The following is a 72,089-nucleotide window of genomic DNA, read 5'->3' as shown; positions in this document are numbered from 1 at the left end:
AGGAAGGTTGTTTTGATTATGTCTAGGTCAAATTTGAATATGGGTTATTTATAATCAAAAATTAGGTCACAGGAGCAAAAAAATATAAAAATCTTATTAACACTCTTGTGGCTGCATTTTTTATTTATATATCCTTGATATTGATCAGGACGGTTGTTTTAATAATTTGTAGGTTAAGTTTGGATATGATACATCTCCGATCAAAAACTAGGCCACAGCAGAAGCTAAAAAAGGAAAAATCTTGTGAACACTTTAGTGGCTGCAGTTTTGATTAAAATATTCTGTAAATTTGTCAAAAAGGTTGTTTTACTGAATTCTAGGTCAAGTTCGAAGAATATGGGTTGTCTCCGGTTTAAAACAAGGTCACAGGAGCTAAAAAACAGAAAAATCTTGTTAACACACTAGAGGCTGCAATTATTATCCAAATATCCTTGAAAATTGATCAGAAAGATTGTTTTGATGATGTTTAGGTCAAATTCGAATAGGGCTATCTCCGGTCAAAAACTAGGTCACATGAGCTAAAAATAAAAAACACTTGTTAACACTCTAGTGGCTGCATGTTCGATTCAAATATTTTGGAAAATTGTTAGGACAATTGTTTTGATGATTCGTAGGCCAAGTTCGAATATGGGTTGTCTCTGGTTTATACTAGGTCAAGGAGTTTAAAATTGAAAAGATCTTGTAAACACTATAGTTGCTTCTGTTTTAACAAAAAAAATCTTGAAATATGTCACAAAGGTTGTTGTAATGATTTCTAGATCAAATTCGAATATAGGTTGTCTCTGGTCAAAAACTAAGTAATTCGAGCTAAAAATAGGAAAATCTTTATAACACTCTAGTAGCTACTGTTTTGATCCAAATATCCTATATACTCGGTATTTGTTTTTAGATTTTTAGTAATTATTTATATTGCTAGCACCAAATAGTTAGCCTGATGAGATAGTCATATTTAATTACCAAACTTACGGACTAATGTGCTTTCAGTCAAAGCTACGGAACTTAAATTGTCGCTTTAGATTAGCTATTCAATTACTATATGAAAGTGATCCATAGTTTTGTAGATGGTTTCCTATATCACCTATGGTTATTCTTCAGCACATATGAAGCTCAGATGGAATTTTGACCAGCAATTCCTTTATTTTGAGACTTATCTCAATCAATGTTTCAATAAGGGTTTGTTTGAATGTTAAGGATCATTTAGTAGTAAGATTTTTGTGAAAACTTTGTATTTGGAATCGGTTTAGCGACATTTGCATCATACTCATTGCATAATTTGGGCATACCTGACCCAACGACGGAAAGAATATCTCGATGAAGACTGCATCAAAATTCAAACAAAATTGGGTAAATATAGAGAAAAGTCAGAAGAGTTGAATCACATTTTAATTTTCTTTTAAAAAAAACTTTCAATTTTTTTATAAATGTTTAAAATGTTGAAAACTTACCCTGTGATTGATCAATTTTCTCCTCCTCATACAGTGTTTTACTACACATCTGGAGCAGCGATAATTCACATATATTTTTCACCTGTGCTCAATATGGAGATCCATATGGATATAGGGTGATTATGATAATGAAAATAATAAGGTTATGTAACAAGAATCTATGAATATACCATTGCACAATGCATATGCAGTATTGCAGATTTTAGTCTAGTGTGTAACTTTGTATGTACAAGCCCTGACAGGGGCGTATTTGGCTTGTTTTGAGAATACGTAAAGCTCAGTTTTTTGGTCAAGGGTCTCTTTAACCAGCGATTAAATACCATTTTTTAAATATAATGATATTACCTATATCCACTGTTTTGAACATATATCGAGTTTTGAATGTAATTTTTTTAATTAAAAAATTTGCATGAGATATGTTTCAAAAGTTATGTACCTTTAAAAAAAACAAAGCACAGCCATATCTGTTTCGTAATCAAGATGTCAAACAAGGTGTTTTTTATTTTGTTTTTCTCATTTTTGAAAAATGAGATTAAATCAAGGAAAATATCCCTTTAAAAATGATAAACTTGACGATAAAACAAACACAAAATATTAAAAGTTTTAATGTGACAATAAGAATAGAATCCACACCACACCTCTGCTTTAGTATCGCGTGATCATTCAAGTCCCTTAAGACCGAATTTGGCTTAGTGTTTGCCTTTAATGGTGGCGGCAAAAGGAACGTAGCCAAAGTTGATGTGCAGCCACCGTTAATCAATGCGAGAGAAGCAACCTAAATGGGTCCAAATAACTGACGTTTATGCATTTCATAGCTCTAGCAGGTCTCTGGTGTTACTTTGAAAGTTGAGTGTGTAACACTCGAGGTAAGCCGAAATCCTATTTCCTTTTTTCGGCGCAATATTAATGAAAAGCTGCATTTTACATTTTTACCTCAATCGACTTTATTTTTTTCAAATTGCCCCTGATCTATTTAAGTTTTTAACAACGTTGAAATATATTATATAGCCTTACTAGTCACGCAGATTTTCGGCAAATAGGACCTTAAGCTAGATGTGACTAGCCTAGCAAAGAAAATGATTATGATGTTTTTGCTGGATGAGATGGGGTACAAAAGATGACTGGTGGATGCCACTCTTCTTCCATTGAGCATATTCTAAGGCCACAATATGGCGCCGAAGATGGCAGAAGGGTATGAAAAAGGGAGATAAAAATAGCTAAAGATTTTGTTAGGCGAACATACATTTCAGAATATTTACAAAATGAACAGGATAATTACGATTTATTCAAACCAATATTAGAAACATATTTTAGCTAGGTAAAAGTTTAAATGATAAAAAATATGAAAAGAAAAAGGAATAAGAAAAGTGATTGTCTCTTATATGGCCTTACATATTGCTAATTATTGCATCTATGTTTTAAATGAATGTACGAGTACATGAATAATTGTGACTTTCAAAGATAAAACACATAATATATGTCATTGTGTACAGCAGAATGCAGTTCATGTCTATACTCAATAAAATAATGAATTTGAAACTGCTTTCTATAGTAATAAATCTTGATTTTTTCTATCTTACGGGACTTGAATTAAACTAAGAAATGATGTTTACAATAAAATTTGAGTTCGGCTTTTAACAATAGATATGGGCAATTGTTTGATTTACATACAGGTCTAGTCTAAAGTAATTCAAATAAATGTAAGATGAAATGAATGTGACTAATTAGTAAACAATCTAATACGAGAATGACTACAATATAAATATGAAAAAGGCATTTCATATGGGTAACTCCCTTCATGTGTGCTACGAACGTCGAATAACAGACAAGACAAATGTGTACAAAGAGTTAAAAGAATAAATTACCTTAATTTTACATTATGTTTTTTATAAATAATTTGCAATTGTTGTGCAATTAGATATTTTATATATTTTAAATTGCCGGCGTGAATAAAGAACGATATAATCTGGCAATTATCATCAGATAAGAAACAATTAGGTAAATTAATAATGTTAAAGTCTATACTTTCAATCTACACTGAACATTCTTTAGAAAGAAACTGAATTTTAAAGTTTAAGAGATTATTTAAAAATCCCCATTTAAAGTCCAAACTGCATGTATAAGATGCCGTTAGCTCAGGTGGAATGGGCCTTATTCAGCTTTACATCTGTCACACTCCCTGTTACTTTTTGCGGCAAATATAGTGTTATGACGGTATAGAACTCCAAACACTTATCACTAATTGGGAGAGGCATTGTTTCAGTCTTAGAGCTACAAAACGATATTCTGAGGGTTCTGTGTTCAATTTGTAATGTTGTAGTACTGTATTCAGAAGTTTCAAGTCCTGGCTGCATATTTTTCCTGACACTGTAATATTAAAGAATATTTCCAGCTTGACAGTTTAATGTCTCCTAACATAGACCTTTGTTAAATGAGGTGCAGAGAAATATTTGGTTGTTAAAAAATAAAACAACAACTTATTGCCATGAAGCGTTGCTCTTTATTAACTTTTCCTTCCCATGTTTTATTTCACACAGCCTGTAAGGATTAAATGAGACTTTTCCTTCCCATTTTTTATTTCACACAGCCTGTAAGGATTAAAATGAGTAAAATACCACAGTGTTTTTTCACCTCTAGGATTGTTAAAACAAAACGTGAGAATAGAAACTATATACATGGTCCTTGGTGATATGAAACATTCAGTAGTCACTGGTCGTATGACGGACAGACCGTGTGACGCGGTGGTAGAATGTACCAATGTATTTAGATAACCACATCAATGTGGGATGAATGTTGCCTGTCCCCAGTCTCCTGAGGAAGTGGTATCCAGTATCTCCTTCTTTTTGCTATTACTTATGTTTGTTTCAAAAAGGGGGGAGGAGCATTGAATATTATTGAAAACCGCATCGCTGCATTAAAATATCATTTGCAATTGCTGCTCCAATTTTTTAATGTATCAAAAAATTTGAGGGCAGAATAAAAGTTGCCCTGCTTTTATGTTTTAGTGTTATGACAAACTGTTACATATCTTATTGAGGACTTTTAAAGAGTACTGAATAAATTAATCAAATCTTACACTGAATCGCTAAAGATACGAGGCACTATATTTATATAATGATTTTTAATAAATTGGTAAGGTAACTTGAAATAGCTTCGTGAGATTTTTTTTTCTTACAATACTGTTGACATACATCTTAGCCTCGACTCAAGGAAAAGCAAAATACGTCTAAATGCAAAATGGCAGTTACATAAAAGTTTAATAATCGCAAATCAGTCTTAGGAGATGCAAAAACGAGCATGACAGTGCAATAGTTATGTAACAGAATGTAATTGTTAAACATGTTCATATAATTTCCATGCTTTTAACCTGTGACGTTATCACACGTCACTGGTATTTTTTTAGAAATGCCCATGACTCATTGTAAATAAAACATTATATGTATTCGCGTTGTGTTTCGAGTTTATTCAAATTTCTATAAAAAAATTATATTGGTTACAATAACTAAAATGATAATGAGCATATAAAATATAATCTAAAAAATATTTATATCAAAGCACTAATAGTAAACTTTAAAACATTTAAAGCCCATGTTAGGAAATAGTGAACTCTTTGACGTTATGAGTAAGATAACCGTAAGCCATCAACATTGAATATAATTTATAAAATCAAGTGCCTTCAAATTTGCGTATTATTTGATTAAACACAAAACCATTCTTATTATAAAGCTTAACATTTTATTAGTTATGATATTTTCAAGAAAGTGCTTCAATAGTTTTAACACTACATCTGATCTTTGTTTACGAAAGGAACTCCTCAAGTTCAAAGATGTTTATGTTTTGAAGCACAGTATATAATACGTAGGCTAACGTGAGCATATAGCACAGGTCAGTTCCTGTCCATTCACATATGGTGGACATTTAAGAGCACCGCATCTAGCTTGAACAAAACTGAATAATTTTGCGATTTTATCTGCGACGCCACCATATAATTTCTCCGGATGTGAATCTACGCAGAGATATTCAGAAGAAGTAGAACTTCCGTAATGTCCAGCCATTAAATATCCATTGTATTCTAAAGTATATCCTGTTGGGCAAATGTTACTGCCAGGGACCATCAAAATGTCACTTCTTGGAACTTGGCAAACCACACAAGGTACGTCATGGTTGTGTAAGTAATTCCAATCCGTGTATTCTCTTGTACTATATTCAGCCCCGTAAATATAGGCGCCTGTTTCGACTTTTGACGTGTATCGTCCCCATTTAGGTGATTTGTTAGGCAAACGGCATTGCCTGCTCCACCAATCTGATTGTGATCAGTCCCCGCGGCATATCCATTGTACACTTCCTTTGAACGTCCTGTACATGACGTGCGTCCCCATCGTACATAGGTTGATCCGCCGCTTCTTGGAGCGTTTTCCGATTCCTTACGATTTTCTGAAATAGAATTCCGCATATTTAGTTTGTCACATTTGCCACTAAATGCTTTTTTGTTTCATATTTCGTTTTTCTAAGCAACCTTATTGAAATACAACTATCAAAATGTTTTTTTTTATATAATCACCTACGATTTAAGACCCTAACAAAGAGCCATCAAAACGAACTATTCTTGTTTCAACATAAAAATATTGTCTTGTAAATTGTGTAAATGATTTAGCTCTGACAGCTGTATATTTTAATCCAAGATCAAAGATTCTTGACTTTTACAAAAGAAAACAATTTGCAGTATAAAAAAAATATTTTGTTTTCAAGAATTGAGACAAAAAGTAAAATGTACATAATTTCTGTGTATATTTTTTCAATCTAATTGAGCTCAGGAATAATTGAATAGGACCAAAATTACCTTCAAACCTAATTTCCAAAGAACCAAGCTTGCTTTCCAACTCAATAAATTTCTTAAATAAACTGTATTCACACTGGTACTTGTCACAACAGTCTCCGTTTCTTGAACAATCACAATAGACAAAATATAAAATCCTTGTAAGGAAAATAGTTACGTATAATACAATACTGACTGCCATTTTCATTTTAAGCGTTTAAATTCAACTGGTCTTAACATATAATGTAAACGAATATAAAGCCGTGTGTATTTTTGAGGTACTCTGTCATATACGTGTCAGCATTTCTAACATTTATCTGAGCGAATACTGTATACCTAAAGGGGGAAAGGGTTATTAACATTATTAACTAAAAGCAATAATTGCCGAACAAATGATGTTTTGATAAGATAAAACTAGTCTATTCATAAGTCATTTGTGTGAATTGCGAGGTGTGGTTTGAATTTTCTTAAGATTCAATTAAACCGCCCTTTGCGAGTGCTTTCAAGAATGTTTTTTTACAAAGGATGTATGGAGTGATATACATGAATAATAAAATATTTTCATGTTTACTTGAAAAATTCCCGTTCTCCTTCAGATAGTGATAATTATGTTTTGAATAATCAATGATGTTTTATTAAATGTTTAAAAAAATTCGTGGATATCAACGTGATGATTAGAAAAATGTCCTGTTTATTACAAGCGCTAAATTAATCAAATACATTATAAACTTAAAATTTTGTTAACTTTTTATTCAAAATTATGCATCATCTGGAATTTGGCGTATGAAACAAAATAGTAAAGTGTTAGCCGCAAAACCTAGACATGGAATGCATTTTCTTATGGGGGTACCAGATGAGTCGCGTACCATACAACAACGCCAATTAAGCGCACTTAATAAATGAACCCCGTTAAATGACATCATTTTAGAAGAAACCTATGTGCCTAGGATGACGTCATTTCGCCGTTGTTATTAAAGTTGTAAATTCATATGCTATTGTTGGAAAATAGTTATGGATATTATGACTTAAATTTCCATAAACAAATATTTTATTGAGGTAAAAATTTTGAATATGAAATAATATTGCAGAATAAGTAAGAAAAAACCTGACACATGTTAACTTTGCAGTTTTTCTGATCGGAATACCCGTCCCTTGGGAACCCGCCCATAGGCGGTAACTCGGCAAGCCTCGTTTCCGCCCAATGGGTGGGGTCCCTCGGGACTGATATTCCGATCTGAACCGCAACATATGACAGATATTATTATTCATATTTAATTTAAATAATTGCGTGATACAAACTTTAAGGTGTGGATAGTGGATACTTATTGTTTCAAAAAAAATTTAGGCTATTGCGTTTGCTTTTATCAGCAGAAGATCCATTTTAAAGCGATATTTTCCTTGATTGTATCTCGTATTTGGTTATGTTGAAAGAAGAAAAAGAGGAAGTTAAAGATATCTTAAATGCAATAGAGGCATGTGGCAAAATTTTTGTTTTTACAAATTACTTTTGGCCTACTTCATGTACTTATAGCAGTGTACGCGTTTAACTTTATGTAATTTTCTCTTATCATAATACTTGACTATAAATAAAATTAAAATTGTTTATTAAAAATGATATTTCATCGCTTAATTCTCTTCAAACCCCTGGATATAGCAAACATTAAGCATTTATAGTTTACTTTTGTTCGTATCGTAACAGTAGGTTGCAAGCATCTCCTTCATTAACAGTATATATGTATGCTAGGCTTAATGAGGGTCCATCCGCCCTTTCAGACACTGAGAGTACGGACCCCGCTTCATTAACAGGCACGATAAACATACATAAATACTAATGCGGAAGAAGTAATGATTGACAAGGGAAGCAATATTATTGTATTCTCTGTCTCAAAATATCTAGAAAGTTGTATTTTGTATCAATGTTGAGTGATTCTTAAAATGTATTCTGAGTTCATCGAATGCCGCCTTCATTGATTATTTCTATTCTCATCTAACAAATACAAAGGTAAGTCAAATATGATTTATATTATTTTCAATTAAATATTTATTGTGATAACGAATTTTATTACATATCACTTAGAGTGGCTCTTTGTCATTTTTCAACAGCTGGATAGTTTTTGTACACCTAAGGTTGTTTATTTTGGTATAAATACTAAATTGAGCTTTTAATACTTGTTTTTTTTTTACATCCAAGCCAACTGATAAATCATACACATACTACACAAAGAAAAGAAGATAAAATGGAAACATTCCCTGGTATGATCATTTAGATACACATAATCTATTACATTTTATTACGTTGATTAAATTAAATTTAAATGATTTAAAGCAGAATATGCTCTTTTAATCGCTTTGGTTTTTTGAAAAACACTCAATCGGAATACAGAAATTATCCTAAATGAATTAGTATAAAAGAAACATTCTTTCTGGAATTTTATGCAGTCTAGTTTTTGGTTCGTTCGTGATTTCTAAACACTTTGTTAAGGTATCCATAAAGTCATATCCATTAAAAGATTATGTCGCCGTTTGACAAGTTTGCATTACAGGGCTTATCCATATAATAACATCAATAATGGATAAACTTCCAGATGGAAAATGAAACAAAAATCCTTCCAGAGAACTATGTTCTAGTTTAGTGATGCCACAAAACTGCATTGCATCTAATTCAAAGAAAAAATACTTTGATGTGAGGTTATTATATTTCATTAAATTTACTCAAAACCTATAAATCAGCAAAGATTGTACGCAACTATACATTAATATTTTCTGCATTTAATATCTATAACTCGGGTATCGTTAGCTAGTATAAAATATATGTTTAGGTATTACAAAGTGCATGGACACACGAGGCTATCAGATTCGTGTTAAGGGTGTATTTTTAGCGTGCGAAATCCATTTATGTTAATATCAATGACAAAATGGAACGTAGTAAAAGCATTGTAAATTGTTTTGTCTTTCTTTTTGCAGATTTTCTTAATCTAAATGTTTAAAGGGACTCCACTGAGGTTTTTTGACATGACGGGACTGGAAATAAATTTTTTTAGATTATTACTCCATTTGATGTAGATCTATACTAATAAGGTATGTGCAAAATTTCAGATCATTAGCTCCCTTCGTTTTTGCAGCATAATTATTATATTAGTGAAAAATGACCCAAAATTTCACTCAAATCGGACTGAGAATAGCACAAACATAATTATGATTTTCAATGTATTTCTTGTATATTTCTTGGTTACATTTTATTTATATTTCTGTTTTAAGTGCTCATGTTTATCTATGTTAAAATTAAAAATTTATGTTTTAGGCTTATAAACTTCAGTGTAGTTCCTTTAAATGTTAGGTACATGTTTTTATTATTCTTTATTTACTTGTTATCTCTTTTATTAAAATGTATTGTGGTTCTTAGTTTAATGCTAAAATAAAATATATAAAGTGTCTAAAGAAATGAAAGCTGCATTCCATATTGTCATTTAAACTAGATAGATTTGTCTGCAGCTACAATTACTCTGTGTTTCACATAAAGCAGACATTTTACAAAATGCTTTAAAAAAAGAAAGGCACGTAATTGTATTCATCGCAGACAATTTGATTTGGTTCGGTAAAGAAGTGTACACGCGCAGTAAAAAAAAACAATTTGGACATTTAACCTCTCAGTTTTATTTTAACTTTAATTTATAAAATCTTATAGAATACCTTGTATTTTCCGAAAAAGGCGCAGAGAAAATTATATTGTTAAATTACTAAGCAAAATAGCACTTATTATTATTATCAAGCTAAACTCGGAAACAAAAGTTGAGAATTTTTAGTTCCAAAAGAGGTATCTTATGATTATTACAAAGTGATTTGATTAATAATTGCTTTTAATGCACTGCCATAAAAGATGCAAACGAGAAAAAAGGAGTGATTGAGGAGAAATTGTAATTTCGGAAACATTTTTGTTACTTAAAAATCAGCCGTCTTTTACAGAATGTATAAAGTTTTAATCACCAGTTACTTTATGCGTCCTATTCGTTGAATCTAGACACATTTCAATCTGCGGTCTCTCACAAATAATCTTTGATTTCCCAATAGATCACGAGCTTATATGAACGCAACCGGATATATCTCAAACGTGCTGACATATGCCAGATGTAGTGAGATTAACAAAAAAAGTTTTATTGAAAATGTAATCATTTACTGACAAGTGTTCTGCTTCCAGAATAAGAAGTCATATTTTGTCTTCTATCAAACATTTAAGATAATCATGTAAATATTGTTTCTTATAATACAACAAAAGATAATAGATTGATAAGGTTTGTACAAAAATATTTATTCCATGTGACATGCTAAAACAAATTACCATAAAATGTCTCCATTGCACTTATGTACGGACTTGCGGTATGAAAATTGTCATAATTCACTCGTGGCTATTACCACCCGTGAAATATTTATTTTCATACAACTCGATAAAAATAAATCCTGAATTGCTTTTGATAAATAAATAAATACAAATTGTCTATGTTCACAATTATGCTTGAAATTTCGACGCATTAAACCTCTTTTATAAAATTTGACGTTTTTAAAAAGCGACTTTTTATGAAAATCAGTAATGTATATTAATAAAACACATACGGGTCGATCGTTGAAAAACCTTGGGCCAAACTCGTTTGCTTTTTATTTATTATTTAGAAAACCTATAGTATCTGTGTATTTTTACATGTATATATTAGCAATAGAATATGATTAAACTTATTTATCATAAAATAAGTTTTGTGATTTCAAACTACACATGAACTTAAGATAGTCAAAACACTTCTATAAAAATATTAAAATGTAAAATGTATACATAACGCTAAGTAAGTTTCTTAAATCTTAACACAGGTCAGTAACACTAAATACATATATAATATATAACATATAATAGATACATCTTATCCTTGATTTATATACATGTCTGAACTTAATATATCACTATATCTCATCAAATGCATGTCCTTGATATCCAAAGAGCGTAAACGATTCGATTTTGTCTGCTAGCAAGCAATGTAATTATCAATACCTCCCCAGCTGTAAAATCCTTTACGACAAAAAAGACATGATGAAAATGAATGTTTTGAGAAAAGACATTATGTTCAGAAAGGTCGCTTTCTTCAAGTATAAGAAGCAATATACTCTTCAAAAGCTAGCTATTTCATTTAGCATAAGCATGCTAGTTTTTTTTTAATTTTTATTTGATTGATTGGGTTTTAAGTCAATCAGACACAGAATAGGTCATATGGCGACGTTCCAGCTTTCCTGATGGAGGAATGGAGGAAAACCTCACGTGCCCTTCCGCATTATTTCAGGCACGAACGCATATCTGAGTAGAACCACCGACGTTCCGTAAGCTAGCTGGATAGCTTCCTCACATAAAAGAATCCAAAGTCCCTGTCGGGATTTGAACCCACGGCGGTGAGGGGCAAGTGGTTTGAAGTCAACGACCTTAACCACTTCGACACGGACGCCCCTAGTTTCTTAAATAAACTTGACAGGATTCAATTTTTGAGCTGTCCATTAACAATTTTAGGAAAATTCAGTCAACAATTTAGACTCTTCTGGTAGGACTGCTCAGTAATGTATGCTTAGCTAGCTATTATATAATTGCAAAGGTTAAACGTACACTGTTAAGGGTTACGATATAATGGTCAGTACAACATAGTTAAACAAACAAATACAATGTATAAGTAAAACCAAAAACCAATGTCGGCAAAATGCTTGATTTAGTGCTATTTTTTCCCTTTAATTACAAATGATTAGGAGCATTCCAAGTTCAATACACCCTTTAAGAATAATTTGTTATAAAGTTTAATTTAATTCCATGAACAGTTAATGTAAATATATGTACAACCATTATGTTCTCTTTTGCTCTTGTCATAATTTAAGCTGTAATGTTAAACAATTTAGAATTAAAAATATGTTTTAAACTAAATTTTAACTGCACATGTCATTTAATAACATATTTTGATGCAAGTTAGAATAATTACAAAATATTTGTGTGAGGTTATGATGAAATGTTCATCAATTTTCTTGACAAATTTCTTACTTACTGATGTGTAATGTTTAGCGGCTATTTTAAATGTTGCTTGTTGTACTCGAGTCAATAGACGTCAAGTAACTTTTAGGCGTCAATACGTTCTGAAAATATATTTATTTATTTCGCCAGTGTTGGCTGAGACTTAGGACATAAATGTGTCTATTAAACGATGATCACGTCAATATGTGTCAGCAATATGTAGATTAAGGACAGAAACAATCCTGTTCAACCTTCGGTTTAGTTCGTTAAAGTAATATGATGTTACAAAAATGGCTTATATAATCTGATAATGGACGACATTGTTTGTCTAGATACGATAACCAATACAATAATGTCAATCCACAAATGTCACCAAAGAGGATTAATGTTATAATTTGATAAACTTATTTGTTAACTCAAAAATTTACAGCAATCCTGTATATAATTGTAAGTTTCATCAATATGTCAACATTTACGTGGGATTACTTTCAGAAAGGGCTGTAATGGAAGTGTTGTAAAATTATTTGTTCATATAATAGTATTACATGAGTGAAATATTATCATATCATAAATTGTCTGCCTTACTAAGAATGTAGAATATATTGAAAGCCCACTTTGCCCAAGAAAAACTTGTTGTTTTTTTCAAAATCCTTTTGCCCCCGTCTGCCGTTTTCGTAATCAGTTAACTTAAAGGTATAAGGTTTATATTTTTTATTGACGTCAATATACATATTGCAACCTTTATGACAGAAAGTTTCACATGCAGCGCTTCTTTCGTCAGGTTATAATAAACATCTGTCTAACATGCCCGAAAACTATTATTTAACATTATGAAACTCATGTTTGCCCTTTCTGAAGAAGGAAATAGATATTTGTTTCTGAGGTATAATGTGCCTTTAAAGCTGTATGAATATGAATAAACAAATTCTCTTATATTTGACATAATTTCAATTATATACGTATAGATTTTTATAGAGGAGAGGACTATCATGAACTATTGCATATGTCGGTCCAGTTAAAAAAACAAATCGATCATAAGATTATAAATATCAAACGATTTTACTGTTGTTGTTTGTTCTTTGTTAGTTATTGCTTTATACGTTTTAATAACGGCTATTATATCTTTTTTGTTTAATGAATTGAAGTGATCAATTTATTAATTCAAGACATTTTTGTGAAAGACATATTCTTCCATGGTGGATTCAAACATGATGGATTTTGTAAAATAAATTATGACCAAAACTTGAAATGACAAATAATATTATTGATATTTATACAATACCTAGAAATATTCTCTTGTTTCACTAATTGACAGTATTGTATAAGAAGAAGATATAACTTAAAAGTTAACCGTGAAGAATTAAATAAGCATTCAATTATATCATGATACAAGAAGAAAATACAAAAATAAAATACTTTAATATCATCTCAAAGATAAAGCACGTTTGTCTCGGGACTAATGAAGATTGTGAGCATAACAAGAATACATTAATTTACACGATCAATCACTGTTTATGACCAGGTGCATTTATCCAATGTCAGTATATTGATTCTAACAAAAAAGCATCGTATAAAGCCATTCAAAGGTTTTAAATATCCTAAGTAATTTAAAGTGTTGAAATATGCAGCAACAAGTACATTAGCGTAAGTCTTGGTTACCTTCCTATATAAAACAAAGAAAAACGCTTTTAAAACTTTTAACAAAAGATATGTTGTTAATTGTCTTTCACGGTTACCCCCCCCCCCCAAAAAAAAAAAAAACAAAAAAAAAAAAACAACAACAAACAAACAAAAACAAACAAGAAACTCTCGACTTTACATTCCCTTAAATTGTTTAAGGGACATTTAAGAATGTTTTAATTCATCCGTGAAACATACATACTTAGCTTTCCTAACGAAGCTTTAATATTTTGTCTAATATCTGAGACACTATAGATGTAAAATTTTCCTTACACGAAAATACATGTATATGTTCACTTAATTTTTGGCGAGTGGATTATGATGAACGGGCGAATGAGATGTTTTACTTTTTCATCATGTCTCAAAGACATACTCAATCAAACTGTGTCTGCATTTTTTCATAAAAAATATTGCTGTTTTTATTTCTTCGAGCGATCATCTCTTTCCCCCAAAAAATCAAATTTTGACCGAAATAGCTCATCCCTTTTCCAGAGTTAATTGTGACCGAAGTCAACTAAGGTAAGAAATCAAAATTTCAAAATTATTTTTTTAAACAATCTATTACTGTATATATTATGATTAAATGTTGCGTTCAGTGTGCACATGCACCCAATATATGTCGAAAAGAATTTCGTTTACATGTAGATTGTTGATTGACTCATTATATCCGTCTTAATATTAAGACGGCGTTAGGAACTGTTATCTGAATCATATCAAAAACGATATTAATTTAGTGGAATAAATCACAAAAATGAGAGCAAGAAGTCATATAATTCGAAATGAGCAAAAACGTCGTGTCTTCATCGTGCCTGGAAATGCTAGCTTAATCTAAAAGAGTAATAATGTAATCATCAAGATTGCTTTGTGTAAAGAAGTTAACATGCTATCGTTTAAATTTTGAATTTAGAATTTTATAAAGCAACAACATAAGATGGGTGTAAAGGCTATCTGATTCTTTTTGAATAAGATTTGGAAAAGCTTTTGTTGTGATATTGTAAATGCTTTTATTTTTTGTCTGTTAATAGCATTTTATATTTGTATTTGTATTTTAGCGTGGCAACAAATTAATTCTATGATGTTAATGCCCAGATAATGTTTTTTTTGTTTTTTTTGTTTTGTTTCTTGTTGTTGTTTTCTTTTGTTTTGATTGTTTGTTTGTTTTTCGTATGTGTCTTCTTTTTTTCTCTCTTTTTTCGGTTGTGGTTTCATTATCTAACCTTCGTCCAAATTTTTATCAATCGGCATTAAGAAGGAATTCCTATAAAGAATGTATTTCACAAAACAGGCAATATTGAGTAATAACGCATGTGAAGAATATAGGAGCGGTTAACAGATATTGAAAATGATAGAGCAAATAGATTACTGATTCTTAAATAGAATAAACCCTCTATCTAGGCATAATTTCCCCTTTCTTCAAAACAAAAAGAAGTACTTACAATTATTACCAATGCCTCTGGTGATGAAGCATTTGCAATTTTCTAAAAACTGCAGTCAAGCAAACAAATTGTATTAAACTTGTGCTTTTAACGGATATTCTTATTATAAGATGAAACAAAAAGGAGTTTTTTCCGGCATGACCGGACTTGAAAATTGTTTTCGAATAAATGTTCCAGTTGATGTACGTATGGAATAATTAAATTAATGCAGACTTTCTGTTATTCGCTGTCTCTCCTTTACAAAAATGAGTAGGTAGCTAGGTAGGTTGGCAGACAGATAAGTTCTTTCTTTTAGTGACATGTGTTGTACGTATATGTTAATACGGAAACTAAAAAAATAAAAAGATCAACACCCGGCCTATTGGACCTGTAAGTCACCTAAACAGAAAGTTATAATCTGAGTATATATGACATTTTTAACATGATACTAACATAATAGTAGAATCATATAATAATAGAATAATTGTTTGAATTGCGGCAAATGACCCAAAAGAGTATGGCGTTTAAATGCCTTAAACTAAAATCGGGTTATAAACTCCACAACATTCCTTTTCTTTTTTATAATTTGTCATTCTGTGTATATTTCTTTCGAAAAGCTAAATTATGATAAATGATGCTTATTTACATCTTATTTAAAATAAATATTTTCATTAAAAATGTAAAGGAATTAAGTTTGGGTATTTTTATTGAAACAGTTGTTCACACCTGAGAAACATTTGTTTGATCTATTTTAAGTTGCAATACGTAGGTGTCAATCGTTCAGAAAATATTGAAAGATATTTAAAGAATGTTATGTAACTAGCGTTTTGTGTATTTTCTTTATAAATGAATTGATAAACAGCAAAACTCACAGTTTATAATTTTAAAACATATTTTGTAACAAAACATGTCTCATTGTCAAATAAGAGAAGTGGACCCCCTCAATCATCCCACCAAATTGAAAAAACAAACAACTAGAAAAAAACATCGCTAACGGCAATATTACAAATGTTGCAATTGTCGGGTCGGTTTAATTGGGGTTTCGTATTGATTTCAGACATTCAAATAAATCATTGGAAGATGTACAAATTACATGTATATAAATCAAGTCTATGGTAATTCGTTCAAACAAATGCAGACATGTTTAGATATTTATTTCCTTTCTTTTGAAAAATCACATCATTAATCATGTCGCAAAGAAGTCTGCTTATTTTTCAGCAATGAATCAAATTTTTGAAAAGTGCTTTTATTTTGTTACTATAATGAAACAATATAATATGTTTTCTAATATTATGGACTTTTTGAAACGTGTTTGCTTCATTTAAAATCAATTATGTGTCACTTATTCACAGGATGTTATTTGTCAGTATGAACATCAACTTAAGTTGTGGTGTTTGTGCATCTAAAGCTGAATGACACACAATACAAAACATAAAGTGAAAAATAGTTCTATTTTTTTTAACGAGTTCAACTAATTTTTGGCACTGGAATTCTTTTTCTTGGTGACTAAAGATAATAATCATTATTCTTTGTAATATCGATGCTTTATCAATTTCTATTTACCTGATTTTTCTTAATACTTCAAAAATATAAAACATGTTTTCCTCATTGAATTTTTTCTTATTTTTATATTTTGTCTATTTCTGTTTACTTGTAGAAAATTAACGTATACGTTTTGTGTCTTAATGTAATTTATTGCGAATCACTGAAGAGGAAAATCCAATTTACGAATATTTAAGACATTGTTGTCGCTGTTGACTTTAACAATATTAAAGAATATTTGTTGTTATGGCAATAGCATATTATTATTGTGTTTTAAACGCATTCTGACATTACGTATGCCGGTAAAGTAGTAACTAGTAATTTGACTCCCGGGTCAATGTTTTATAGAAAAATTGATCCATTCGCTATAACATACTGACTTTCTCTGAAGACAAATGCCCCCGCACTCCCACCTATTAAGAAATATGTACAACTCCATGAATACTTATGTCATCAATTATTTTTGACATAACACGGCAAATAAGATCTATTATTTTTGTATTCATCTTTTATTTAGACAAGCTTGTACTTTTTATTGTATGTTGTTTTTTGGGTTTTTTTGGGGGGTTTTTTTGTTTTTTTTTTTTTTTTAAACTTTTTTTTTTTTGGGGGGGAGGGGGTTTCGTTTTTTTTTTTTTTTTCATTTTGATGAAGAACTTTTCTTTCGTTTCCATTTAAGCCTTTGAGGCGTACGATTGTCTTGTATATTTTTGTATATTAAAAGAAACTCAACTGCATTGTATAAAACATGCTTCTTAAAATCTCGAAGTATAACTACAAATGAAATCAAACGATGTTGATGTTGCAATTCCTTACGTTTAATTGGCAATTGTATTGATTTCATGTGAATATTTAGAATATTTACAATTTGTTTTGATAGTATCGCATGTTCAAAGAAAAACAGACAACAAGTAAGCATTCACGAGATGCTGATGTTATGATGGCAAAAATCCGGAAGTAAATATGACCTATGCAAGTGTTTTTGTTTACATAACACAATATCATTAAGGTATTATGTATAGATTAATTTTTAAAAGTAAACATTTATTGAATGAAATTGGTCGAACGGCGCACTAGTTCATTAAGTGTTTGAACTTATTTTCATAAAAGTGTTCATTTTTCGTCTATTTACTAGACTAGAATAAGCCAATTAACAACGGAAAATATGTTACGATACAATTGTAATGCTGCAATTCTATTAGATGAAACATGATTTCAAACACTTATGAAATGTTTTATGGTGTCATCATTGTGATAAATGTAAAACTTACATAAACCAAATTTGAAAAGAAATTAGTTTAGAACATAGAAAATATCGACTAAAAACATTTAATTGTCTTAAACATCCCAGTAAAGAAAGCGAAAACTAGGCAACTATCACTTCAACTTTTCAAATTCCAACTGATTGAATTAGAAAATGTCAACATATTGATTTCATGATTTCACGCTTTAAATTTTATTCAAACCATGATTTCAGCTACACGAATCAACGATTTTATTTCACGAATTCAAGATTTCAATTTTACTAATTCAATTTCATGATTTCATGCTTTCAATGTAATGAATTCACGATTTTAAATTCACACATTCGTGATCGTTAGATTGAGCCGTGAGTAAGAGAAAGTAAATCATAAATCATGAGTAAGTGAAGTTAAATTCGTGAATTCATGATATTGAAACCGTGAGTATATAAATGTTGACATGTCAATACATGTTTTAAATATGTAATGTACGTAGGAAGACAATTTTACGGCGTTTTAAATGCATGGAAAAATTTGTGTATAGCAATTTCATTGCTGATCGATAACTCTTACCAAACTCTCTTGACTTTTACCAAACTCTCGTGACTAACACGCATAATAAATGACGTCTGAGACATCTTGACAAATAACGTACGCCATATCCTTAAAAAGCTAAGGACCTGTCACAAAAGTTCCGTTAACCATGGAATAAAGTAATTTATTTATCGATAAGTTACAGAGTAGTTCTGAGGAACTAAAATATGTCAGCATCATTGAGTATTGATAGGTTTAAATAGTTTAACATGTATAACAGATGCAATATAAGCAACACAACAAACAAAGTTGCTGTAACAAGTTGTTGTAACAACAAAAGAATAATTGATGGCAATATATGACTGTTGTATTTTGATAATTATTATAATTACTTATGTCACTACATTGAGAACTGTCTTTAAAAAAAGAATTTACTTATAACTTATTTGAAGGTTAAACTTGTATGAGTTTCAAATGAACAGATATTTTTTACGTTTTTTTTAGTTATTACGTTTTAATGTTTGGAGACATATCATGTTGGCATTGTACTAAATGTTTATTTCAACATTATGATAATAAAGTGATGCCTTGAAATGATTAAATGTAAATCTTTTCTTAATCTTAATTTGGCATTTTAGATATGTATATTGTTATAAAAAGCAAACTCAAATTCTCCAAAGTTAACAAAGGAAATGCCAACTTAAAGACTAACACTGTTATTCCTCATGCGTGTCTATATACATTTCTGCCAGCCGTTGAAGTCCATTGGTTATTTCAATATTTTTGTTCTCAGCTTTATTGCAGTAATCTTGTTAGGGCTATTCAAATCTAGCAGTAATAAAGTTCCAAGAAATTACCATGTCGGTCATTTATTGCTTTCGAAGTCCTAAGCATTTTGTTCTCTATAACGCTATCGTGTACTCGTTTTGTTTGTTACATTCCAGTACTATCCTTGTATCATGTGAGAAACTGCAGACAAATATTTTTATAATATCATTAAAATACATAAACAAATAATGACGTAATATATAACGTGGCAATAAATTTATTTGTTGAATCAATTAGGTAATCACACAGTTTCCGTTAATATTTTCTACAAATGAATAACATAAAAACTTTCAAATAAAATTCTTTTTCTTTTGAACTATTTTTTTAAAGTTTATATATGCTTCTGAGAGAAAATGTATTATTACAGTAAAACGAACCGCGTATATAGTCACAAAGCATATGCTCCTGTAGCGTCTGAAAATTTAATATTTGTTGTTATTTGAATAAAGGAATCAAAATGTTGTTTAAACGAACTAATCATTCGTTTCAATAAAGACAACATTTAACGAGGACATAATTCGTTCAAACGAAAGCATTATTCGCCTGAACGAAATATATCTGTAACATTTTCAATTTTATTAGGCTCCCTTTAAGTCACAGCTGCGTATTATTTCAATTGATCACAATAAATTACAAATAAAGTATTGTAACAAAGAAATAAGAGTGCAGAGTAATTTGCATTGAAGGTCCACGGTCAGACACATTAAATGTCGGCTTTGCAAACAAGTTTCTGCATAACTATATTTTGCCCAGGTTTTATTGCGTTAATACTGTTAGATCCTTTAAATTGAACGCTGATAGAAAAACCGGATATTGACTTGACCGATTTTATTAAGTGCTCCACAAGTAATAACACAATGTATCGTAATTTGATACAATCACATAACCCTGCTTTATCTTACTACACCATTGTAATATAATACTAGAAATTCAAATATGTGAATACTATAAAGTTCCTACTTTTTAACTGGATGTTAATGATTGTCTACCAAAAATATTTGATTTAAAATGAACAATTTTATAAACTTTTAAGAATCTGTTAAAAAAATTTCATGAATATAGTCTATATAATTATTTTTCTTTCTCATGTAACAAGGGTAGATAAAAAATAGTTGTTATCGAGTAATTATGAAGATAAAAGTTTATATTTTAACATAAAAACAACAAATGTAGTGTGCATTGGCCACTTTGTTTATACTTTGCTTTTTTTCTAACAAATAGTTTCACATTTATTACTACTTTCTTTAAGAATCAAACATTTATATGTTCTAAAAAATAATTATTATTAATTATTAAATAATATAATTATTCAAACGTTATAACACTTGTGCTTGGCACAACTTAAGAATAAATAATTAATTCGTTTCTGCGATTTAATGTCCTTTAAGCAAAGGCATGTCTTCTTTCAGGTTATGTTTGTTTTGTGTAGATTTTCATGATAGACAAGAGAGAAAATAATTCTTAGAAAATTTAATACTCTTGACTAGTGCAAAACCCAGCCAAAGAAACTCTTAAAATTTAGTTTAGTTATAAAACATACCATTTTCATACACGTTTTGAATAATTAAGATCTGTATTTGAATATTTTAGCCTATATTATGGAGGATAAAGATCATATAAAGAAAAATATCCAAAAAACTGTAACTTCTTGACAATTTCTAAAATTGCTTATTTTAAACACGTTAGACATTTTCCGATTTCTATTACCTTTGGGATAAAAAGAGCTAAATGAATAATGGTATATTGTAAAACACATTTCAATCTGTGCTCTGTCTAACAAGATCATTCATTTCCCATTGGACAATGGGTTTTTACGTACCAGCACTTTCCTTTTTATCTCACGTTATTTATAGCAAGAAAAGCGGAGACCAATTTAAGATGTATTCTCCATTAAATTTTGATTCACTTTTTGATGTAAATAAAAGTGCCACAAAAGTGCCATCATTACAATGTATTTCCATACGATAAATTTGATAACACAATGTGTCCTGAATAATCAAGTTAAAGAAGACAAGCGAAAATTTACAGAAAAAGTTGGTATTTGTAGCGATGAAAACAACTTTAAACAGGGTAATATTGCATCATCGGTTTGAGTCTGTTCATAGGAAATAATATAAATTGCTTTATCTATCAAGTCCCGCGTGCATCTGTTTAAAGAGGTACTAAATCCCCCTAAACGTAATGGAACTAACGAACATGTATATAAATTGTTACGCATTCTTTAAATTGGTTTACATGAACATGTTTTTATAAACTGGTTAAAAGTCATACATGTATCATTTTAATGAATAACATACTACTTTCAAATAAACATCCGGTCTTTTGTTAAACTTTTGTTAAAATCAAATACGATATAAATACTTAGTATACATTATGTCATCATTTTTTAATAAACGTGTAATCAGTATGCACAATGAATGAATGTTTTCTTTTCCTAACGTTATGTCAACAATATTGATATCTTAGTTCTAGAGATATTTATCGGAGATAAGATCACTTTTGTATCTTACAGTAGAAAAAGTATCCCGTGTTTTTAAAAAAAATATTTTCTATATCATTGAAGTCAATGAACAAAACAAAAACGTTATTTGTATATAAAGCGTTTAATTTGAAGAAAAAAGTAATTAATCTTAATATAAAGCATCCGTTCCACAATCAGTTGTGTATTTTATTCCAAAGTAAAATATTTATTTTCCAATATTTAATTGTTATAAAAAGCAAGGTAAGGTAACTGATCACACGGCACTGGTAGAATATGCTCATTTGTTGCCGCGAATAGGCTTGTAATTGTTAAACTGTTTAATTGTAATGTTATCAATTGCTGTTGAGCAGAACATCCGGAATGGCCAATTTCTTGTTGATTGAAATGTTAAACTACAAGGTGACGTCCTTGTTGTTGAGCAGAACGTCCATACTGTCCAATGTCTGCGTACTAATACTGTTTCCATTTTTCTGTACATCACTTCCCTTAAGGCATGCGTTTGGTGGGTTCGGCTGTAGCATTTCCATCTCTAAAAATTAAGATACAAAATAGTTAATTTGGACACCGTAAAAGCGCTCAATTCGGCAAATATTAAACTGATGTGTGTTGCATGCAATAAGCTGCAAATACTTCGAAGACCAATACACTACGGTTTACTACAATGTGTGACATTACAATATGTGAAATGTGTAAAATATTATTCTCCTAATAAAAGCATATTATTGCATCCCGTTCTCTTTACTTATTGAATACTTAAAGCGTTGGGTGACATGAACTTGCTAATTAGAAAAATACCTGAATCTATAAATATGTTGAGACCAGATGAAAGGAAATTTATGTAAACCATAATAAAATCTGGAAACAAAGTGATCCCTCTGAAGCTTTAATCACAACAAAATAACACAAAAATTGAAGACTCGGTTTGATTGAGTCTGTACATGAGGAATAATGAATAAGTGCAACATCCCTCACGCCCGCTAGCACTGGCTTGAGTGGTACTAAAGAGCGGTACTCAACTCCCAACACTTAATAGTCCTGGCATCAATAATTCCCGAAGGACCAGAAAAATATAACAACATTAAAAATGTCACATAAATCACAACATCGACTACAAACACGTACTGTTTGGTATTTGAGATGAAACCGGCACGGCTGAGTATCCACAATGAATGGTTTGTGACTGTTGAGTTGGTTGAGCAGCATTACTCATGTACGTGCGTGTCACGTGCGTTGCCATGGATTTCCGCACGTTGTTCTGAGGATGTGTAAGTATTATGTACAATTTTGGAGTAAACATGCAAACTAGCGTTACAGTTGCACTTAAACTTATGGAATAACACATCGTTGCTATTCGTAACTTTATATCGTATGCAGTTGAAAAGTATATTGGCACAAAAGCTAACCAAATAATGCAAGTTGTATACATTGTAAATCCGATATATTTTGATTCATTGAACGCCTCAGGAATGTTTCGAGTCAATATGGCATATATTGTACATATAATCACAAGTATGATTGGGCAAGAAAATCCAATCATATAATATCCTCCAACTGCGTCCTTGCATACAAGCTGATGATCAGCCCTGGTTGAGAAGTAGAAAACAGCTTCCGGTGGACGTAACAGTACCCACATCACACCGACAATGTTTTGGAATGCTACAATAGAACCTGTTATAAATATCTGAGATTTAGGGCTGATGAATTTCGGGCGTTTAGCTGTTCGTTTTCCTGCACGAAATATTCGAGATATTCTATTAGTCTTTATAAGAATAGCTGAATAACAAACCGAGAAACATAATCCAATCCCGAATTTTTGTGCACCGCAGACAATAGCATTAGGTTTTAGGATAAGTACAAATGTCATGGAGTAACAGAGAAAGATGCCAAAAAGCAGAACAAAGCTTAACTCTCTCCCAGACGCTTTGACAACTGGCGTGTCATTGTATTTCACAAAAATGGCAGTTACATAGCCAGTGAAAACAATTCCAATTGTTGAAAATGCAATTGCTCCAATAGCCAATGCGTCAACGTACCGCAGGTAAACAATAGGTATTGAAACACATTCTGTTTTTTCTTCGTTTGGCTTTGATCCCGGCGGGCAATCTTCACATTTAAACGGGGTAGGCAGGTATTGGTACGTATGACATTTCGCACAGGTCCAGCAACAATGACTTCCCTCTAAATATAAAGTTGCCTCTCCCGGCCCACACTCATACGAACAGACGGAGTCCGGATGTTGTGGTTGGTCAAGGCGGAACTTTATGTCTTCTACCTGAAATAAGCAAAAAAGGTAGCATATAATAATCGTGTAAGTTTAAAGTAGAAGAGAGTGAACAAGAGTTAGCAAACATAAACAATATAAAACGGCTGACAATGACAACTTAGAGACAATTTTGTACCCTTTTTCTCACTGATCAAAATATTCATTATCATTGAATACTTTCATTAATAGAAACATTAAAATTACTATTAAAAATTTTCTTCTCATATTGACCATCAACAAACTGTATATTCAATATTGTACGGTATGTTTTACGAACAGTAATTGAAACTTTGTTATTTGTTTTAAATTGTGAAGGATTCCGGAACTGCTATATAATAAACACAAACAACATTATCACCAGTCTTATTAAAAGTTCCAAAAGCATTCAATTTCCGTATATTGCGTATTTATTGATCTTGACATCTAAATAAAAACAAAATCATTATTCAACACTTTCAAATTATAATAATCGATTGTATTATTGCAGAACTTGAAATTTTATTTTCGAACTATAACTAATCTCATACATACATCAATTAGATGTCCATTATCGAAGAAACCAACTGTTTCCCATTTGTAAACTCCTGGTGACGTTTGACGGAAATTAAGTATCCTGTATCTTGCTGGACCATCTCCATTTGGTAGAAACTGGAAATGCTGACCGGACAAACCTGTACAGAATATGTTTTTTGTAAATGTTGTGATTAACAAAAACACACAAATGAGAATTTAGACAGAGTAGGATGTATTTCTAATGTTTAAAAAGAAATAAGGAACACCCCCTTTGCATTTGTATTTTGCAGGAATTGTATTATCTCTAAAACAATTTAAAACCAAAAAAGGCAGAACAGAGCTTAAACATCAACCAATATATATTTGTGACAAAAATGACATAGTTATATAAGCATAGAGTGTCACAAAAGTTAAAATATCACTTTATGTTGAATTAATATACAAAAAATCTTTACTGATCATGCTCTTTCCGAATAAATGCAATGAATATATGTTGTTTGTGGCATTTTTTATTAGTTTTTTTATTAAGCTGATGTTGAAAAGCAGGAATTAAATTATCTGTAATAAACTATCGGACCAGATCAAAATACGGGTATCGTTTTTCTGATGTTATTCATTTACATAAAATTCAACAATACCTGTAAAATTCACATGCATTAGATAATCTTTTAGTGCTTCACCATCGACCGGATCCATACTAGGACACAGTTCGCGATAAGTTGGACCACATAAGTCGGTGTGCATATTCTGAAAAAATAACATTTTCTACATATTGATATGCATGTGAGAAAGTCTCCAAACAAACAAATATCGCCTTGTAAAAGTAACCACATGAGACCTAAACTCAGTTAAATCTTTTTTTCGGAATGTCCATAAGGGAATGCGGGAGACAATTGATCCGAGTAGATTTTAACCTTACCAGTGTTAGATTAAGTTATTTTCTGACACACATTTTAGCTTCCTAAGTTTGGCAAATAAACACGTACCATAAAGGTCTGAAAGAACGATTATCAAAATTTAGCAAATAAGCGTCTACAATGGGCTCTTTACAGTTTTAAAGCGAAAACAAAATAATCTGTAGTAACGGTAATTTTTGAGAAACTACAACTTAAAAAGATCTATACATAAAAGTCCACCTACGTATGGTCTACATTCAATATTTGCTTACACCATATAATTCATATAAAGGTTTAGAAAAATATTACATATACTACTTGTAAGGGTTAAAATAGTTATAAAATATAATATTTATAAGGGTTAAAATAGTTATTATATATATAACATAATACATTTAAGGGTTAAAATAGTTATAAATATTATTCATATAAGGGTTAAATTCGGTAGTTATTACATATAATTCAGATAAAGATTTAAAAAGTTATTACATATAATTCATATAAGGGTTAAGATAGTTATTACATATAATACTTATAAGGGTAAACATAGCAATTACATATAAATCATATAAGGTTATAACAATCTTAACCCTTATATGAATTCTATGTATTTACTATTTTTACCATTATAAGTATTACATGTAATAAGATTATTATTACATATACTACTTATAATACTTATCAGGGTTAAAGTAGTTATAAGATATGATATATATTAGGGTTAAATAGTTATTGCATATAATACATAGACTAACATGTAAAGCTATTGCAAAAGCAAACATGGCATCACTGACAAACTGTAACTGGGCTTCCATGATAAACGTATTAGGCTCTATTCGTTCAGTGCCAGTGCATGTTGTGTTGTAGTCCTCGTTATATGGCGTCCATGAAGAGCCGGGGAATTTACACTGGAAAAAAATTGGGAAAAGAATAAATTTAATATATCAATAATTGTTACTTATGTGTTAACTATAGTGCAGATTCGAAACGGCTTACAGACGTTACGCGCTTGGCACAAACCATATACCTTCGACAATTATGGATAAAATTATAAATCATTAATATATAGTACATCTCTTGTTAGATAACATCTTGGAAAATATGTATTAATAGTTTTTGCCGTAACTGAGAGATAAGTTTTTAAAAATAAAATGATCGACCATGTTTAACTTACATTGCATTTTAAAAATTGTGCACGAAAAAACATACTATCTGTTAAAAATACGTTATATACCATACATTTAGCAAGTTATTTGATTATTCGCGTGTATATCCAAGAAACACCGATTTTATGTAAGCCACTTAAGTAATAGCTAAAGTTGTTTTTTAAGGTTTTATCAGATGTTTATGCAATTTTAATTAACTGAAATAGTGCTTAATCTGGGAGATAAAACGAAAACAATACCTTGAAATTTTGTTCCCAAAATTCAACAAACCATGGGTTTCTCATATTATTAAATGGTGTCAAATTCAAGAAGTATTCTTTAAATCCTTTGACTTCAAAAGCTAATGGCTGGACCGTTATCGCACCTTCCACCTGAATACATTTGATCATAAATATTATAAAATGTCCATTTTTTCGCATTACTTTTGTATACATTTCGGATTGCGAAATAACTAATTTTAATTCTATTTAAATTTCATTCTTTATAATTATGACTGAACCAAACTTTAAATAGATTTTTGTCATTAACTTAAAAAATGGAGTGTTTAAAGATATATTGAATGCCTGCCATTGCTAGATTATTTGTTTTATCTTGCTTTTGTTTTCCTACATACCTGGTACAAACCATCATGTTTCATTCTTACTTTTTTAATAAAAGACAAATTACTTAAATGTAAAAGATCGAGGGATTAACATAATTTATCAAGTAAAACTAACTACGTTTTAGAAAAACTTTAGTATACCACAATTTACCTGTTCCTCTTTTCCTAGATAAGCCAGACCCCTTCCTCCCCATCCATCACTTCCTATCCACGAAAACATTCCTGTTGCTTTCTTTCTCCGCACAGCTTTCATCAACTCCCCTACTTCTTGGTCAGAGGCAAATATTATAACTCCTGGTAAAATCATAGCATTTGAGTCATGTAACTTTTACAAATATAATGACGTTATTGAGATAATCAACCTTAATATATCATCTGAGTATTTTAACACATTTCAAATCAGATTGCTCAATGTGTCAAATTTTCCAACATCATGATTGTAATTAGCAAAATGATCAAAACGAAAAGCGCTCTCACCTCGAATCAGGATAATGATCATTTTTTATATAATGTAATTGATTGGGGACAAAAAAAAACATTGTCAAAATGACATATAAGGTATTTTTAATGATATGTTCAATATTTGCTGTATAGTGAATGAATTGATAGTAATAAATGGAATGCATAACGAATTAATTCAGTCATGTTATCAACAGTAAATTATGCAGTAGACGTGAATAAATCTTTTCACATCACTAGTATTGCATTTATTTATTCTTTGTTCATTATAGTATACCCGGGTTAACTTGATTCAGGAACAGAAATTATCTATTGTCATTTGTTTATAACGCTGACATCTTAACTATTTGATTAATACCTTTTGCTTTTGAGGTTTGTTTCAGTCTTGTCACAATATGGTCGTAAAATTCTTCACTTGGCACTCCTGAGTCTTTCAGTAATTTTTCCGTCGTCGCCAAGCAAATCCCATGCTGTTTCAACAGTTTTTCGAGCTCGTTAAACCCCTTGTGTCATAAAATAGATACCATTATTCATTTTTAATATGTCATTTATCACCATTTTTGTGACATGAATTATATCTAAATTGAAACAAATGACATTTGAAACTTACATATGATAATGACATACTTACGTCTGTACCATCTCGTATTATATACCACTTAACCATGCTTGTTTACTATATAATTCAGGACTCATTTACATGTAATTTCGTGGGAATTCGTTTTTTTTTCTTCGTCGTTGCTATCTTCATTTGAAAGTGTTTTGTTCAGTCTCATTATTTAAGATTTATTATTTCTAAAACATCAGAAGGCATGTTGAAAATTGAGATTATTTTGAATTCATACAAATGCAATCAGTGCTGTTGTAAGGATGGTTAACACACTCATTGTAGATTGTGAGGTATATTTTAGGTATATTTTAATTAATTATTTCCAAGCACGAAAAGCCTCAATTATTTTTATTTTTTGTTTTAAATTCAGCATATTAAGTTTTATTATCAAAATTAGATAAGCTTCTGAAGAACAGTCATTCTGAAGAACAGTCATTTTGATAAGTTGAAAGTAAAAATGCAGCAATCAATGACAAACTAGAAAGAAAGAGCTCTTCAGTACTTTTCAAAATAGATATCTTGCATTGAAATTATCTCAATATTGTTACCTATGCATTAACTTGTTACATAATTAGCCAAAGATAGTCAAAGAAAATTCACTCGCTGTTTCTTTGTGAAACATTTCAAGAAAGAGCATGTGAGAACGCTATCCAATCAGCTTACGTGATGCCGATAGTTTTATTCGGATGACCACCCGAGCCAGACATAATGCACAGAGGGACATCTGATGTTTTCTACCACCTGAAAAGAGGAATGTCTCCATATGCACTTGTCATTGTCTATGTGACTTAACATTCAAAAAACATATGATCATATTACCTGAATTCCGTAGCTTGATTCTTCATAAATCACGGACACGAATGTCCAGTTAAACATCCGGACCAATTCTACCATGGCCTGGGCTTGGTTGACATCAGATGGTATCGTTCTCAGGAAGTACGGGTATCTGTCTCTGTTACTAAGTACTGTACTTGTTGAGAAGAAACTAACCTATAAGTATATTGATAATTGATGGCTTGTTATAGCTTAAAATACTTTTTATATATTATTTTAATGTATAATATGGAAGCTATTGCCCCCCCCCCCCCATTTACCTTTCTTGTCGTGGTTTCAAATAATTCTGTCTATCTTTCGTGCACTGCTTTTAAGTACAAATTTTACATATTGTATTCTCATAAATCGTTAGAGGGCATTAGTGGTAGCAAGCATCTGCCATCAGGATCGGTAAATTAACCTTATCGGTTATACTAGTGCGTTCCAGCTATTTTAGGCCAACAAAAGCTGTTCTATGTGTTGACGATTTTCATATTTTACTTTAGTGTAATGATAATTTATTTAGAATCATCCGAAAGGCAAGGATACTGACAGAATGCAAGAAAACAACTTTGGAGAAAGGCATCATTTCTGTAATGCTTTTACTGAGAAATGCAACATAATTGTACTTGTTTGTACTTGAAAGCAAAAGCAACACAAAATCTTCAATTTTTAGTAGAAAGACAACATGTTTGTTCTTAACGTTCTCAGGAAACAGGCAACATTCGCGTACTTTAATTTGTTAAGCAATAACATATTATTAGTATTGTATTGAAAAAAATGTTGTGTTGGCTTTTCGAAGGTTAATATGATAGATAATGTGAATGTCTCAGTAAGAAACATAATAATTCAACCGACTTCTTGATTCTGTACTTTGTTTCAAAATACATAATATATATAAAGAAAAATTTATAAGCAAGTGATTTCGTTACAACATAATCAGATAATGTGTCTTATTGAAATGCTATCAACAAACTTAAGGTAGATTGTCTATCTGTCAGTGTTTGCTTTGCGGATTTAAAGTGATGGAAAGCTATTGATTTGACTGGAATTGATTTCTTTTTCTAGACATTATCCTTTCACAAGACGACGAAGTAAATTCAATTTCTATATAAAAGCATAGAATGTGTATAGTCAAACGTTTTCACTGATTTTTTCTGTAGTCATTTGAGGAAGCAAAGAAAGCCCACAGACTTGAAAGGTTTGAAACAAATGTTAATTATCATTTAATGTTATGAAATCAAAATAATTTACAAAATGATTGAAAACTAGTTGTGTCCTTAAGACGTGTTTTTTGAAAGGCCCATTATGCCCCAGAAATTCATTTTTTAATCTTTGTTGTATTGTGGTTTCCTGTTAGATTCTGAAATAGTTACTCATTGGCCAATAATTACATGAACCATTAGATTCAGTTGCTTTTCAGCAATAATTAAAAACGTAGTGATTGAGTATTTTGTATGGAAGTGAAGATATTAATTTGTTTACAGTTTGACGGTTTCTTGACAGATAATTTCACATTCAGTGCTACTTTCTTCAGGTGATTAACATCTAAAATGTTGTAAAACCATATGAGACGTTGTAAAACAATTGTTTGCCCTTTCTAAAGAATGACATACATACAAAAATGTATATATTCGTTTCGTTTCAGTTCGTTTGTTATATACCCGCAACTAAATTAATGGTTTGTTGTAAGACGCTTCAGAAAATTTAAATAAAAAATAACTAAAGGTTAATATCCATGTCGAAAATTGTGATTTGAAATATATGTATTTGAAATTTTAAGGGTTACAACTGCAAGTATAAATATAATTCATTCAGAACATTGTTTGTTACTTTTTGCTTTTAATTATTAATTCAATTATAAAGAAAATATCTTGCTCAGGAAATAGATACACGACTAATTTTATATGATAATAAACTCTCATTAAATGTACACAAATGGACTAACTAGCAAACTACAATAGTGATAATTATATTTCAGATTTGTACTTATCAAAGTTCATATTGAGTTCATCTTTAAGTTAACGGATGTATTCAATTCTGAAGATTCTCTCTAGTATCATGTTTGCAAAATCACATGACAAGTAGTCATATACTTCAATTCTTTAATTTGCAAAACTCAGAAATTTTGTCATTAAGTAAAACCGCGTATTTGAACAATTGTCGCATTTTCACTTTACGACAAAACTATGGCCCCTCCCACCAACACACATACATAACCTAAATAAAAAAGTAGCAAAAAACACCATTATTAAACATTGTCGCTCCCGAAATCTTGTAATTGTATTGAATAATTATTATTAAAAATATTATCTTTAAATATATTCATTTAAGCTCGATTGCGAAACAAGTTCTTGCAATTTATTCTATTTAACTTAAAATATTCTGACATTTCATTAAATCCAAAATTATAAATTTATTAAAAATTGGAAAAAATACTATAAATTTTATTTTTTCAATAAACGCTTTTGGCTTACACTTTGAAGACGTAATGGACTTAACAATTTCCTATTTTAGTTTTTGCTCAGTAAATTAGAGAAGTCATTTAAGTTCTAAATGTAATCGAATAAATTACAGTGACACAATCACATCGGATGTAGGATGTGGGGTTTTTAACGGCTTTTACATTTAGAGGATTTATCTGATATGACAATGTATGAGATATGACAGGGATCACTATTAACTTAAGTGTGTTGTTGCTTTGTTTTTTATTGTTGTTGTTCTGGTTTTTTTGTTTAGGGGAGGGGGTTGATTTTTGTTGTGTGTTTTTGTGTTGTTTTTTGTTGTTGTTTTTTTCTTTTTATTTTTTTTTATTATTTTTATTTTTTGTCATCATGATAGAAGATATCCATTTTGTATTTAAAGAGGATTGAAAATGGATCGTGACACAGTACCGTACCATTTTTAAAACAGAATGAATATGTTAAGAATTAATGCCGGCATATATATTTTAAGTACACTATTTCAAATATCTTGTGGTAGCATCTAGTTATCTACAACAATAAGCGAAAAATACAATGTATTGTATTGCTAGAACAATAATTGTTATTGGTATTGTAGTTAGAAACCAATGTCTTTACTTTTTAAGGAAAAAAGAATAAACAAACGTTCTAACGTTCTAGATATGATATTCCACAACCATACAATATGCATTAAGGAACCATTAGTGTCATACATGACATTTGATGATTATGAAGTCGTCTATTTTATATCAAAAGTTCATATAAAGGGCATCTAGGGTAATAGCTACATTTATTTCTAAAGCACTTGTCCATTAACCACTTAGCAATTATTGTAAAGGTTGTGGTGGCTTTAAGTTCAAATTCTTCCGCAAGAGCTATGAAAGTAAAAATTGATTTGTGAAAATTTAAATTGTATTTATTGAGTCTTTCTATGATATCAAACACTTCAAACATTTTCAAATTCTTCAAATATAGTCTTAAACAATATTTCTTTTTCTCCCAGAATTTAGTTACATTATTTTCATATTTACGGACCTAATGTGGCCAAATAAGTAAAATGTTATTTCTCTAACATGGAACCATTTTTAAAAACAAAAAGATAATTAAAGGTTTTGCAATTATATGAACCGATGTGCGTTTTTGTATACTTTTCTACATACGTGAGTAACTCATTTAAATCAATCACGAGGAACGCCGGAAGACTTGGTTATTTTCTTTGTTCAGAAGATTTTATGGCGAGACACATAATACAGATAGGAATATATTGAATTAATTGACTAATCCATTACAAGAGAACTTGATCATGTGGCGCAATTTAAGGACAGTGACAAAGATAGATCGTCGCATAAGTAAATATTTGGTCATCTGATAAATGTGATATAAATCTGTCCAAAAACGTTACCAAAAATGGTATCATGTTTATATTATCATGTATATGTTATCCTGCATATGTTGCTTGGTTTATGTTATCTTATTTCTGTTATCATGTTAATGTTACCATGCATATGTTACCATGTATATGTTATCATGTAAATCTTATCATTTAAACATTTTAGCTGCGTTTTCATGGAGAGAAGATACTTATAAAGTACCTGAAGAGATTTTTTTACATTTTACATCAAGGAAATTAAATCGCCTTTAGTCATGACTTGAACGACGTACATGTTATTAAATCACCCTGACTAAAGTTTCCTGTAAAGTTTAAATCAAATACTAGATTATTTCATTAAAACTCAGTGCAGATAACAATTAGATAAAATATGTTTCTATCTTGGTATCATTGAGTGAAAATGTAAAACAAAAAGAAGCTGTACATAATAATCAACTTATAAACTTGTTCAATAAGCTCCAAGCAGAAAGAAAACGTTTACATATTTAAGATATGAATAAGAGAATCAAACTTCAAAAAATGAAATAGTTTTCAAAACCTAGGTAAATAAATGCAGGTCGTACAATATAAATAACAGTAAATGACCGTTTTATCAAGCTATTTTCGTCGGCTTTTTTGTGGAAAATAGTTACAATAATGATCCATAAAAAAGATAAACTGGTATTTGTGAGAACAAAAAAAAAATACAAAAAAAGAAAAGAAAAAGAATAACGGTGTGCCACTCATATTGTTTTCGAGAGTGTATTGTAATTCAGAGGTCCTCGTGTTTAATTCTTCTTATAAAAGGTAAATATAAAAACAAAACATATTTAATTTCCACAACACTTATGTATTACAACGTGTGATAGATATATTTTGATAAAACTATCCTCTTTGCATAGTTTGCATTGAAAGTTAGCTAAAGATCTAGTAAAGATAAAGATGAAAAACCTAAACTAATAGGTAATCAAAATGGTCGGTCAATACGGCAAAATTGAAAATGCTGCAAGCTCGTAAAGCTGTATTACTGTTTGTATTTAAACAATAAATAAATACGAGAACATATTAAATGAAATTTATACGTGTTTCGTTCTCCAATCATGACCTTGCCTGGACCTTTAACAATTCGCATAAACTTTTTATTATTCAATATAAGCATTTATCTAAGGCTATGAAAGCCCGAAACAATTTTCTAGTTTAGTGTTAAGTAATAGAACGTTGTCATTTACGGTCTTAATGTGATCAAATTAGTGACATATAAGACATCTTCGTCTCCAGAAAATCAATGCGGATAATTGAAGGTTTTGTAATGAATATTATCTACGGCTAGGATAGTACTTGGACAATTTTGCTCCCACACCATATGAAATGACACGGATGTCTGTTAAATTTATTGAGGACACAATAAGATGAAATATTATTTGTTATATAATCTAATCTTATTGAATCTAATTTATAGGACGTTTTTGAAACAGTGAATGTACCTTGATATGATAACTTCATCTCAATATTTTCAAGGCGGTATTAGGTAAATAATTTTTTCACATACTTTAATATATTAAAATTTAATCATCATACGAGAAAGTGTACTTGTAAATTTTTCTACATGTACACACATAAATAATCCAATAAATAATGAAATATAGGTTAAATTGGGCTGTTTTCTTTGTAAATAATGAGACAATTTCTAGTCGAAATTCTAATTTAGCTCACTATATAATTCGTAACAGATTAATCCTGTGATGCAAGTCAAGTGTATATACAAAATATATCTGAATACGAGATAAGAGGATTTGAAATGAATTACTCAAAGGCGAATTGATATCGTCAGTATTGAGAATCAGCATTGCTATATTATTGTTATATTTTCCTGGACCTTCGGGATCATTGACTCCAGTCCTTTTCAGTGTTGAGAATTGAGTACCCCTCAAGCCGGTGCTAGGGAGCGTGAGGCGTGTTGCACTTTTACATTTTCCCTCAAGTACAGACTGTATCAAACCGAGTTTGCAATTTTCTTGTCATTATGCTGTTTTTAATGCTTCCGATGGATCATTATTTTCCAGATATTTGTGCAGTGTTATATATAAAAAAAATACAAAGAAAAAAATATTTTGAGAATAAATGAAGTAGTTGTTAACGTAATTTAATTCGAAAGTTATAATATCATGGCAATTTATCATTCCGGAGAAAAAAAACAACAAAATATATATTAGTTCTGTCGGATGGATTGAGATAGATTGTCCTCGGAGTAAACATTTGTTTAGCTGGTTAAGATAAAAGTAAGCTATCCAATATAACGTTGTACAGTGTATTTAAAATAAAACTCCTGCAAAAAACTGCGCATGAAAGCATATATTAACGCTCCTGACCACGCGCCGTCGTTGCACGTTTTGTAATATGTGTAACCTAAGGTTCAATGTAAAAACAGCTAAATTCAATAACACCACCAGTAGTTTAAGTATCAAAACATAACTCTCAAATGACATCGCACTGGCATGTGCAAAGCATAGCACAATTAATGATTTCTTCATGCAAAATACGGGTAACGAAATACTGAATATATATAATATAAAAAAGCCTTAGGACTGATTAAATCCCTCGCCCTGCAGGTTTGGGATTTAAAATTACAAATTACAAATGGGTTGTAAGTGTAATAAACTATTGTTGATATTTCATACGTTGGACGGGGGTAATTTCCATAAACTGACGTTGAGTTATTTCCATAAACTGGCATTGAGATTAAATAGGACAGTCAAGTGTTATCTCCATAAACTGTCGTTGAGATCACATATGGTAATCAGAGGGTATTTTCATAAACTGGTGTTGAGATCATATTTTTTAATCTGGGGTTATTTTCATAAACTGGCGTCGATATTACATAAGTTAATCAGAGGTTATTTTCATAAACTTGAGCTAAGATCATATATGTTAATCAGAAGCAATTTTCATCAGCTGATACACATGTTAGTCAGGTGTTCTTTTCATAAACTGATGTCGAAATTGCATAGGCCAGTCAGGGTCTATTTTTATAAAATGTCAGTCAGGTGCTGTTTTCATGAACTGTTGTCGATATTTAATATGTTAGCCAGATATGATTTATATATATTTGTGTTGATATAATATATGTTAATTAGGTGTTATCTTTACAAGTTAAAGTTAATACTGATTATGTCAGTCAAAAGTTTGTTTTGTAAATTTATACAAAATAAGCCGGAGTTGAAAGATTACAATTTACTCTCTTTGCAATTCAATGGTATTTTTAGTAAATTTATGTTGAAATTAAACGTGTCGATCACATGTTTTTTTTCTCATAACTTTCTGTTGAATAGTCTTATTTTTGTTATCGTTAAATATCATTACAATCTAAACTCATTTCCATGTAAAGATCAAACGAAATACATTTATACTTGTATCATTAAAACATTAGGATCTCGATAAGTATACCAGATTTTGGTCCATATGATATGCTATTATTATAGAGCTGTATTAAAGAATTTTGTTGAGGGCATAATATCTCTACACTTTAAAACCTACTTTGTACAAAGTTGCGCTTATCAAGGTGTATCGAGAATATCTGCGTTAGTCAAATGTAATTCTTGTACTTCTTTACTTTTCGTTTTCGTAGTTAAAGGAATATTTTTTACATTCCAGATATGTTCTTTTTTACAGATATTAAATGCACTTGCATTTTTTTTCAAGCAATAATAATCTCTGTAAGAACTAATTCCATATAAGTAATTATATTCAATTCTTATCACTAAATTGTCAAGGAATTAGACAGTTTGAAAAAAGGGCAAGATTAAAACAATATATTCTGTCACAAAAATGCCAGATTCTTCTATTATCAGAAACACATATAACGGTAGACATTGAAAACCTAATTGCAAAAGAATTTAATGAATGGCAAATATTTCACTCATTTGGCTCAAGTAACAGTAGCGGATGCTCTATCTTTATTAATAAATCTATACATTTTGATATCATCGACACTCTTAAAGATACGTATGGGCGCTATTTACTTCTAAATATAACCCTAGACAACAATATTTACACTATTCTTAACATTTATGCCCATAATGAATTATCAAAAAGAAACATTTTTTTCCACGATTTGTCGAAAATATTAAATGAAAATGCTCAGGGATATATAATTGTCGGCGGAGACATACATGAACAACATATTACAATCATCCGATAGATTTAATGTAAACAACAATATAAAAATTAATCCCGGGAAAGGTTTTGCAAATTTTATTAAATCTAATAATCTGATAGATGTTTGGAAACTTTTTAATGAAAACAAAATACAGTTTACCTGGCGAAGGAAAAATGGTACAGAAAAAAGTAGAATAGACTTCTGGTTAGTTGAAGATAATGCAGTTCCGTTAGTAGTTAAATCCGATATAAGACCCGCTTGTATCAAATACACAGATCATCAAGCAATATTTTTAAAATTACAAAAACCATCAAAACGCGGAAATGGTTACTGGAAGATGAACATTTCCTACCTTAAAGAGAGTGATTATAAATTATTGATCGAAGATACAATAAAACAATGCGAGCTTGCTTACAGAAACACAGTATCAAAACAGACTTTTGGGAATTATGTAAATTAGAAATTAAAAATTCATCGATTACATATTCAAAACGGCGAGCAAAAGAAAGAAAAGAATATATTATAGAACTTGAAACTAAACTTAAAATATTACAAAACAATAGTATATTAGAATCCGAGCAAATTGAAAAATTAGAAAAAGAAATCCAAGAACTATATGAAACAAAGGCGAAAGGCGCACAAATAAGATCCCGAATAAATTTTATTGAAAATGGAGAAAAAAACACGAATTTTTTTTTTGAATCTGGAAAAGTCGAGACAAACGCGGAAAACGATTAACTCACTTAAAATAAATGGAAATGTACTTTCAGATGAAACGAAAATTTTAAAAGAAACAGTAAATTATTACAGAACACTTTACACTTCTAGTAAAATTCCAACAGATCATATAAAAACATACCTTAACACTATTCAGTATGAAAACAAATTATCCGATGATGAAGCGAGTAAGTGCGAAGGCTATTTAAATTTGGACGAAATAAAAACTGATAACTGTTAATGGACTTAAGCCAAATAAATCACCAGGAATTGATGGCATTCCTGCAGAATTCTATCAAGAATTTTTCTATTGTGTAGGTTCACATCTCACAGAGTGTCTAAATGAATGTTTTGATAAAAAACTATTATCTCATTCACAAAAAATTAGTTGTCTATCTTTAGTTTATAAAAAAGGGGACCCATTATTATTAGAAAACTATCGACCAATCTCATTATTATGTGTTGATGTAAAAATTGCAACTCGTGCTCTTGCTAATAGATTGCAAACTGTTATTCATAAGATAGTAAGCTTAGACCAACAATGTTATATTAAAAACAGATTTATCGGATATAACATACGTTTAATACAAGACATAATAGATTATTCAGAAAAACAAATAAATTGTTCGATAATGTTTCTAGATTTTCGTAAGGCTTTTGATACTCTAGAATGGAATTTTTTAATTAATGTACTTAAACAATTTGGTTTTAAATCGAACTTTATAAACTGGGTCGAAACATTTTATAATGATATTAAATCATGTGTTTTTAACAATGGACATAAATCAGAGATATTTAACTTAAATCGAGGTATTAAACAGGGATGTCCATTATCTGCTCTTTTATTTATATTAGCTGCTGAAATTATGGCCATTGAAATCAGAAACTCAAACAGTATAGAAGGGATAAAAATCGAAAATAATAATAAACAAATTAAAATAGCACAGCTTGCTGATGACACTACTCTTTTTCTGAAATCTGAACAAGACATTCTGAATGCAATAAATCTGGTAGAGCGCTTTGGCAAATACTCGGGGTTACAACTCAATAGCAAAAAAACTGAAGCAATGTGGATAGGAAGAAGTAAATCACGAACTGATAAAGAAGGAAATATAACATCGCCAAATAAACCAATTAAAGCACTAGGAGTCTATTTTGGCATACAATACGAAGAGTGTTCTAAACTCAACTGGCAGTCAAAACTAACTGAATGTCAAAGTCTAATAAAAAACTGTTTAAAACGTAAGTTAACGATGTATGGAAAAGTTCAAATTATAAAATCGTTATTGATACCAAAATTTACTTATTTGTTTCATTCTTTAGTTGTGCCAGAACGTATCGTGAAAGAAATCAATACAATGATATTCAAATTTTTATGGGACAATAAACAAGAAAAAGTAAAACGTGCAACTTTAATAGGCAATAAATTACAATGGATTATTATATAACTTCTTTAAAACTTAAATGGGTAAAAGCTTTAACTGATGAATCAGAAGCAAACTGGAAATTAATTCCGAAACGCCTACTGAAAGATTTTGGTGACAATTTTTTAATATTTTATTGTAATACAGACACTATTAAAAGTCTCAATTGTAGTAATGTGACTGAATTTTATCAAGAACTTATTTAAATATTAAAATATGGATAAAAACTCGCGATTTACATAAGGAAAATCAAAATTTGAAATTTGAACAAATAAGAAAACAAATAATCTGGGGCAATAGATTCATTAAAATTAAAAACCAATGTTTGTTTTTTAAAACATGGATTAAATCGAATATATATTTTTTAAATGATTTACTTAATGATCAGGGTGAAGTAGATCAAAATGTTATCTTAAATAAGCTAGTAGATAAACGCAACTGCGTCGTTGAATTAAACTTGCTCTTTAAAGCTATACCTCTAACCTGGAAACAAACTATGAAAACGTTTCACTCTTGGCAAACAAAAATAAAAACAGAAAAACGTCTTAAGATAAATAACAGACCTTTTGAATTGATGGATTCAAAAACAATATATCAAATATTAGTAAACAAAGTATTCATTAAACAAACCCGCTTCACATTCGTATTGGTCAAATAAAAATGAGAGAAAACTAAACTGGAATGATATATATTAATTCATTACAAGAATTCCTGATAATCGGTATAAACAATTCAAATTTAGAGTAATAAACATGATCTTTACAAGCAAAGAAACGCGCTATAAATGGAAAATGGTCTCATCTCCACTCTGTAATAAATGTAATAAAATAGAAGATTATCAACATCTTTTTATCGATTGTATGGCAGTAAATGTATTTTGGGAGAAAATTTTATATATATTTCAAGAGTGCGGAATTCAAAGAAATATACGTAGACTAGACATCCTTATTTTCGGTTATAAAATATCTCAAGAAGAATACTTTTACATAAATGTTATACTCACCATTGTAGGTTTTAGAATTTATAAAGCTTACTTTTGTAGTAATAATTGGTCAAATGAATTTAATATTTTAAAACTGTTTAAAACAGAATTCGAAATAATTTATCTATACTTTAAATACAAGAAGACAAAAGTTAAATTTTTTGACAAAATACTACAACTTTTAAAAGATATATACTAACCTCTAAATAGTTTCAAGCTTTTTTCACTTTGTGTGTTTATGTACGTTGTAATTCTAATACATATGAATATCTCAAATTGAATTTGTTAAATTATGTCATTGTATATATGTATAATTATGTATTATATTTGTGAATAAAAAACAAACAAGGTTTGGGATTTAAATGGGTCATCGTGCTTCTGCATATGTTACTACACGAAAAAATACTCTATTATATGTAAAAGCAGTCTTGGTATATTAATATTTTATAAAACAACGTCATTTGCACCTTACTGTGATATTCTCTCAACCACAATTATAACTTGTGTACACTAATTCTTTACAAGCAGAAAGAGACAAATTGCCAAAGAATATATTAGACTATCTTGCGCATTAGCAAAATTAAAATATGCTTTAGCATATTTACAGATTTTTTAGATAATGATATTATTGAAAGATGATTTGATGTTATTGTTATAGCCATAATTTTAAAACATTACCATAAAATTCCTGTCACATATACACTGTTGTATAATTAATTCTCTATCTAATTGTTTAAAACACCGTTTTTAGCATTTGGTGCCGCTCTTTATTTCTTTCTTTCTCAGGACAGGAACATTACATCTTTCAATCCCCCTTCATTTTAAACGACACCTTGATCAATTAAATTAAATATTAGATACACGAAGGATCATTAAAATTAAGTTAACGATTTAAAACTAATAATATCTACTTAATACAACTATGGAAAATAGTGCTATTATATCAATATAAAGGCACACAAGTATTTTTAACTATTAAGAGATAGAAATAAACTTTTCTAAGATTCATCTATCTCTTTTGCATTGGTACTTCTTAGAGATGTTTGAAATAGGATATTCTAGTAAGTAATTTTCTCTCAAAAATAATTTTGCGATAGGTTACCCGTCAGATTCACTTTTAAACAGAATCATTCACACTTATTATGAATGTTCACATACTTGTGCGTGTTACACGTTTACAAAATTAACACATAAGCCACACAAACACGAAAATTCATTAATCATTTAATGCAAACGTTTCTGCTTGATGCCTTCTTCAGTTTACAAAATTATATGTAGCTTACCTGTGGAATTTTAAAGAGTTTTAGTAGGTTAGCAACTTGAATGGATGTGACACTTGAAGGTGCACCTATGACCCCTGGTATGACCTTTGGTGTAAGGTCAGGGGTACTGCCGTCTCGGCATGTATAGTCTGATCCTCCAATACTGGCAATTGATCCTGAAAAACAGAATGATAGAAAGTTGAAACTGTGCAAGCAAATGTCATAATGAGTGAATTTTGTGTATGAGCGATGTAACATCTACTGCCTACTATTTAAAAGTATTGACAAAATTACTTATGCTTTCAAAGAAAGCACATTGATTTAGTTTATAAACAATTTATTTTAGTTCGATTGTGTAGAAAGCTATAAGCTTATAGACACACTTTCGAATCCGTAACTGGAACCAACCAGCACTGAGCAATGAGTGTTTCTTGCTCAAGGAAACAAGACTTGCCCCTGACGGGGTTTGAATTGGTTTGTCTCCGCTTCCTCTACAAAATTAATGCAAAGCTTATTATTTTGATTGAATAATTAATTTTGAAATTATCAAACCTGCTCCAAACAATCTATCAACTTTTCAATAAAATATATAGATAGATAAAAAAATCAGTAATTTTCCGAGGCCAAAAATTTGGCAAAACCAATATATCGGACTAATTGGGTGGTGCAATATTCGCGAACCTCTTTTTACTGTTCTGAAAATAATTAATACAAAACTGACATTCTTTGCAAAGATTTATTTTCGCAAAGATTTTCATTTTTTATAATTCGCGAAACATAATCATGCAGTATATATGAGACTTATTTTATGCGGAGGTTAATGAAAACTCAAATGCGAGGTAAATTAAATAGAAGTAAGTAGTAAGTAATTATATTCATTCAAGTTACATCAATATCAAGTGACATACAGGTATCCGTCGTTCAGCTCTTGTTTTGCATGCAGACAAAAGTCGTATCGTAGAGTCCATTAATGTTGTTTTTTGAGTGAATATCTGATTTGAATGAAATGATCGTTGATGAGAAAATATTTTTTCCAACAACAGGTAGCTTTGAAGTTCATTTAATATGTGCAAAACATACCTCATATAATTTCTCTAATAGAATAAATTTGATCATTGTATTTTTGATTGATGTATCTAAATGGAGCGGAAATTGAGTACTCTGACCAAATTGTTAAACGTCATATTATTAAGCAAAAGAAAAGGTCGGAAGACAAAATCAAATCAAAAGGCTTGTTCACAGAAGTTAGGGATTGGATTCTGGGAACGTGCATTTTTTATTTTCTTGATTGGTGCTGTACTACTTGGATCGAGAGATATAGGAAAATAAAACTTGTTATTCACTCAAGCCAAATGAAACCCTTAAAATTCCTTATATGTTTTGGAATACAAAAAGTGAAACGAATATGAAATTTCAACTAAAATTATAAATTAGCAGTCAAAAAATATTGACAACAAAAAACATTAGTTTGAATATATCTTTTAAATCGTCATTAATTTTCTTACTATGGGCACTTCTTTATTAATTAAATGAGACTGTTTCATGTAAAAGTACTCTAATTCAAACTTGATTATGTACAAAGGTTTGACATTTCATACTTTGATGATATCAAAATTATTAATCTATCTTAGTTTTCTAACTCGGTCAGTATCACGAATAAACAAATACGTTTGGGCGACGAAAATATTAAATCAAGGTCAAAATGCTGAAGAAATCATTCCATCAAATTCGACAAAATGTTATGAAATATCTCTTTTTCAGCGCCGTTGGAATAAATGCGAAATGGCGAAGATAACAGTTTCTTTCAAAATAGGGTCGGCAAATTGAGTGTATACAATTCTGACACTAGTATCAAGAAACTATGCCAATTTCTTTCATATGAGGATTGACAAACGAGAAATTGAATTTGACGTCATAACATTGCTTTTTTCGTGAATACAGATACAGTTGTACTAGTAAAATCTATTTCATGGGCAGTCTTATTCTGTTGGTTTTTTATATGTCGTTGAAACAAACTTATGCACTTTAGCAATTAAAAAAATCATATGTATATATAACTCTTCAAAATGTGAAAGATGTACCCTTCTATAGTTTTAAAATGAAGAAAAATAATTAAAATTTTAAAAGATAACGACAAACACCAAAATTGAAATCGTGCTTTCAAGGCCTGTGTATATCACCAACCAAATAGTTTTACTTTTATTTTTGTTAAAATTACTCTGCTGATTATATATGTATATGTATAAGCGATGAAAGCGCGATCGAAATTATAGAAAACATGGAGTTGTTTCTTATTTATTTATTTTTGTTTTTGTTATTATGCCGAAACAAGAAAAGAAATAATCTGAGCAGAAGCTATCTATGATAATCTTATGTTTTCACAGAAAAAATATTACAATAAATACTGATTCAATTTTCTGGTTTACAAAAGTTGATAGTGTAATGATATCTATGCGATGTCGTTGTACATGTATATACAATATATATAAAATACACAAATCTTATTTTGTATCTGTTGACAAAGGAATTGAAATGATATTTTAACGAAACAACAAAATGAAATAAAGACATTCATTCTACTCGGGGATTTTCTCAGTCCATGCATTGCCAGTTTATTCATCAATGTTAAAGGTTAATATCTTTCACTCAATTACTTCCAACGATAAATCCTGCGTAAAAACACAATCTTCATTCTATGTTAAATGTCATATGTTTATTGAAGAATAATGACAATCGATGTTTTACACACACGTAAAATGGCTACGTAAAAAATGGTCAGCTGTACACTGCATACATTTAATAAAAACAGAAGAAAATGCTACCACGACCAATGTCGTTTTAGATATGCGCAATTGTTGAAGTTAAAGGGGAAGCGATACGACACGAAAAATTCATTACGTCCGTACTAGTTGTACGGGTACGCTTAACTCAATATCGCGTTGTCAGGACTCCGACACCATGTGTCTCATTAAAATATAGACAGTGATGCCCGTAATAGTTTGTCCAAATGCCTTTGACATTTATTAATTATATCCCGATTAAACGATATATTTATTTTAAAAAGCAAATGACCAAAAATAAAGCATCAAAATTGACCATAAAGATAGTATATAAGACAATAAAGGCACCAGACCCGTTACCAAATCTAACCAAAATAAAAAGCATACGTGTGACTTCGTTTCACTATAAAAAAGGCGGCTATTAAAGTTTTTAAAGCCAGAATGTCCGCACAGCACTATCCACATCATCCCAAACAAATACATACCAAACTTTAAAAGAAACATGTATAAACATTTAAATTTTTCAAAAATAACTTGTTTCCTAGTTTCTAAAAGTACACAAATTAATGGATGGATTGAAAAATTCAAAAGTTTTATTACAATGCAGTGCACCAGATTTTACATCGATGCATTTTGTCCAAATGCAAAGCAGTTCCCCTATAAGTGGAAACGACATTTTTGTGATTTAATTTTAATTTGGTTTTACGAGATGAAATTTCGGTAAACTACAAACAGTTGCATAGTAAATTATTTTATATGGAAATAAGATACATTCCATTTATAGCAAAATGTAAATAATAATGTCTAACCAAAAGGCCAAAAAATTGGTCATGAAATGTAAAGCTGGTGTATGTGGATGTTTTTATGTATGTAAATGTTTTTTGTTGTTTTTTGTCGACTCACAATGTAAATCGTGTCTGTCCGGAGTAAATCATGGGACTAATTCAAAATAATCATATAAGATCCTAATAATGTGTTTTCCAAACGAAGTATAAAGAAGGCTAATAATGATCCTGTTTATCATGTCTTTTTTGTTGTTCTTTTTTCTTTGTTTTTGTTTTTTTTGTTAAACATCAAAGCAAGTTGCCAATACACAAGAGTATTATGTTGATAACTTTATCTATAAGTATGCATTTATTTTATCAAATGTTTAATAAAATAAGATATTTTTGCCTTATCATACAGTAAACTGTCAGTAAAGAGGAAACATTCTAAAGATTAAACATATTTACTTGAAGGCCATTTTTCTTCAGATATGTTTTAATTTTTATTTCTAAAGTTTTTTTATTATTTATTTTGTGTGCGTGCGTGCATGTCTATCTGTCGTTTGAACTACCTGGACCCCATTTTGCTTTGAAGTGTTTTGGCAATTAGTACAGTAACATTACCCAGAGCTGGTACCAACAACATTAAGAGAATAAAATTATCCTTTATTTGACTTTGCCCTTTACAGTTATACAGGACAATAACTGGTAAGTGGATTAGACTGGACATGATTATTGTATAGAAAAACATCTATGAAATCGTAAAGATATTATATTTATATGCACTTAATAAAAAAACATATATGAACATAACAAAATGTGTTACCCCTGATAAAATCAACGGCTTGTTCTAAGCCATAAATATCTCTGTCACAATCGTCCTTTGCTAGCATCCCTAACGACACATGCGGAAGTATATCCATGCGATTGTTGATATGGTCTAACGTATAAAGCATTGTCTCTAAAGCCTGAATACCTCCTTGACTCATTATAGCACCGCACGTGAGTTCCTCGCTTCTCTCGTGCACCATATGTAAGGCTCCAATTATAATATCCCCATCTATTGACACAGAAAGCTCCTTACGGGGCCATGTAAAATTACCATGTGCACCTATGTAATAAATGGATTTTTCTCGCGGATAAGCACTATGAATAAAGTTTAAAAAATATACAATAAATACTGTTAAAATTGCCAAGAAATTAAACACTTCCATTATCGTTTTTATACCACAGACATCACCTCTGAAAAAGTCCTACAATTCAAGGGAGAACTCGTTCTTTTAACACTGTAAGCGTCATTACACTAGCGTCAATCAAAGAAAATAGCCTGTCTGGAGACACTACAGCAACTTACTGGCGCGAAATGAGAGTCTTTTGTTATTTCTCCTTCATTTTTTTATTTGATACGTCAGATATCCTTTTAATCAAGACATCGCCTGATGGAATCACGGCGGCTTAAAGAAAGGATTGTAATCTTAACAATTTTTGGCTAAGCTTTCGTTCAGCAATAAAGTCGTTAACATCCATAAATAAGTAGATGCACAATTATTTTCTATTCACAAAAATTGTTTACTCATTTACAATTAGCAAAATCTTTCATTCAATCTCCTCTTCTAAATCATTTTAAAATCATTCTTAATATTACATTAATAGTTTAATATCGTTATATTTACAGTAATTATCTGTACTTAATTTTAACATATAAGTACAACATCGTTTAAATTCAAAATAAAAAAAGAAAAACAACAGCTATTATTTTGCCTCGTAGCTTCCCAAAACCATTCTGTTAAATGGAAGGAAAGTACATTTAACGCCCAGCTTTATTCTATCATGTAGTAAACAGCTTTGATATCGGCAGATGTGCGCGCGTTTTCACCAAACAGTCAACAGGTCCGCTCCAATAATATTTCCATAATAGTGTTTGTTCTTGCGGTGTGAGATAAAAGCCATTGGTTTAAATCAGCTACAAGCAAAAAGTCTTCTCCATTAAATTTCCAATTTGTTGTAAAAACATTTGAAGGAGAACTGAGGCATTGCGTTGCATTTTAACTCTCATAATATGTCCTTTTATCGGAACAAGACAGTCTTTTGGGAATGTTGACTGTTATTTTTTTCTATAACTTACACTAGATGTAGAAAAAAATCTATCTCAAGCTCAGGATTATCATATGAGCCGCGTCACAACAAAACCAATAATAGTGTGTTTGCGACCAGCATGGATCCAGACCAGCCTGCGCTTCCGCGCAGTCTGATCAGAATCCATGCTGTTCGTTTATCAAGAAACTGATAGCGAACAGCATGAATCCTGACCAGACTGCGCGGATGCGTAGGCTAGATTGGTCCCTGGCGGTCGCAAACACACTATGTTGGTTTTGTCGTGACGCGGCTCATATGTTATATCAAATCTCAGTCTGAGTGTTGATAATAAAATATTTAAAATTTTGCCGTAAATTTTATATCTAAAAGTATGGAGTTCTAAAAGATATAGCGAGGATATCATTTTAACAAGTTTAATTTCGTTTGATAATATTACGCAGTGCATTATTTTCATTTTTTATAAAAAAATAATAATAATAATAATAATAATAATAATAATAATAATATATTATTATTATTATTATTATTATTACTATTATTATTATCATTATTATTATTATTATTATTATATTATTATTATTATCGTTGTCGTTGTTTTTGTTATTATTGTTGCTATTATCATAATGTTTGATGCAACATGTTATTATAATATGTACTCTTTATTATGGAATTCAACTCCAAAAAATTCTCTGGCATAAAGACATAAAGTTTGTTGATGTTTTGCATTGGCTGAAGAATATTTTTTTTTAAATTATGGTTATGCTGTTTATCGCAATAGAATCTGAATCAAGTGTATAAACCACGTGTATCATAGGCATTATTATGAAATATAAGAGTGAAGATTTTTGTGTGAACTATCATCTTGTAACAGATCAGTCAGATACTGTTTATAATTTATCAGCAGTTCTGTAATATGAGATCAAAAAATAACACAGTTTTCCTGTTACAAGCAAGTTGTTACAAAAATAAGTATTGATAAAGCGCCAAACCTTGTTAATTAACTAAGTCTAAAATCTAATATAAATTACCCGGTATTGAGCTCAGCCTTCATATTTCTATAAATTCACATAACGTAATATCTAAATAATGATGCGATATTTGAGAAATGGTTATAAAGAGAGGCCAGGACGAGATAAGCTAATAAGGCTTTAATCAAGCAAATTCGTCAACATTTTACCTGTGTTTAATACTATCATTATTTTTGTTATTCTATAAAGAGGCTAACATAAACATGTTATGTTCATCTCTTATGATACGTGATACCTTAGGTACGAGTGCAATAACTGTAATTTTGCCATAAAAATTGTATGAATTGATATTTTATATTGCGTACTCTTACTTTACAATACGACATGTTGACGCTTGTGTGGCTCTTTACTTAGACTAGAACTGTACACACAGTAATTCACTCGTGTGCGACTTTAGTAGTAAGCCTTTTTACAAATCAAAGGATTGTCATTAAACTCTGATGGAAAATAGTCGGCATTCACAATTATTTTGTTTTGGAAAAAATAATTATTTATATTACAACAATTTTAAAATACAAATTTACATACATATGTATTAAAGTAGTCAAATTGTTAAAATTCTACTATCTTTCTGACTTATAAGCGCTATCTTTTAATCTAACTCCTACCATGCTCAAGATCAACCTTTAGATTAAAAGGAAAAAATACTAAACGCACGTTTGACATTTCTTACGAATTACAAATATGGATAAGTCTGCCCAAAAATATATCATATTTGTCCCAAATTTAATATTTTAATATCTCTGTAAATAAGGAATTGATAAAACAATACACAAACCTACGTCTTGTAACTCAGCGATTAATATGAAAGGTCTTGCAAGATTATCGCAATAAACAAAAAGAGAACAAAAATCACGATGTATTACGATATTGGCATTTAACATCCGAATAAGCAAACAAAATCTTAAGCTAATTGTCCTGTACTTTTATTTGTTTCTGCCTCCAGACATGATCTTGCAAACGTTATGATGAGGTATATATATAATCTTTTATTCCACTTTTCAGTGACTGATATAACAATTAATTAACACATTTACATGAGAACATAACATAATATCATACGATTACTGATTATATACACGAAAAGCATGTCATACACAATGTCATACATTAAATATAGAGATACAATATATAGAATTATAACAACCTGCATACACAATGTTAGCTTATTAATAAGCACATGATATAGTGTCAATGTTCGACATAATGGTATTTACTGAGTATTTTTTTATGCACTTTTACTAAATATTTTCCCGATTACATTTATAACTTATCGAAAACACGAAATATAAGTGTCATGTAAAGGAACATTTAGTATGGATTTATTATATTGCATTTAACCTTAGAAGTCTAAGATAAACATCCTCTCATGGAAAATGTTATTAGAATGTTCTAGAGGTTACTTTTTATATTCCATTGTTAGGTCGTGAACGTATTTACAACATAGGTTGGTGAAGCCTTTTGGAGTTCTGGATTAATACCAAAGACAGCCAATAAATTGGAATCAAAGAGTCCTCGCAAGAATGCTTCCGAGTTAATTCTAAGAAAATAGCTGCAAACTTCAGAGCTAAATTTCTGATCAATTGAATCTGTAAAGCGTGTCCGTTCACGTGTATATGTATCACATTCAGCTAAGATATGTCTGTTTATATCACTAGTTTCTTGTAGACATTTTGTACAGGAATAACTTGTATAAAACTGTCGATATAGAAGTATTTTCGTTGCACTTATAGCATGTTTAATCTCACTGTTTGTATTTGAAAAACAGCCATAAATGTAAAGGCGTTACTGATTGATGAACTGCTATAAATCTGTCAAAATCTCTATCACTGTTAATTCTTTGTTGCCACATGTTGTTTTGTGTATGTGTAATTGCCTTTTTAATAGTATTTTTCCACGAGTATTTGCATGGAAAATGTGCATGCTTCATGTAGTCAGAAATGAAATGGAATAATCCGTATTTGTACAATAGTCTGCATATTTCGGGAACAAAGCCGCGTTGGTTACAATAACCTTTCATAACAAATAAGTTAAGTCTGTAATTAAACAGTTTTCTTGACAGATAGTGTGTTGGTATAGTACACAGTTTTTGTAGGAAGGTTAGCTTTCTCTGGTCTATGTCAGCTTCAATAGTAAACCATCTCAGTGTGCTCAGAGCCATGTCCGTTCTAGTTGACTGTGGGAGATGTTGTATTTGTTTCGCTGCAATCGTTCAAAATCGTTGGATCTTTACAATGTCAGTATTTGAAATGTTATGCCATAGTTCAGCCCCATAGAGAAAGGTTGAAAATGATACTTTTTTTACTAATGATGCTAGGGTCAGTGGATTTATATCACCAACATTGTTTTCTAGGGATAATATTGAAAAAAGTGACGATTGTCCTTTATGTATACGTTGATCGATTGTATCTGTTACACTTAATGTCTTATTAAGTTTAATTCCAACATGCACAACGGTATCACATGATGATATTTCAGAATGACCAAAGTTTGCTTGAAATATATTGTCAGAAATTTTTCCGCCAAACTTCAATACACAACATTTGCTATAGTTAAATTCATATCCCTATGTATTTGCGTATGTGTTAACAATAGCAAGCTGATTCTCTAGTGATGTTAACGATGGACTTAATAGTGTCAAATCATCGGCAAGTGTTGGATTGCCACATGCAATATTACCGGTTATAATTCCATGTTTGCAAATTTCAAGATTTTGTAAAAGCTCATCAATAAAAAGTAGGTAGCTCCAAGTAGACATTATCCCGCCCTGTCGAATGCCCTGCAAAACTGGGAATATATCTGACGTAACGCCATTAACGGTGACGCAGTCAAATATATCTTTATAACTGTTAATTATGAGTCGCAGAAATTTACCTTTGATTCCTAAATTATGCATTTTCATGATAATGGCACTGTGTCTCACATTGTCAAATGCACCTGCAGTATCTAGGAAAGCGGCATACACACTAGAGTTACTCTCTGTGTATGATAGTACAGCTTCTTGTAGATTGAAAGATGCGGTTACTGGTCCTAAATGTTTTTGATACGCATTTTGTTGTGCGCTCGGAAATTTTAGCTGCTTTGAGCTGTCCATGTTGTTAGACGATGATGAAGCACTCGTTCAAATAGTTTATAAATAACTGGCAGAAGGGTTTATTGGTCGATAACTTTTTGGTTCTGTTCTAAGTTTCCCCTCCTTATGTATTGGAATTATTACTCCAGATTTGCATGCTCCAGGAATATAATTACATTCGAGCATTATGTTGAAAAGTTTTAACAAGTATGAAGCTAATGTTTCACCTCCATGAATGATGTGCTCGGTTGTAATAGAGTCAAGACCGGTGCTTTTCTACATTTCATATCACGAAAACAGTCTATCACTCGTTCATGGTAATTTCATTTGTTAAAATGTCATCTTCTGAATAGTCATCGCTTTCTTCGAACATTCTAACACTTTCATCGAGATTATTCAAAAAAATATTGTCAAAGCGTTCATTATTTTTCGGGGTGAATACATTGGCGTAATAGTCTCTGAAAGTTTGCGCAATTTTAGCAGGTTCTCGAGTAAGATGGTCTCCACGAGAGATCTCATTAACTGGATTAGATCGTTTACCTTTTCTGCGTTTAATTAAACTCCAAAAGAGCCTCATATCACATTCAGCAGTTTCATTTAGGTCATCATAGTATTTTTTATTAACATCCGAAATAGCGTTTTTCTGAGCATTTATGAATATGCGTTTTGCCGCTTTGTAGTTTGTAAAAAACACATTTTCTCTTCCTCGTGGTTTGCCTTGTTGAAGCCATTTCAAGCGCTCAGTCTTTTGTCGTTTATATGCAGCCTTAACATCTGTGTTCCAGTACGGTTTAACATGATTGTTAAATTTACTTATAGGAAGTAACATATCAGAACAATGTTTTATGCATGTAACAACATGTCTATATAAATGCTCAATATTTTCTATTGTATAGCTCAAATTTGAGATGTCTAATTCTGATAACATCGTATTGAGTAAATTGGCATATGCTAAGAGATTATCAGGTTTACACTTGCTCCATGCTACATATGGAGTATGAGAGACATATATATGAGTCAATGGTAAAACACATTTAGTAAGTATCGGTAAATGGTCTGAAACAGAACAACATGCATCATCAAACACATGGCAAGATTTAACAATATCATATTGTGACTTACTAAATATAATATAGTTTAAAGTTTTTTGAGTAGGGCGAAAAGTATACTTTTCTCCACTAGTTTCACAAAGTTTTAGATTATTTATGCTTAGAAATTGTTTATAGCTTTGCACTCTGTTGCGATGTGTCTGTATTTCATTGTCTATATCAACATTCATATCACCACAATAAATGACATTTCCTTCAGCAGAGTATAAATCATGTAATCCTTGTAAAGCATCTAAATGTTGTACATAATCTTCAAATGTATAATTAACAGATGGCATGTATATACAGAACAAAAATGTTGGAATAGAGTTTTCTTGTGATATTTGAATGCCTAAAATGCGACTTAAATTCGCGTTCGGTAAGATATCGACATTAAAATTTAACGATTTTTTTATGTAAGATGCTTACACCACCTTTACCACATTTCATGTTTGAGTCAACAGTTTCACAAATAGTGTGTGCACGATAATCTGAGTGGATTGTTTCTAAAAAAGTGTTTACAGTTGGGTTTGAGTTTATGTTCTACTAAACATGCAAAATCAATGTCATGTGTGTCTAGTAGGTAGCTTATAGAGCCCGCAGACGACATTGCACCGCGAACATTCCATGTAAGAATATTACAAGAAAACGTTTTGTTTGTAGAAACTATTGTGAGATAGTGTAATGCTGTGGATAACAGTAGTAATACATATATTTTACTCAACATAGTTTTCTTCATAGTTTTGCTCTTTGTTGTTGTAGTTCGTGTAAAATTTGGACTCCCATTTTGCTTCCGAGTACCAGCGACGGCAATAGACTTTACGCGGCCAGAAGTCTCTATTTTCAACAACACGGCAATCAGATTGGTATATTGTAAGTTTAGCCGCAAGCGATCCGCGTTTTGTATTAATAAGCTTAACAGCGGCTGGTGTAACATTTTTACTTTTGAGATATTCAATTATCCCTTCCTTGTTCGAATATGTAGCTATACCACCGACATAGTATCTACGCGTGCGCCTTGAGTGGACACTTTCGAATATAGGTTCATGTTTGTCATGGTTATCTGTGTTGTGCTGCGCGTTTTGAAAGTTTTCGAAATTTGAGTTTGTGTCTTGTCTTTCGTTGCGGTTATACGCAGTATGATCTGGCGGTGAAGAATAATCATTGCTTTGTCGTTTTGAAACCATTACTGGTATTAAACGACCAGAATTATTGGCAGTTTGTTTTCGTGGTTCTTTACCCAATGACGTCGATGTATCGTTTCGGTTTGTTGAGCTTTTGTTGTTCTCTGATTTCTTTGCAGCAAGTGATGCGAAAAGCGAAGTTATATCTGAGTCAGTTAGAGTCGTATTTCTATCTTCGGTATTGTTTTCCTTTGACTGGTGTTGCTTGTTTGTGCCAGAAGCTATCTCAGCGTAGGATGCCCTTATGTGAGGTTGTTGTTGTAGCGTCGGTTGTTGTTGTTGGCGACGTTCTGCATGAGACACATCGTCTGATTGTTTTGAAAGTGATGAATTTCTGTCATTTGTTGATTCCCTTAGTCTCCGATTTTCAATCGTAGAATCTGTTGATTGCTTTTTCAGAGAAGCGATTTCTAAGTTCAAAGACTTAAGTGTTTGCTTCAAAACAGAATTTTCGTTTTTCACAGTGTTCATGTCTTGCTGTATTAACTGGATACATGATCTCAATTCGGCTAACTCCTGCTGAACCGTTTTGCTACATTGCATAGGTTGTAGATCATATTCATCTTTTTTTTTTCGGATTTTGTCTGTGCTCTTCGCTTAATAAAAACATCGTTTAATACACGAGGGTCTTTGTTATTAATGAAGTCTTGTAATGCATAGCAATCGCTAGCGTATCTTTCACAGCTTTCTTTCGCGATTGTCGTCCTTTATGTGAAACTGTCAAAGATACGGTCATAACTTTATTCGTATTCATCTTCTAAGTTCTTCAATATAATACACAACTGAGTCATTATTTTCTTGTCATTATTTCTCGCTTGTAATATTTTGAATCACCAAGCTAGACCGTCTAGAAATATAGATAACATCTGATAAGAATACTAATCAGACAAAGAAATATATGTTGACATTTGAAAGACAACACATCCCTAGAACATAAACATTTTTTCTCTCTTTATTTCTTGTCCAATTGCATATATTTTGTGACTTACTACGTGACCTGATATATGTAAAAACAAGGTGGGATCAAGATAAAGAAGTATTAGTCAACGTAAACATACTCGCGGACTGGCTACAGTTTTCTGACAACAGGGATATGCTACATTTTCAAGGGTTTTTCTTTTCCTCTTTTAAATTAATTCCATTTTTTTTTTGTATTTCGTTTTCTTTACTGTGTTTTTTTATTTGGTTGTTTTTTTTTCAAGTGGTAAATGTAAGCTACCATCCATGTCCAAACCAACCCCTTCCCCCAAACACTAGCACCACACCACGTTTCCCTTCTAGTACATGTACATATAATGTTAGTTATCTATGCATTTACTTTGTGTTGAAATCAAAAGAAACAATCAAATTTTAAAGACTGAGTTTCGATACAGAATGATTTTGAATAAAATATCTTATTAATCACACAAGAAACTCAAAAAAAAAGAAAGTACAATTGTTTAACACAGTCGACGAAATTGATGATAATGTATGAAAAAAATATCTTAATAATATTTCATTTGAAATTTGATAAACTCGTCCTATATTTATTTAGAGGAAACGGTCCGATTCAACGTTAAATAAATAAGTGAGTGAATCAGCAGTATGAGGGTGGGATTTTGGCTCAGACGTAACTTAATGCGCCGAATTAAAGCAGGCAAATAATGCAAAAGCTTAGTCTCAAGCACCATCTTGAGACAGACATAAATTGGATTACGGTATGAACTTATTTGGCAGTTTGTAATGATATAGTTTTTTTTTTCGAATCACTACAAATAAGATCACTTGCCGACTTAGTCTTGCATATACATATATACACTGTATACGAGGGTTGTCCCAAAAGTCCGTGACAAATTTAATAGCCGGTTCATTTTTACTGCCAATAAAAATAATTCACACATATAACAGTTAAGTTTATTATTTAACATTACAACAAATCATTTACAAAAAAATACTCTAGTTACTTAGACATTTTCAGTATTAACGACATTGGTTTGAGTTGCCGGCACACGTCAAATAATTTACATTTTGTTATGAATAGGCTAAAATTAATTACGTATATTTTAAATATCTGATGATGTGTCTGAACAATGTCACGTTGACTTCATCTGCTGCTATGTTTAAATCATCTCTGAAAATTTTAGTGAAATAACTTAAGAAACGAAAAAGATAGTAATAAATGAAAATATCTCATATAAAATAGGAAAGTTAAAATGGCGACGTTCGAAGAATTTGCGGCGCAGTGAACAGGTCACTCAGGTTTCGTGACTATTTCGAGATGACACATGTTACGATTTTCAAGAAAATCAAGTTTATCAAGAAACTGATAGCGAACAGCATTAATCCTGACCAGACTGCGCGGATGCGTAGGCTAGATTGGTCCCTGACAGTCGCAAACACACTATGTTGGTTTTGTCGTGACGCGGCTCATATGTTATATCAAATCTCAGTCAGAGTGTTGATAATAAAATATTTAAAATTTTGCCGTAAATTTTATATCTTAAAGTATAGAGTTCTAAAAGATATAGCGAGGATATCATTTTAACAAGTTTAATTTGGTTTGATAATATTACGCAGTGCATTATTTTCATTTTTTTTATAAAAATAATAATGATAATAATAATAATAATAATAATAATATTATTATTATTATGATTATTATTATTATTATTATTATTATTATTATCGTTGTCGTTGTTTTTGTTATTATTGTTGCTATTATTATTATGTTTGATGCAACATGTTATTATAATATGTACTCTTTATTTTGGAATTCAACTCCAAAAAAATCTCTGGCATAAAGACATAAAGTTTTTTGATGTTTTGCATTGGCTGAAGAATATTTTTTTTTTTTAAATTATGGTTATGCTGTTAATCGCAATAGAATCTGAAACCAAGTGTATAAACCACGTGTATCATAGGCATAATTATGAAATATAAGAGTGAAGAATTGTTTGTGAACTATCATCTTGTAACAGATCAGTCAGATATTGTTTATAATTTATCAACAGTTCTGTAATTTGAGATAAAAGAATAACACAGTTTTCCTGTTACAAGCAAGTTGTTACAAAAATTAGTATTGATAAAGCGCCACACCTTGTTAATTAAGTAAGTCTAAATTCTGATGTAAATTACCCGGTACTGAGCTCAGCCTTCATATGTCTATAATTTCACATATTATTAATGTTATATGTAAATAATGTTGCGATATTTGAGAAATGGTTATAAAGAGAGGCCAGCACGAGATAAGCTAAAAAGGCTTTAATCACGCAAATTTGTCAACATTTTACCTGTGTTTAATACTATCATTATTTTTGTTATTCTATAAAGAGGTTAATATAAACATGTTATGTTCATCTCTTATGATACGTGATACCTTAGGTACGAGTGCAATAACTGTAACTTTGCCATAAAAATTGTATGAATTGATATTTTATATTGCGTACTCTTACTTTACAATACGACATGTTTACGCTTGTGTGGCTCTTTACTTAGACTAGAACTGTACACACAGTAATTCACTCGTGTGCGACTTTAGTAGTAAGCCTTTTTACAAATCAAAGGATTGTCATTAAACTCTGATGGAAAATAGTCGGCATTCACAATTATTTTGTTTTGGAAAAAATAATTATTTATATTACAACAATTTTAAAATACAAATTTACTGTCACAAAGTGAAAGTACGTTTGTAAAATATTGCATTATATTTTCACGCCGAACCTCATTTTTACTATATATTCATTGATGTGAGATTGCATCAACTTTTGTTCAATTTAGAGTTTTCGGGTGAAATTATTATTTAGAGTATTTTTATGGTTTGCATAAATTTCCATGTCTCAATTTAAACATTTTGCCGTTTATTTCACAAAAATCCTTTCAGTAATAAGAAAGTTACATTTTTGTTTTATGAACCAAATATATGTATTATGTCTGTATTTGAAAGACGGGCCTTTATTTTACATAACTATTTTTCCCGCCGTCCCAGCTTTATTTCGTGCAAATCGATTTTTCATGTTTAGCACGATCTGTTTTCCCGCTCAGTACTCAGTAGTTTGCTATATAATGACTAAATTTTAAGTGACATATTGCAATGCATTGGACGTTATACAGGTCACTATGACGGTGACAGACAAATTATATTTGTTATAAAATTACAGCTTGTACAAGGTAAATTTAATTTTCTAGTGATTTTGTTTCATAAATTTTTGCTATTTCGTAAAATACTATTTTCTATTAGAATTATAGTTTATTTGATTCAGGTTTAGTTATTTGGCAGTAATTTATTGTTTTCTAAATTTTCAAAATTTTTGCAGATTAAATTTTAAAAGCTCTTTTTATTCTAGTGTTTCGCTATTGCAAATTTATACCGAGACATGTTAATTGATGTATGTTAATTGAAGTTTTAATTATATTGTAATTGTATGGGAGCCGTGAATATTTTATAGATATATATATATATATCTATTCATAAATAATTTATTATGGTTCTACCGTATTTGTGCAACTTTGTGTAAATTGCTGCAGTATCGTAATGATGTTTTTCAATCAATTTAATTTTCGTTATAATCTTACTTCATTTCATTTATCATCAGTTTTTGTTATAAGTAAATACAACGTATCAAAACTAACGTATCTCGAGAGAAGGATCTTCAGTGGCATGATTTTGGAAGACGTTTATTTATTGGTGGTTATTATGTGGCGTATATTTGAATATATTTGCAACGCAGCATTATGCGGATGTGATTGAATTTTTGTTCCACGGAATGTATGGTGTACTTTAGTGGACATTTTGTTTGTTCAAAGAAGCACGTTATTTTATTGGAAACCGACAAAGGTCGAGTCTTTTCCAAGGGACTTTATTATACCCTTATGTTTGATTATCATGGAACTTATCATGTTTTATACTTTGTAGCTTCTTATTTGAGGACACACCCGAAGATGACACGGGCCCTCCACACGTATGTCCATGGCTAAAGGGTGACGCATGCCCTTGTTTAGGATCCTATCAACTGTGCCAACACTGTAGGAAGTACAGTTACGCTTGATAAGATTTTATACAAGACGCCCGCCATTGTGACGAATTTTGTTTAACAACGCCACCACTTTATTGATACATCATGACAGAAACTTTACGGGAGAAATAGACTGAGATACGTTGATAGTGTTTGTTTGTGCAGTGACTTATCATAGTAGTTTATCATATACAATCATTTTTCATTTATAAATATTCATTTCTGTAAATAAATTTGTATATATTTTTCTGTTCTGAGTTGTTGGTTGTTTTAGATAGCAATTGTGGTCGGCCTGGTATCCCATCGTAGTCCCTATTGTGACATTTGGTGACCTCGACGTGATTGGATACCGGTTGACTATAGTTGTTATCTGAAACAAACCACACTCATTTTACTGCAGCTAGGTTATATAGCTAACACTAGAAATTTTGGTTTTTATTTTAAGTAAAAAGTTTTATTTACAATTAAAAATTTAGTTTACTTAAAGGTAGTTAAATTTTGTATCACTTTTAATTATTTTCTTTTTTTTATATTTCGTGTGATTATAATTTCTTAACATTTTCAGATTGATACCGTGACAAATGAAACGGACTTGTGTGTGTGACAGCTATCCAGCTGAGAGGTTATAACAGCCACACAGACCCGACAGTGGACGTTTGGACGTTTAGGGTGAGTTCGTTCCATTTTCCTCCTTTTAGGTGTCACTTTATGATGAAACCACCAGTTTTGTAATCTGAAAGTGACCTTTCGGTAAAACACCGGAAGTACATATATACACACATACACTCTGCAATTTAAGGTACTACCCGCCTTGTGTACTTTTTCTAGATAAAGAAACTGTGTCTGTTATCTAGGTGAACATTTTATTTATTGTGTCAATTACAATTTTACTTTGTGTTTACTTTGTGTCTGTAGTATATTGAAACTGGCCATATACCTTTTATATTTTTGCACTGTGGGGAAAGTGCTACGCGACATTGAGTTTTGGGTCGTAGTTTGGACTTTGAAGTTTAAAGTATTTGAATAGTTTTAATTATTGCCTACTGTCTACTGTACACTTAAGATTATTATTATACAACCTTAGTGAGATACTTAGATGAGTTTGAAACTTCGTGTTTGTAGTGGTGAGGTATAGTGTTTAGAATATATGATACATTGTTTATTTTAGTACTGTGTACAGTGAAGGTACATTGTGTTTATAGCGCTAGAGTGATAAATGCGTTTAATTATATGGTGTTACACTGAAGTGTAGTGTTATAGTGCACCGTGATTAGTGAATATAGCGTTTTGTGTTTAAGGGTTGTAGTGTTACCCTTTAATGATACTTTGATATCATTGTTCTACCTCACGGTAAGATTTTACTTGTATCCTAAGTTGTTGTTGTAGTAGTGTTACAGTGTAGGAATATACATAGTAAGTTCAAGATGACTAGTGTAAATGAGTTGATGAAGGTAGGTCAGGAGTTAGGATATACAGATGAGGCTTTGAGAAACTTTGTTAAAGAGGAGCAAGCAAGGGAGCGTGAAGAAAGACATAGTAGGTTAGAAGCTGAGAAGGAACGTATAGAAGCTGAGAAGGAACGTTTAGAAGCTGAGAAGGATAGGTTAGAATTAGAAGCTAGGTTAGCAAAAGAGAAGTTAAGTAATGAGAAAGAGAAGTTAGATTATGAGTTTAAGATTTCTAGGGAGAAGTTAGATTATGCTCGTCAGTTAGAAAGAGAGAAGGAGGAAGCCGAAACTAGGAAGTTAGAAATAGTGATAGAAATGGAAAAAGAGAAGTTAAGTAATGAGGCTAGGGTTGCAAAGGAGAAGTTAGAAATAGCTCGTCAGTTAGAAAGAGAGAAGGAGGAAGCAGAAGCTAGGAAGTTAGATACAGAATATAAGATGAAGATAGAGTTAGATATGTTAGGTAAGAAGAGTGTAGGTAAGGTTAAGGTTAAGATGACTCCATTTGACGAAAAGATTGATTCTATGGATGCGTATTTGAATGTTTATGAAACTTATGCGTCTGCTCAGAATTGGGAACATGAAATGTGGTCACTAAACTTACCGTTTTTGTTAAAAGGTACTGCTAGGGAGGTATTTGATAGACTTCCATTAGAAGATAGGACGGATTATGATAAGCTGAAAAGATGCTTTGTTAAGGCAGTTTGAGTTGACTGATGATGGGTATAAGAAGAAGTTTAGGACTGAAAGGCCCCCGTGAAAATGAGACTTTTTGTTATGTTCCTAGCTAGAATTTCTAGATACTTAGCATGGTTGGTTAAGATTGAGTAAGGTGGAGAAGACTTATGAAAAGTTGTTAGACTTCATAGTAAGGGATCAATTTTTAGATATCTGCAATAGAGAACTATATCAGAACCTTAGTAGTAAGAAGTTGTTTTCAGCCCGTGAAGTAGCGGAAGATGCAGATTTGTTTGCCAAAACTAGAGGAGGTCCGAAGTATGTAGTGAATCATGGAATTAAAGAAAGAGCTAAGCCTTATGCACTGCCGAGTAGACCTGTAGATAGAAATCAAGGTAGTAGTTATCGTATGCAAAGAGGTAACGATAGACTGGTAAATAGAGGTAGAGCATATCAGCAGTATGAAGGTTATAAATGCACATATTGTGGTCGTTTAGGGCATACAGCATTTTTCTGTAGAAATAAGGCTACAAATAAAGCTAACGCAGCGGAAGACATAAAACCGAACTCAATGAATCCAAGTAAGAATGATAATAGTTATCAGGGTAATAGAAGGCGAGGAGGTTATAGAGGTAGGAGTAGAGGTAGAGGAAGAAATAGAGATGCAGATTCGAAAATTTCGATGCCGAGATCAGATAGTGGTAGTAGTTTGATAGAACTTGGGGATTTTGAAGACGTGGGTACAGTTACTATAAATTCATGTCCGACAACTAGAGGTATATGTAATGGTAAAGCTATAGTTGCAATGAGAGATACTGGGTGTACATGTGTCATAGTACGAAGGAATTTGGTAAATGCAAATCAATTATTAGGGAAGTCCAGACGATGTAAGTACATTGATGGTAGTGAGCACAGATTAGACATGGCGTTAATTGATCTTGATTGTCCATATTACAGGGGTACTGTAGAAGCACTATGTGTAGATAATCCTACAAATGATGTAATTATCGGTAACATAGAGGGTGCTGTAGAACCAAATTTTGGTAAGTTAGCTTCAGCAGTAGAAACGAGATCGCAGAGTAAAGTTAAAGCTCATAGAAGACTTAAAGTTCCTTCACAGATTTTAGACATCACTAATGTAGAGTTTGTAGAGAAGCAGCAGGCAGATAGTACATTAGATGGATGTAGAAATAAAGCAGAGGAAGGTACTGTTAGAAACTGTAGAGGTAAAGGGCAAGTGAATTTCAGGTCAGGAATAAGATGTTGTTTAGAGAGTTTACGGCAGGAAATGGTGACGTAAGTAGGCAGTTAGTTGTTCCTAAGGATCTTAGGGAGACTGTGTTAAAAGTAGCGCATGACTCGCTTTTGGCAGGACATCTTGGTATTAGGAAGACAAGTGATAGAGTCTTAGGGGAGTTTTATTGGCCAGGTGTTCTTGTAGAGGTTAGACGATATTGTCAGTCTTGTGATATTTGTCAACGTACTATTTCTAAAGGTAGAATAAGTAGGGTAACTTTTAGGTAAGATGCCTTTGATTGATACTCCTTTTAAGAGAGTTGCCGTTGATATTGTTGGTCCGATCGAACCTATGACTGATAGGAAGAACCGATATATTTTGACCATGGTAGACTATGCTACCAGATATCCTGAAGCAATTGCATTGCCTAGTATAGAGACTGAAAGAGTAGCCGAAGCATTAGTTGACATGTATAGTAGATTGGGTGTTCCAGAGGAAATGCTTACAAGATTGTGGATCACAATTTACTTCACAGATTATGAATGAGGTTAGTAGGTTGCTATCTCTTAGACAGTTAACAACTACACCGTATCATCCGATGTGTAATGGTTTAGTGGAGAAATTTAATGGTAGTTTAAAGCAGATGTTGAAACGGATGTGTAGTGAAAGACCTACAGATTGGGATAAGTATTTGAATGCTATGTTGTTTGCGTATCGGGAAGTTCCACAAGAGAGTTTAGGATTCTCGCCATTTGAATTGTTATATGGACGTAGTATAAGAGGTCCAATTACCATTTTGAGAGAGTTATGGTCAGGAAAAACAGAGAATGACGAAGTTTAAGACAACTTATCAGTATGTAGTTGATTTGCAAGAAAGACTAGAAAGTACATGTAAGATAGCACAGCAGGAGTTAGAGAAGAGCAGTATTAGATATAGAAAGTATTACAACAGGAAAGCTAGAGATAGAACTTTTAAGAAGGGAAGTAAAGTACTGGTTCTTATACCTACAAAACGCAATAAGTTGTTGTTACAATGGAAAGGGTCCATTTGTAGTTTCCGAGGTCGTGAACAAATTAGATTATCGGATAGACATAGGTAACAATAAGATCAAAACTTTCCATGCCCAATATGCTGAAGGAGTATGTTGAAAGAAATTTTCGAACCAGAACGAGGTGCATTGGCAAAGGTAAGTGCAGCTGTTGTAGAAGCGGAAAATGGGTATGATAGATTAGAGGAAGATGATAGTTTAGAAAACAAGTTACCAAGATGATAGTGACATATTGTTATGTCCATTGAAGAAAGGTTCAGAGACATATAAAGATGTTCAGGTCAATCCTGACTTACAAACAGATTGTAAGACTCAGATTGCAACCTTGTTAAAGAAATTTTCAGATGTTTTAACAGATATACCCGGAAATACGTCATTAGTTCAGCATGACATTAAGTTGACTACGTCAGAACAGGTAAGGACTAAGGGTTATCCTATTCCTTTTCACTCACAGCAGATAGTAAAGGAAGAAGTTGATAAAATGCTAGAGTTGGGAGTTATCGAACCTTCTAACGCTCCGTTTTCTAGTCCAATTGTCCTTATCAGGAAAAAGGATAACACGATTAGGTTCTGTATTGATTTTAGACAGATCAATAAATGCACAGTATTTGATGCGGAACCGATGCCCAATATGGAACAGATATTTTCGAAATTATCAAAATACAGGTATTTTTCGAAAATTGACCTTAGTAAAGGATACTGGCAAGTTCCTTTGTCTGACAATGCAAAACCTTTGACCGCATTTGAAACCCCGTCGGGACTTTTTTCAATTCCGGAAAATGCCCTTTGGTTTAGTCAATGCCCCTGCAACATTCTGTAGACTGATGAGAAAGGTTTTTGAAAGATCTAGATCACTCAGATAGTTTTATAGATGATATTTTGGTCTATACAGTCACATTGCCAGAGCATATCAATGCATTGTATGAGTTATTTACCCAATTAAGAGAGTCTAGGCTTACTGCTAGACCGTCCAAAGTGTTTCATATGTTTTTTGAAAAATTGGAATGTTTAGGTCATATGATAGGAGGTAGTAAGTCCATTGAACCTGTTCTCAGTAAGGTCAAGGCAATTCAGGAGACCGAGAGACCCACGACTAAGCGAGGAGTCCGGCAATTTTTAGGGGTTGTGTCTTGGTACCGGAAGTTCATCCCTAACTTTGCCGCCATTGCTGTTCCGTTGACCGATTTGACAAAAAAGTTTCAACCAAATCGTATTGAATGGGGTGAAAGTCAGGAAAAGGCTTTTCAGACTCTTAAGGCTAGTTTGACCGGTCCGCCCATTTTGAAATTACCAGATTTAGACAAGATATTTATTCTCAGAGTTGATGCTTCTGATTGTGGATTGGGATCTGTATTACTTCAAGAACAAGGTGAGGAGAAATTTCCAGTAGCTTATGCCAGTAGAAAGTTGTTACCAAGAGAACAGAAGTATTCTGTAATAGAGAAGGAGTGCCTTGGTATTGTTTGGGCAATTTCTAAATTTCACAGATACTTGTTTGGTAAGGAATTTATTCTAGAGACAGATCACCAGCCGCTTTTGTATCTTAACAAGGCAAAGTTAAGTAACTCTAGAATAATGAGATGGTCTTTGCTTTTGCAGCCATACAGGATGAGGATTAGAGCAATCCCAGGTAGAGAGAACATAGGTGCAGATTATTTAAGCAGGGTATAATGTAGAGTGTAGTGTAGTATTTATGGTGGTTATGAATATGGTGTACAGTATTTCTTCTTACATTTTTGCAATTTGTCGTTTTCACTTTGTTGTATTTAAAGAAAATTTATCAATTTTCTTATTTAAAGGGGGGCGTAAATGTCACAAAGTGAAAGTACGTTTGTAAAATATTGCATTATATTTTCACGCCGAACCTCATTTTTACTATATATTCATTGATGTGAGATTGCATCAACTTTTGTTCAATTTAGAGTTTTCGGGTGAAATTATTATTTAGAGTATTTTTATGGTTTGCATAAATTTCCATGTCTCAATTTAAACATTTTGCCGTTTATTTCACAAAAATCCTTTCAGTAATAAGAAAGTTACATTTTTGTTTTATGAACCAAATATATGTATTATGTCTGTATTTGAAAGACGGGCCTTTATTTTACATAACTATTTTTCCGCCGTCCCAGCTTTTATTTCGTGCAAATCGATTTTTCATGTTTAGCACGATCTGTTTTCCCGCTCAGTACTCAGTAGTTTGCTATATAATGACTAAATTTTAAGTGACATATTGCAATGCATTGGACGTTATACAGGTCACTATGACGGTGACAGACAAATTATATTTGTTATAAAATTACAGCTTGTACAAGGTAAATTTAATTTTCTAGTGATTTTGTTTCATAATTTTTGCTATTTCGTAAAATACTATTTTCTATTAGAATTATAGTTTATTTGATTCAGGTTTAGTTATTTGGCAGTAATTTATTGTTTTCTAAATTTTCAAAATTTTTGCAGATTAAATTTTAAAAGCTCTTTTTATTCTAGTGTTTCGCTATTGCAATTTTATACCGAGACATGTTAATTGATGTATGTTAATTGAAGTTTTAATTATATTGTAATTGTATGGGAGCCGTGAATATTTTATAGATATATATATATATATCTATTCATAAATAATTTATTATGGTTCTACCGTATTTGTGCAACTTTGTGTAAATTGCTGCAGTATCGTAATGATTTTTTCAATCAATTTAATTTTCGTTATAATCTTACTTCATTTCATTTATCATCAGTTTTTGTTATAAGTAAATACAACGTATCAAAACTAACGTATCTCGAGAGAAGGATCTTCAGTGGCATGATTTTGGAAGACGTTTATTTATTGGTGGTTATTATGTGGCGTATATTTGAATATATTTGCAACGCAGCATTATGCGGATGTGATTGAATTTTTGTTCCACGGAATGTATGGTGTACTTTAGTGGACATTTTGTTTGTTCAAAGAAGCACGTTATTTTATTGGAAACCGACAAAGGGTCGAGTCTTTTCCAAGGGACTTTATTATACCCTTATGTTTGATTATCATGGAACTTATCATGTTTTATACTTTGTAGCTTCTTATTTGAGGACACACCCGAAGATGACACGGGCCCTCCACACGTATGTCCATGGCTAAAGGGTGACGCATGCCCTTGTTTAGGATCCTATCAACTGTGCCAACACTGTAGGAAGTACAGTTACGCTTGATAAGATTTTATACAAGACGCCCGCCATTGTGACGAATTTTGTTTAACAACGCCACCACTTTATTGATACATCATGACAGAAACTTATACGGGAGAAATAGACTGAGATACGTTGATAGTGTTTGTTTGTGCAGTGACTTATCATAGTAGTTTATCATATACAATCATTTTTCATTTATAAATATTCATTTCTGTAAATAAATTTGTATATATTTTTCTGTTCTGAGTTGTTGGTTGTTTTAGATAGCAATTGTGGTCGGCCTGGTATCCCATCGTAGTCCCTATTGTGACATTTACATACATATGTATTAAAGAAGTCAAATTGTTAAAATTCTACTATCTTTCTGACTTATAAGCGCTATCTTTTAATCTAACTCCTGCCATGCTTAAGATCAACCCTTAAATTAAAAGTAAAAATACTAAACGCACGTAAGACATTTCCTACGAATTACAAATATGGATTTCTGAGGGATAATGTGCCTTTAAGTCTGCCCAAAAATATATCATATTTGTCTCAAATTTAATATTTCGATATCTCTGTTAAAGAATTGATAAAACAATACAAAAACCTACTTCTTGTAACTCAGCGTTTAATATAAAAGGTCTTGCAAGATTATAGCTATAAATGAAACAAAAAGATAGAAAAAACACGATATATTACGACATTGGCATTTAACATCCGAATAAGCAAACAAAATCTTAAGCTAATTGTCCTGTACTTTTATTTGTTTCTGCCTCCAGACATGATCTTGCAAACGTTATGATGAGGTAGAAAACAACCTTTAATAAATTGATAAAAGTATAATTAAAAGAAACATCAAGTAGAGAAGAATGCAGTATCTCACTGCATCGTCTTATGAACTTTTAAAGCAGAAATATTAAAAGTATTTGACTCCAATACTCGTACGACCTATAAGTATATATATAAAAGGTTAATTGTTTTGATTCTCAGGTTTATCGGAAGAAAAAAAACAGTGACAAACCCATTATGTGAAACTGTCAAAGATACGGTCATAACTTTATTCGTAGTAATCTTCTATGTTCTTCAATATAATAAGCAACTAAGTCATTATTTTCTTGTCATTATTTCTCGTTTGTAATATTTTGAATCACCAAGCTCGACCGTCTAGAAATATAGATAACATATGATAAGAATTCTAATCAGACAAAGAAATATATGTTGACATTTGCAAGACAACAAATCCCTAGAACATAAACATTTTTTCTCTCTTTTTTTCTTGCCGCATTGCATATATTTTGTGACTGACTACGTGACCCGAGATATAAAAAGGCAAGGTGGGATAAAAATAAAATAAGTATAAGTCGACGTAAACATACTCGCAGATTGGCTACAGTTTTCTGACAACAGGGATATGCTACATTTTCCAGCGTTTTTATTTTCCTCTTTATTTTCATTATTTATGTATTTCGTTTTCTTTTCTTTTTTTCTTTTTTTGTTTGTTTGGTTGTTCTTTTTTTTTATTTCAAGTGGTATTTAAGCTAACATCCATGTCCAAACCAACCCCTTCCCCCAACCACAAGCACCGCACCACGTTTCCTTTCTAGTTCATATACATATAACGTTATATTCCCTTTAATTTATCTATGCATTATCGACAATTACAAAACAAACACTCAGATTTTAAAAGACCGAATTTCCATACAAAATGACTTTGAATAAGATATCTTATTAATCACACAAGAAACTCAAAATTTGAAAGCACTATTGTTAAACACTGTCGACGAAATTGATGATATTTTCTAAAAGTAATATCTTAATATTTTTTCATTAGAAATTTGATACATTCGTCCTATATTTATTGAAAGAAAACATTCCGATTCAACGTTAAATAATAAGTGAGAGAATGTGTAACTTAATGCGCCGAATTAAAGCAAGCAAATAATGCAAAAGCGAAGTCGTAAGCACCATCTTGAGACAGACATAAATTGGATTACTATATGAACTTATACAACAGTTTGTAATCATTTTTCGAATAGCTACAAATAAGATCACTTGCCGACTTAGTCTTGCACATACATATATACACTATCAAAAAATAACCAAACAACACCGCCCATAGGATAATGGCAAATATACACTTACTTAAGTTTGCTTTACGGTTAATTTTCATGTGCTTGCATTACTACCATAATTATATTATTATAATTCTGTTTCAACTTCTAGTTTAGAAAATATATAAAACTTGATAACAAAATTCAATTGTTTATTTTTCATGTAATTGTCACTGTTTGATTATGTTCTGTACAATGAGACAAACGCATCAGATTCCCTTTGTCGATATTACTATTCTTGGATAAACTTTATCAAATTTCTCCCTCAGAGGGATCTTGTATTAATAACAACCAATAAATCTTTTACTTGGAACTCATCCTACAAGATTACCGTGATAAAGCAAAGAATTAATAACTTCACATAATTACGATTTGATAAATCGGCATTTAGTGAATCCGCAAAAGGAAACAAACAGCTGTACTATTATGTTATTGAAAAACACTAGCGTTGTAATTGTATTTGTTCATCAAACTATATTCTTTAATACAACAAACAGCTGAGTCATTTTTTGTCTATGATATGTTTTCGTCGTTTTAATTTATCGAGCCAGACAATTAAGTAATGAGAATAACAAGCAATTTCAACAGAAATATTTGTTGACATAATATTTGATTTTGCAAGAAATCTCTTGTGCATATTCAGATTACATGTATTATATTATTCGCCTCAATGTCTTCTTATTGTGTAGTTTTTGTAAAATTAGAAAACAAAAGACATTTCTAAATAGAATACGAACATCCTTATCCTGCCATTTTCCTCAAGGTACGTGTTTTAGTGAATGCTATTTGGCTCTGATCAAAAGGGTCATCATAATACAAGCTCCAAAACAATGAATCTTATTTATAGTCCGTTTATAATTATGTGCTTAAATCATTAAAATGTATATTGACTACTTATCGGCATGTATGAAACATAATATAGCAGGACATGTCGAAGGGGCGACTATTTAAGAGAGACATATGAAAACAACAGATATTGTTCTATGCACAGACCTGTGTTTAGGACTCTTGGCGTGGACGGTGACTTATAATTAATAATACCGTCCATGGACAGAGTCACTCAAACCGAGCCTGCAACAGTTTCAATTTTTGTCACTTTTGGTGTTCAGTAGGGATTCAGTTTTTATCTGTTCTAAAAACAAATTTTCGCTCATACAAAAATATCAAATGTTATTATCCCGTATGGTCATATATAAATGCATTCTAATAAGATTCAGCTCTAAATAATCTAACCGTGATCAAATAAGAAATCATTTCTGCTGACCTTTCACATAGCCAGTCATCGGCGAGCTTTCATAAGTTTGAAAGCGATGTGGTTTCTAGTTTTTACCCTGGGAAAACCAATACTGAGGAGGTAATTTTAACGATTTAAAGAACAAACATGGCGTTGTCCACATAGCCGACAAACAATCTTGCCCATTAAAAATTCAAGTTAATTTGTTAAGAAATACTTAACACATGTTTTCCTCTTACAAACATCAACAATTTGTTTAAGTTCCAAGGATAACAGTATTTTAATACATCTTCTAATACCTATGTAAAAACCAGTCTGATTGCAAGGATTAAATTCACAAACGTTACGCCGACGCTCTGGTAACTAGGATAACTCTAATTATTCTTATCAAATAGTTGAGCTAAAAACAAAACAAACAAAAAACAGTTATGTGCACATTAATTGAAAAAGCATTTGTATTCAAACCCATATGTTTCTAAAAGATTTTACTATTGCTTACGTATTTGTATGACAAAATAAAATGCATTTCATTTCGTTTATGATGATGCTGATTTAAATTCTTTTGTAAATAAATACATTGCCTTTTTAAAAAACATCTAAAAAAAAGAATGAAAAGAACACTTACGCCTGAAAATTAGTCATGTACATGTAAATAACACACGATGAAGCAAGTAGTACTATTTGCCGCTTAATATAGTTTTTGCTATTTATATTTTCTTTCGAATGTAAATGTCTTACTATGTCATGGTAATAAATATCTCGTTTATCATTTCTCCGGTGTTTGTTACCTCATGACATTCGCTGCATTTATTGTCTTACTTTTTAAATATCTATCTATCCAATTCGCACAAATATCAATGGCGCTGTAAAACACGATATTTTCTTATCGTTGTGGAATTATTCTAAATTGTGACCTCAATACAAACTTTCTGTCGCCAAGTATATGTACAAATGTATATATTTGTGTGACTGATAGAAGAACAAAGTATGGATATACAGTTAATTTCAATTATGCTTACATTGATCCTCTTTAATCCTCATACGAACGAAGGAAACAAACTCAAATAGTTGAAAATGTCAGACTCCGTTTTAATCAGTGTGTGTTAATAATCAAAAAGTTACATATCCATCACTCTAAATACTTACAATCTAAAATTTAAAAAGTGTTTTAAAAGCGGATAATGATACATTTTATTATATTTTGCACAATACAATACAAAATTAAAATTTGATAATATATAATGCACAAAAGTTTTAACTAGACCTTTAACAAATGTATTTCAACAGCTAAAAATTATAAACTTTTCACACTGTAACACTGATCAAAAATGTAACACAAATGTGACATTAAATTGTTTACTTAAATTATCTGTCCTGTATATTTATATCAATCTCATAATTGTTATCTTTTTACTGAAATAGTATTTCTAATTTCCTTAATTCTTGACTAACACTTATTCATGTAATTATATCTTACGAAATTTTGGCATTTGCTGTTCGTTCTATTGATAAGGATTAAACGAATAAAGTGCAAATTTCCCTAAAGTATTTACGAAAATGAGAAAACAATTGTTTCATTCCAGTTTGCCATTGGTCATTTCCTTTTGTGTAGGAATATGACGTTTAACAATTGTGGTCAGTGTGCTAAATTTCCGCTTGGAGAGTGGAATTAATCAAAGAAAATAACAAACTCCATAAAGAATTTTATTGCTAAGATGTTCACATCTAAACGTTTTGCAAGTATAATGAATATAAAAATGTTTACTTGTAAAAATGTCTTGTAATCAAATTTATATCAATCAACATTTCAATAAAACACAAAATAATAAAGAAAATATCAACATATGATGATTTTATTCACTTTTGTAGGACTTGCAGATCAAAACATGAATGCTTAAGGTTTAAAAAAGTGAGATGAAATTGAAATATTATTTTTTTCCTTTTTATACCTAATTATAAGTAGTTTTCCTAATAATCAATACATGTTGCAAATTGTATATTAACATACAAAGTATTTCATTTTTATTAATGGTATTTTAATTGATTATGAAACTACAATAAAAGGAGACAAAGAATATGACACAAGTAAGACCTTGGTCCTTTGGCGAAAATTTACTTGTATACAAAAATTAAATCTAATTATTGAAGAGATGACGAAATTTAATTCCAACACACACATTCTTTAAAAATCATTTTAATACACTGTGATGTTATTGTAAGGACATTTTACATGAATTGTAATGATAAACGCCATACATAAAAATGGTTGTTGATTTTAATGACTAGTTTTGTTTCAATTATAACATTGTGAATTAACATCAAGAAACGATGAAACATTAATTGAATAGGCATCTTGTGACGTTTTGTATGTTTTGTTGTGCAGACTTTTCACTGACAAAGTACAGCAATTAATGTCAGAGGATATTGTTACAGTTAAACAACCATTTGAACAATTGACGGTTTATTTAGTATATTT

General features: G+C 31.0%; 3 protein-coding genes across 3 annotated transcripts; 1 reads left to right on the top strand and 2 right to left on the bottom strand.

Annotated features, from left to right (window-relative positions):
- Positions 1-5,034: 5,034 nt before the first annotated feature.
- Positions 5,035-6,552, bottom strand: LOC132740696 (uncharacterized). The gene is made up of 2 exons (XM_060728663.1): positions 6,286-6,552; positions 5,035-5,879 (listed from the first exon to the last, which is right to left on the bottom strand). Exons 1-2 carry the CDS (start codon positions 6,467-6,469, stop codon positions 5,560-5,562), a joined length of 504 nt encoding a protein of 167 aa, XP_060584646.1. The 5' UTR covers positions 6,470-6,552; the 3' UTR covers positions 5,035-5,559.
- A 15,570-nt stretch (positions 6,553-22,122) lies between these two features.
- Positions 22,123-47,057, bottom strand: LOC132740698 (metabotropic glutamate receptor 8-like). The gene is made up of 11 exons (XM_060728665.1): positions 46,075-47,057; positions 41,726-41,880; positions 29,339-29,509; positions 28,268-28,412; positions 27,602-27,744; positions 27,089-27,220; positions 26,439-26,591; positions 25,426-25,534; positions 24,806-24,945; positions 23,134-24,283; positions 22,123-22,540 (listed from the first exon to the last, which is right to left on the bottom strand). The coding sequence occupies exons 1-11, from the start codon at positions 46,460-46,462 to the stop codon at positions 22,404-22,406; spliced, it is 2,823 nt and encodes a 940-aa protein (XP_060584648.1). The 5' UTR covers positions 46,463-47,057; the 3' UTR covers positions 22,123-22,403.
- A 10,407-nt stretch (positions 47,058-57,464) lies between these two features.
- LOC132740697 (uncharacterized abhydrolase domain-containing protein DDB_G0269086-like) lies at positions 57,465-60,901 on the top strand. The gene is made up of 2 exons (XM_060728664.1): positions 57,465-57,864; positions 58,610-60,901. The coding sequence occupies exon 2, from the start codon at positions 60,134-60,136 to the stop codon at positions 60,860-60,862; it is 729 nt and encodes a 242-aa protein (XP_060584647.1). The 5' UTR covers positions 57,465-57,864; positions 58,610-60,133; the 3' UTR covers positions 60,863-60,901.
- The last annotated feature ends 11,188 nt before the right edge of the window (positions 60,902-72,089 follow it).

This window comes from Ruditapes philippinarum, unplaced genomic scaffold, assembly GCF_026571515.1.
Source record: "Ruditapes philippinarum isolate M1 unplaced genomic scaffold, ASM2657151v2 ctg5946_1_1_1_1, whole genome shotgun sequence".
NCBI classification, from domain to species: domain Eukaryota; kingdom Metazoa; phylum Mollusca; class Bivalvia; order Venerida; family Veneridae; genus Ruditapes; species Ruditapes philippinarum.
The sequence above is the reverse complement of the archived record's forward strand: the minus strand, read 5'-3'. Positions and strand labels throughout refer to the sequence as shown.

What these genes read in the sequence shown, in the direction of transcription:
- LOC132740698 (XM_060728665.1), bottom strand. Translation starts at nt 46,462, where the DNA reads ATGGAAGTGTTTAATTTCTTGGCAATTTTAACAGTATTTATTGTATAT. An exon ending in AGCCGTTGATTTTATCAGGG is followed by an intron (nt 41,881 to 46,074) that starts GTAACACATTTT and finishes TCTGTTTTTCAG; the next exon opens with GATCAATTGCCAGTATTGGA. An exon ending in ATAATGGACATCTAATTGAT is followed by an intron (nt 24,284 to 24,805) that starts GTATGTATGAGA and finishes TGCTTATTTCAG; the next exon opens with GTAGAAGACATAAAGTTCCG.
- LOC132740696 (XM_060728663.1), bottom strand. Translation starts at nt 6,469, where the DNA reads ATGAAAATGGCAGTCAGTATTGTATTATACGTAACTATTTTCCTTACA. An exon ending in TTTGGAAATTAGGTTTGAAG is followed by an intron (nt 5,880 to 6,285) that starts GTAATTTTGGTC and finishes ATTCTATTTCAG; the next exon opens with AAAATCGTAAGGAATCGGAA.
- LOC132740697 (XM_060728664.1), top strand. Translation starts at nt 60,134, where the DNA reads ATGACTAGTGTAAATGAGTTGATGAAGGTAGGTCAGGAGTTAGGATAT.